Source organism: Tachypleus tridentatus, chromosome 4 (assembly GCF_004210375.1).
Source record: "Tachypleus tridentatus isolate NWPU-2018 chromosome 4, ASM421037v1, whole genome shotgun sequence".
Classification (NCBI taxonomy): Eukaryota; Metazoa; Arthropoda; class Merostomata; order Xiphosura; family Limulidae; genus Tachypleus; species Tachypleus tridentatus.
This window is the reverse complement of record NC_134828.1, coordinates 98,979,264-99,051,352: the sequence shown is the minus strand read 5'-3', so window position 1 is coordinate 99,051,352 and position 72,089 is coordinate 98,979,264. Positions and strand designations below refer to the sequence as shown.

General features: G+C 33.9%; 1 protein-coding gene across 3 annotated transcripts; it reads right to left on the bottom strand.

Annotated features, from left to right (window-relative positions):
- Positions 1–17,605: 17,605 nt before the first annotated feature.
- On the bottom strand, positions 17,606–59,065 carry LOC143249749 (angiotensin-converting enzyme-like). 3 transcript variants are annotated; one of them, XM_076500096.1, is made up of 14 exons: positions 58,946–59,065; positions 50,065–50,319; positions 40,131–40,289; positions 38,315–38,468; positions 36,242–36,385; positions 33,279–33,470; positions 32,879–32,976; positions 32,340–32,509; positions 27,469–27,593; positions 25,179–25,277; positions 21,876–22,020; positions 21,418–21,516; positions 19,562–19,684; positions 17,606–18,010 (listed from the first exon to the last, which is right to left on the bottom strand). In XM_076500096.1, the coding sequence occupies exons 2-14, from the start codon at positions 50,308–50,310 to the stop codon at positions 17,821–17,823; spliced, it is 1,944 nt and encodes a 647-aa protein (XP_076356211.1). In that variant the 5' UTR covers positions 50,311–50,319; positions 58,946–59,065; the 3' UTR covers positions 17,606–17,820. The 3 variants fall into 3 exon arrangements, with proteins under 3 accessions (XP_076356211.1, XP_076356210.1, XP_076356212.1); XM_076500095.1 differs by lacking the exon at positions 58,946–59,065 and adding an exon at positions 50,560–50,694; XM_076500097.1 differs by lacking the exon at positions 58,946–59,065 and adding an exon at positions 50,404–50,427.
- Positions 59,066–72,089: the final 13,024 nt, after the last annotated feature.

Genomic DNA, 72,089 nt, shown 5'->3' with positions numbered 1-72,089 from the left:
GCAAAAATATGTGATGTGTTTGAATACAATAGTATATTTATAATCACAAATCATCCAAAGTATCAGACGCCCTTTTCGACGTTCTATTTCAGAACTCAAACCAGACGTATGTGCAAATGATATTTCAGGTTACCTTTTGTCTTTCACAAGTTACTGTCCAGAAGACCTTTCACTAAATCATATGTAAAGATTTGTTCAATAATTAAACTGCTTTCTTTTTTATGTTATTTCTACGTTCGTTGTCATTAAGTGTTGCTTAAAAGAGCTTTGGGTGATTAATATATTAGTTTACACTCACTGGGTTTCCGTAGTAAACTATTACACTTAAGTATACTGATAATTTGTTCATTTTTGTAACTTTGAACTAACAGATGATCTAAAATTTGTTTTAACTTTTACATAAGTGCTTAAGCTATAGATATAGATCGTTCTCCTGCATACTAAAATCACGGAAGCTGAAATCCTCTATGCACTTTAGATAGAGTAGTTCGTGCCAGAGCTGTATGAACGTGTTAACGGTTATTATTTATAAATATAAGCTTTTTTCTAGTTACCTTGATTTCATCCTAGCCCCCTTAGATCATCAACTCCATACTTACATTCAAAACACCAATAAGGTCTTACAAAAAATAGCGAATCTTAAGTCAAAATCAAGTTCTATTATTTCAGTTTCACTTAGTGTAATGTCATTCTACACCTCCATTCCACATGAAAATTGACTCAAGACCTTGAAACACTATTTTGACTGAAACACTGATTAGATTAGATGAAATAGTTTTATCTTTAAGTGTATTTTCATTTGATACCAAGTTCTATAAACAAGTGAAAGGTGTAGCTGTGAGTACCAGAGTGGGTCCCTCCTACTCTAACCTCTTTGTTGATTACATTGAAAATTTTATATTTCATAACTACTCTGCCTTGCATTGTAGATATACTGACGATGTTTTTGGTATAGCTAAATGCACTAATAATGAATTAAATTTCTTTATTCAGTTTGTTCAATCTCTTCACCCATCACTCCAAAACACGTCTTCGGCTTTTCACCAGACCGTTTCATTTTTTGACATAAGTATTTCCGTGGCTGATGATGACAATCTCGCAATGTATGTACATTACAAACACACATATTTGATTACATTTTCTCTCCAATCATCCTCAATGTACTGACATCACTTTTTCTAAACACAAAGTTAGCTTACCTTTCTTCTTCATAACACTGAAGATAATCTACATAGTAACAACAAACTACAATTTCAGCTTTCACATTAATAATTTGCTTAGCAATTCAATCAACATTAATAATTGTAACCAACACTATCCTGACACCATTGACAACCAACACTATCAAAAGCACTCCTTCCTGGTACAGTACAAGCACCTCCTCTAACCAACACACTCCTGCTTCCACTGATCATCAACAAACATATTCCCGTTACGCTTACATTTTACCAATTCAACACACAAATGATCACGTATATAAGTGGCAACTTCCACATAAAAACACAGGACAATATCATCGGTCAAATGTTCTCCAAGAAACATTTAGTTTCTTATAAATGAGACACTAAGATTAAAGAATTACTCGTGCACAGTCAACTTCCGAACAATAAACAACTATCATCTGCCACTCAAGTTAGTACATAGAGTTGTCAACGGAACAAATGCAACGCTTGTCCTCAGGCTAACACAGAAAATCTATTAAAGGCCCTAAATCAACGTATCTTGTGATTAGCCATTTCACCTGTTCATCTATATGTGTATTGTATTATTTGTAACAACTGTGACCAAATTAGTGGATACCAGCCAAATGCTGAAAGTAGACGAGAACATTTGCATAGCATCTTGAAAACAGATCAAGATAAACCAGTAGCTAGCACTTGGCAATTCAACACAGGTGATTATTCTCTTAATCACTTTCAAGTACTTGCTTTCAATCCTGCCCACACCAATACCAATAAAATAATCACAATCGAAAAAAAATAAATTTTTTTTAATTGTGTTGTTTAAGTCTTTTGGGTATTAACGCACACTTCAATTTTTTTATAACTTTAAAAAACCCTTCTTTTATCATCTTAAAATGTTTATGCTGTTTATTTATGTTTTTGCTATGTAAAGTTGTTCCATATTTCTTATACTTTTTGACACTATTTTTATATGCCCAGCTTTATCATATTGTTTAATTTTGTAGTTCTATCTCACTAACCATTACATTCAATTGTTGTGTGTTGTTCCATTTCGAAAGGCTCTCGCGACTTAAAAAGAGCGTTTGTTCGAAACGTTATCAAGTCAACATTCATAGTGACTTAAAAGTGATTTTTCTCTAAAAAGTCTAATTTCTTTATTCTATCACCTTCAGCATTTTTTTACATATTTATTATATACATATATATATATCATACAAGGAAGTAGATGTTATAAGCGTAAAACATTGTTTCTTTTATTTAATAAATACAGGGTGGCCAGTAAGGCCCTACCCATTCATATGTTATTATGTTATATTCAATTACGCATGTATTATAAAGTTGTTTTTTTTTTTTCAGAGAAATATGGCCGATGTAAGCCCATTTACACTTGAAGAACATGGCGTCGCATAATATTATGCAGTGAGAATGAGGGACAGCACACAGATACATAAGATATATGGATGAGTAGGGACTTACGGGACACCCTGTAGTATTATTTTAACTTTATGATTACGAACGTACTTAAAGTAACATTGTTATTTACTGCATAATTTAGGCCTACAGTAAATTTTTGCTTATCTTGCACACTAGGCTTAGTGGGACTACATATTTAAACTAAAATTACGAATTTGAAAGGAATAGGCCTACGCCTAATATAACGAAATGTACATTTCAGTGAATTGAACTCATAAAGCTCTTTAGTAGCTACCAGTGTCCAAGAAAAGTAACGTTTTTGGAAAAGAAAGCAAATAGTTGACTGTTAACCGTTGCCTATTTTATTCGTAAATGGCTCCTTTATTTATTTTTAATAGACGGTAAACGAAACAGTTAATTTACAAACGTAGCAAATGAGAGCGTTTACTATTAAAATATGAGTTTTTAAGAAATGAATTGTATTTTATGAGAAGTAGTTTTGTAAGATAGTACGATGAGAAGAGAAAATAAGTTGTATACAATCAGTTGAAAATGGACATTTAGGTATTAATACTATACGTAGTAATCCACCTACATAGTAATATACTGACGTAAACAACGTGATCACGAAATCGTGCTTCTTAACATATTATGTTGTATATTTTTATATTTTAAAGCTTTACAGTTGTTTTATCTATATTAATTAACGAAATAAAAAAATATTAACAGCTGCAGCAAAGCTGTCCACAACGAACTAGAGGGCAGTATAGGCAGACATCTCCGGAATCTTGTCGAAAAGAAAACAAGAGATAAATTTAAGTGAGACAATAGACTGAATTGTTCATTAAACGAAGCGAGACCTACACAGTGATATTTTAGAAGATTAAAACGTTCAACGTGCCAAAGTGCCTTCCTTATCAAAATATTGCGTGAGGTATTTAAGGATGTAAAATGTTTATTTATTATTCAGGTTTAAGAAAATGTGGGATTGATGACTTGCGTAATCCTGTTTATCTTTTGTTACTAATATGATGTGAAAATTACCTAGTAGTAATTCTTCCTTACTATAACATACTGTAAGTACCTGTTTCATATCACATAAAAATGTTTGCTACCCACGTAAGGCATAAAATTAATTGCTGGAAAAGTAACAATATATATATAGAATTCTGTAGTAAAATGCAATGCTCTACCTCTTACAGTAAGCCTCGTTCGATTTAAAATAAGAGCTTTGAAAAATATATATATATATAAAAGAGAGAGTGAGAGAACAGCGACAGACCTGATTCATAAAGTTCTTTGATATATATATCGCTCTGCAATTTCGATAAAAAGTTACCATTTGTATTTATAGCTCAGTCGGGATTACGACACGTCACTGAGTATCATTTCTTGTAAAACTGATTACCGAGTGTACTTTATCATAAAAGTAAAGTATAGATAAATATGTATTTATATAAAAAAGATACGTATTCGTGTTTCCTGTTTCTACTAATTTAGTATTGCAAAGCTGAAGACATGCTTTAGTAGAAACAGAAAACGCTAGATGGCATAGCTAAATCATACAGGTTTATTTGTTGTTAGCCACAAAGACATACAATAAACTTGCTCCTCCCATCTGGTTTATGATTAGCGTTATAAGCCTTCAGACTTGCCGCTGAGTTACCGATCGATGTCTTTATAAGCTAAATATATAATTAAAGCTTGGTGGATTATGTTTTAAAACAAATTATTGTTATTATATTTCAGTTCAACATAATGTAATTTACTGTAAACAGTTTTATGGTCTTTTAACTGTAAGTGTTAATTAAAAAAATAAAAGTTTCAAAATAAGTTAAAGACATGTTAGGACTTCAGCGTAAAGCGATCTTCACAGTACAGGCACTCTATCTATACGTCTTGCTGTGCTCCAAGATGATTTTTCGATGGATTTAAGGGGCTACTAACTAGTTTTGTTAACCTTAAGATGGTTGTTCTCTGCTTTATTAGTAAAAGTATTAATATCCATACCAGCCGTCGTGAGATATATTTTTGGTTTCTTTTAAGTTTCATAGCATGTGTATTTCAGGTGAAATAATGGGCATTGAAAGAAGTAATATATCATATATATACATATATCTATATGTATTTAGGGTCATTTGTTTGTAATTAAGCACAGAGCTACACAATGGGCTATCTGTGCTCTGCTACCCATGATCATCGAAGCCCGGATTCTAGTGTTATAAGTCCGCGGACATGTTGCTGTGCTATTAGTGGGCATTTGGAATAACCTCTTTCAGACATGACATTCATTCTTGGCTTCCAAGCTTTTTTTTTCTTTCTGTTCTTGAAAAACAAAATGAGAGTAGAATGACATTGATACAAATCAAAATTCGTTTTTCACCTGATAAAACCACAAGAAACTAGAGTTAGGTGTTTGAATTTAACTACGTTTGAAACAAATACAATTTTTACACATAAACCTATTTACAACCGAATTTGATACAAACTTCTATAAATAAAAAAACAAAGAGATTCTCAACGATATGAATCGGACACTCATCAAAATCTTCATCAGAACACATTTGTAATTTTCTTATTGGGTAACCCAACTGTTTAATGACTTGAATGACATTTAGATTGTGAATTTTGTTTTATCATGATATGTTTTCTCTTTTTTCTTCACTCAAAGAGACATTGTTTTTGGTATCTCTCATTATTTGTGAATGATATTTAAACGTTATTATATAATTAGTGAACTCCGAAATACGTTTAAAATACTTGGAATATCTTAGTACTTGATTGTTTGCTGCTATGAATGAAATGTGATTTTGAAACTCTTATAAAGCTACTTCCATGACTTTGCCATTACCTTTTAAAGTATGTTCTCTTTGGTAAAGATTATGAAAAGATTCCAGATTTAAAATACCATGTAATTAACTTGGATACAATGAAATAGCTATTCTATACACGACCTTTTTGTTTTGTTAACTTCACTTTGTAATATCAAACAGCTTGGTGGTTAACTTTATCACACTGGCCTATTTTTTGTGTTACCTGCTCGTACATAACTGAGAAATGTCAGTAATTGTACAATGTAGGATAATTAATGGTAAATGTGTAGCTTTTGTTCGTCTCTTCCTGCTCTTAATTTAGTATTTTCTTGTAACGTGATGGTATATGATTGATTAATGTAGTGCATCTATTATACTAGCTCACTTGTAACACTTATCTTATAATTTATTGGTAATTATGTATTTAGAATTGATATGTGTATAGTAATCGCTTGCGCATGATTTATATGACTACTAGTAAGTGGCGAGACTTCCAAAACTCTTAACTGGCACGTGCAAATCTCTGCTTCCGTGTATCTTAATAAAGCTGTAATTCAAAATTGTATCTATTATGTATAATAATTTTTAATGTATAATTTTTACTTTTAGGGATTTTAACAATAAAACTCGATCTAAAATTAGTCGGGGATCTCGTTATTATGTAGCTGGTACATAGGAAAGGTACTGCCACCTATAAATTGGAGTGAGAACAAAACTTTTTCATGCTAGTGTTAGAAAACAATCTCATTTTAAACGAAAGCAAATAAAAGAGAAATTATTCTGTCAGTTGTAGACAAGTTATAAGCATTAGCTATGAAAAACCGATGTAGTATTGGGCATTTAAGAAGTGATAGATAAACAAAATAAAAATTGTAAAGTCTATATAAAGTGTGGGTAATGATGGTAAATACAGGAAAAACAGTTGATCTAAAGTGTGGGTAATGATAATAAATACAGGAAAAACAGTTGATGTAAAGTGTGGGTAATAATGGTAAATACAGGAAAAATAGTTGATGTAAAGTGTGGATAATATGGGTAAAAGAGTAGCCCAAGAGTTGGCGGTGGGTGGTGATGAATAGCTGCCTTCCCTCTAGTCTTAAACTGCTAAATCAGAGACAGCTAGCACAGATAGCCCTCAAGTAGCTTTGCGCGAAATTCAAAACAAATCAAATCTTTGTGAATAACGAATAGTGTTTACAGTGAAAGGATTTAAGTATTACCATAACAGGATATACAGTTTTTTAAATGGATCATGTCTTTGTAATATACCACTGTAATTAGAGTCTCCATTGTCAAAGGTTAAATTGAACAAACTCTAGCGATGATCACATCCACTCCAAAACTACTTTGTTTATTGAATTTCGCGCAAAATTACTTGTGGGCTATTTGCTATAACCATCCGTAATTTTGAAGTGATAAACTGGAGGGAAAACACGTAGTCAACACCATTCACAGCTAACTCTTGGGTTATTCTTTACCAACGAATAGTGTGATTGACCGTCACATAATTTACCTCACAGCTGGTAGAGGAAGAATGCTCGGTGATGAAAGTTAAATTCCTGACTCACCGACTGCAAGTCTAGCGCTCTAACTACGAGTGAAACAGAAAATACGTTGGAAAATAAGAACAATTTAATGGATACAGCTTTATAGGTGTTTTAAAATGACAACTCATTTGTCTGACACAACGTGATGTTTACGTGTCACGTTTTCCGTTTGCTCACGAAATTAGTGAGATCACGAAAGTGTAAGTAGTGTGCGTGGTTCGTGGTTTTTCTATATAGACGACGCCTTGTTTTTAACTCAGCGAGACGTAATAATTGTTTTTTCTCTCGATACTGTAACCACGTGCTCTTCTAGAAAATACGTATGTGTTATTTGAGTTTCTACCAGTGTGTGTGTAAAGTGATGAACTCATAAGAACATAATTGTATGTGTGTAAAAGTAGTTTGCTTTAGGTTTTAGTTATTCTTCCTTGTTCATCTGGGACAAACAATTACACGACAAGTTTAACTCTACATTCTAAAATACGCATGACGTGAAGCAGAAAAAGATGAAGAGAAAATAAACATTTATCTTTGGATGCAAAGAAAGCGAAAATGACATCCTAAGTAAAATTTAAAAAATGTGTTGATTATATGATCATTTTATATAAAATTCACTGATATATTTTCCGATTGAAATATGCAGTGGAAGTGTGACCCATATTTTGCTTGTGAACGAATTGTTCTCTGAATAATAATAATACACGAGGTATTTTGTGGGATTAGAAAAATACAGAAATATGGAAGGATTAAAATTCGAAGTTAATTTACATGTACACTGCGACTTTCACTGATAACACACCAAAATGGGTGGAAAATTTTACATTTTGTTTGTAAGTTTATAACTATTGATTTTTGGCTATTTCCATGGATAATAAGTTATTTACATTACCTTCCAAAGACATGAGCCATTAAAAAATAACAACTGTAGCTCCTGTTGTGCTGATATGTAAATGCTTTCACTGTAAACGCTATTCGTTATTCACAATGATTTGAATTTCGCGCAAAGCTACTCAAGGACTGTCTGCGCTAGCTGTCCCTGATTTAGGAATGTAAGACTAGAGGAAAGGCAGCTTGTCATCACCACTTACCGCCAACTCTTGGGCTACTCTTTTACCAACGAATACTGTCACATTATAACACCCCCACGGCTGAAAGGGTGAGAATGTTTGGTGTGACGAGGATTTGAACCCGTGACCCTCAAATTACGAGTCGAGTACCTTAACCACCTGGCCATGCCAGGCCTATTCACAAAGAAGAAATAAATTGGGATATACTTGTAATTTTAAGTGTAACCAAAAGTACTACGGCACAGCGTGTGGAAGTATTTTTGGAAACATTCGAAGAGTACCCTTTAGCTTGAAAGCCTATAACACTCAGTTTCTGAGCTCGATCCGTGCAATAGACACAGCGCAGATAGCCCTTTGGGCAGTATTGCCCTTAAACTAAAGCAAATTACAGTTATGGGTCAGCAAGTTTAGAAGCAGTTTGATTCCTAAAACCGGTTGACCTGGAGAATGTGAACTCACTTTATGTTTGCTTGATAATAATGAATACGTGCTTCCATCTATTGCTAGTATAATATAACTGGCAATGAAAAAGCTAGCCAAAGTGTGTTTTATAACTATAATTGGGCATTTAGACGCATTATTAATTTGGTGATGAGACCTAATCTACTTCATTGTGCACGTTAAGGTCCGTAATGATCAAGATAATAATCTTTGAGATATTTGGCTTGTGTATAAAAATGTATTGAAATAATACTTAAACACTAAATTCTAAATAAAAATGTTTAAACAAATGAAATTGGATAATTTTAAACGTACAACACAGCAAGTAACCTGGCAAACGTTTCGTTTTTGATAAGGGTACAAATAACCTGACAAACGTTTCGTTGTTGATAAGGGTGTTGATTTCTACTGCTTCTTTACTTTTTCATTTTAGCATCGTTTGATTACCTGAATACTGTGCACAGTGCGGTTAATGCGTTAGGAAAACTATCGCATTGACTGATTGTTTGTTGTTTTTTTTTTTAATTTCGCATAAAGCTACTCGAGGGCTATCTGTGCTAACCGTCCCTAATGTAGCAGTGTAAGACTAGAGGGAAGACAGCTAGTAATAACCACCCACCGCTAACTCTTGGGCTACTCTTTTACGAAAGCACAGTGAGATTGATCGTTACATTATAACGGCCTGCGACTGAAAGGCCGAGCATGTTTGGTGCAACGAGGATTCGAACCCGTGACCCTCGGGTTACGAGTCTAATGCCTTAACCCACCTGGCCATGCCAGGCCTCGCATTGATTGAATCTGCACTGAACGGGGAATAGTTTCAATAGGAAAAATGATGATAATTAAGCCTAATTAGTTAGAAAAAATAATAAACACAAATAGTTAGGAAGTAAAATAAAAATGAAATTAATTGATAAATTTTATTTTAGAAAAAATGAAAACTGTAAAAAATTACTGATTAAAAATTATTTAATCTAAGTTGCACCATTTTCTTTTTCTTCTTATCTTCATGGATTATCAGTAACATTGATGATATTTTCTAACGCTCGTCAGGCATTAATGTTGCGCTCTATGTCTGGATCATGATCCATAATTAAATCTGAAACAGGTTTCACTGCCCTAAACATTTTTTCAAGTTCCTGTAAAGGAAATTTGTTTTATCTCTCTTCACTAGCACCTTCGTTACACTCTGGAATTTCTTCTTCCTGATCTTGGTCTAAATTAAGGAGCGTAGCATTGTTGAAAGCTTGAGAATGTGCGTAAATGCTCTCTCGAACATTAGTCACTTCCTAAGACTCGAATCCAAGATTGTGTCCAATTCTGACGACGTCTTCGGAAACACCCCTAATTTCGAACTCAAAGCAGCAGGAATCGCTTGCGCAATGAAGTAAAACGTGTTTCCACGCTACTCTCATGTTACTCTCACTAACTTCGGAACACGCTTCATTGATGTTTTCTATAGTATTTCTGATGTACTTTTTCCAGAATTCAGCCAAAGACAGTGTACTGTCTTCTCCAGTTGCAGCCTTTATTGCTCGAGAAAAAGATCGCCTCAAATAATAAGTTTTATAGGTCACAATGACACATTGATCCATTGGTTGCAGTAGAGATGTTGTACTGAGTGAAAGAAAATGAATTTTGACATTTGCATTAAAGTCACAAAATCAGTTGGATGGCCTGGTGCATTATCTAATAACAACAGAGCTTTAAAGTCCAAATTGTTTTCTTTGCAGTAACGTTCAACTGCAGAACAAAAGTAACCTTTTAACCAGTCTTCAAACAAAGTTTTCGTGACCCATGCATTTATGTGATCGCTAAACAAGTGGGAGAGTCTTCTTTGCACAGCCGCTAAGTGTTCGGGGGTTTTCCGCTGGTTAAGCATGGGTTTTAATCTAAAATCGACAGATGCATTTCCGACTAACAAAAGTGTCAAACGATCTTTTGACGCCTGGTAACCTGACTGAGTTTGTTTTCACTTTCTGATAGAAAAGCTCTAGAAGACATTCTTTTTTCTTCCAAAGTAAACCCGTTTCATCAACATTAAAAATTTGGTAATCTTTGTACCTACCTTTTTCAATAATTTTTATAAATTCATCAGGAAATTTTTCAGCAGTATCTTTGTCTGCACTTGAACTTTCACCTACAATGCAAACATTGTGAATCCCCGAGCGTTTTTTAAAACGAAAGAACCAACCACGGCTTCCCGAAAATGTATCATTAGTTCTTCTCTATCGCTTTCTTCCGTTATGTTTTCTTTAAGGGCCTTGAAAAGACTCGTAACTTTCGTATGAATTTCCATTTGACTTAAAGGAATTCGCTTCTGATTGCAATCTTCTATCCATATTGACAGCAGACATTTTATATTCACCATTAGAAAGCTCCTTCTGTTTACGACTGTTTTGGAGGAAAAAGAGTTGGTAGTTATTCAATACTACTTGTACCGATTCTTCTCTTTATAATGCTTCTGACAGATGATTAATTTATTCCTTTGTCTCGTGCGAGTTTGGTAAACGAAGTGCCTTCTTCATGGCATTTGATGATTTAAGGTTTCTGTTCTAATCTCAGCCATATACGTTTCTTCGGCTCGGTATCATTACACCTTTTTATTCACTCATAATAAAGGGATCTCTGTAAAAAAGATCACAAAAATGATACACCTATGCTTAAGAAGGAAAAGATGAACTTAGACTGCCGCTGGCAGCATGTAATGCTCAGATTTATACTGTACAGGATATAAATGCGCATTTTATAGGCTTGCAGGAAGATCATGAACAAGCAAGTGACGCAAGTTCATGGAGATACTTCTAGAAAATTTTAGAAAAATGTAAACCTTAATAAAAGTAAAGCCACATCGGGCTATTTCTTGAGACCACTAAGCGGAATCGAACCCCTGATTTTAGCATTGTAAATCCGTAGACTTGTCCCTGTACTAGTGGGGGACACCTAGGGTAGAGAGATCTGCAATAAACAAGAGGAAATATTCAATAGCCGTGACATTTGAAATTCTTTTAGACGGGATTAAAGTAAATTAATCTAGGAGACCTTTTTTTCCCTTCATTATCAGCTATATTTTTATGTGCAGCTGTACCAAGTGTGGGGTACGCCTATACCCGAGTCCATTTTATTATTTATCAACCTACCTCAAATTGAAAGTCTTCTGAGCAGGAGTATAGTAAATTAATCTATGAGTAATTAATCAGTCGATAGAGTTTAGCCTCTATCGTTAATTTAGAAACGTTAATTTCAAATTCGTTAAGTGATTGATTATGCAGCTTTGAGCTTAACGCTTGTACTTTAAAAACCAACAGCAACACAGAACCATTCTATGAACCGCTATAGAACTGTAGTATAAATAAGCCAAAATAGAAACCAAAAGGGTCATTTTTGTCTCTACGTGTTATTGGATTAAACAATACATTTGAGGTTAACTTTTTATTTTTGTGTATTACATAGCATGCTGTAATACACATAGCATGCTGTAATATAAGCTAAAGCTTATAATAGTGTAAGTTCTGCTTTTGAACATGGGGTTACTTGTAAGCCAATGTGTTTACTCATATTTTGGTATGCTTAACAGATTTATCTTAAATTGTTATATCATGGTACAATCCACAAATGAATGATTTGTTTTATATTAATTTCTGTAGAATTTTATGTTTAGAAAAAAACATGAATTAATGTATAATTGATTTTTCTTATTTTTTCTTAACTTCGCTGTTTTTAACAGTTTGTAATGCTTTCATTCGGTTAGACACCCCAAACTTTTTCCACATAGTAGGTTAATTTTAAGGACACTGGAGTTTTTAATTTCTCGTGTTTTCACACTCTCTCGTTTTGGTTGTTTGGTTGGTTGTTTGGCGTTTATTAGAGCAAATCAACCAGACTATCAACCACTAAAAAGCATAAAATTAAAATTGTTATAAGATGTAAAATATGTTGAGGTAAAACAAAACAATGTTGAAAATTCATATAAAATATTTACATAGAATTAAAAAGACCACTGATATGTAAAAAGTTAAAATCACAAATACGTTGGACAGTGGCACCATCTCCAATGACACAGTCCAACGTCAGCAGTAAACTCGTAGAAAAGACATCTTTAAAATCGTGCCTCCACTCGCGGTCATAATGATAGTACGGCAGAAAAACGTTGGTTATTGTGACTTGAATGCCATAAAATGATTCTTACATTGGTGGATCAGTGCTAGATAAAAGAAAACTGATGATTTAAAAACTGTGACTAATGCATAGCCTAGTCAGGACAGCTTACTCTTTCCGAACCTAATGAAAACAAAACGTCCTAAAGTAACAGATGATTTAATCTGGAAAAGTTTGTTATGATGCTGTTCCATTCAACTCGACTGCCAACTGGCGCGAAGCTGAGCCCTCAATAAAGAGCTGTGATTCATATACGGTATAGATATCCTGTAACAACACCAAAATAGGTGAACCATATATGGTATAGATACCCTGTGACAACACCAAAACAGATGAACCGTAAACGGGATAGATACTCTGTGACAACACCAAGACAGATGAACTATACCGCGATATCAGCGAGCTCATTCTCGCAAATATCGACGTGGCCAGATATTCAGAAAATCTGGATACTAATAGAAGATAGAGAAAAATGAGACAGCCAATAAATATCCATGAGAACAGAGTGAGAACGAACGTTAAGTGATTCTAGGGCCAGTAGAGAGCTAAGAGAGTTGGTGTAAATAATACAATTGATGTACAACGTAATTTATACGTGATCAAGGGCAAGGTAAGTCGTATACAACTCGGCAGCGAACACATAAACTATAGAATAGATTCTGTGTGTAAACATCGAGTAACACCAAACCATGGAAGAGCCCACAGAGTCATCTGATTTCGAACCATCCATGTAAACAGGAATAGAAAAATAGTTTGATAGATGGTCATCAAATAGTACTTCCAATCCGGATTATCTACCTTCCCCTGATGACTCAAAGAAAGGTCACAGATGAGATGGATTGATCAATAGAAACTGCAACGTCGTCCAAGGACAGACACAATTCAGCCAAATGCACTTGGATACAAAGGCCACAAGGAAGAATGGCAGACTGTCTATTTCAAAAGAGCATAGCTCAGTGAGGAGGAAATACACAAGGTCAGTTGGGATGCTGTGGTAAGAATGAAAGTTTAGAAGCATACTGTAAAGAAAGTTGCAAGTGGCAGAAGTTAAGACGAGGTTTGTGGGACTCAGAGTCCAAACTGAACTGGAGATGTGTGGAAAAAACCTATGCAGAGCTAAAGCTTTAAACGATGAATGGATTCCAACATTTTCAAGGCCGAGGTTCTAACAGAGTTAAAGACCAGAAGCCTATTTACCAAGTTTAGAGTGGATGAGAGTACAAGAGATCTTGAAAATAGAACATCAATCCGCTCTTCAAGAGGTAGAAGAGAGGACATAGTGGGTTCTCAGTGCCCTTACACACTTTACACATACCTGCTTGATGTAAGAAATGAAAGTAAGCTTACAGTCAATGATAAGTGCCAAGAACTTTGCCTTAGGGACCATGGGAAGAACAACATCATCAAGATTGAGTTTGGGATCGGGGTGTATACCCCATTGGTGGTAAAAGTGCATGCAAATGGTTTTGGAGAAAGAAATGGTAAAACCGTTTGCTGTGGTGCTCTTCAACAAGCAACTGAAAGTAGTCTGAAGCTGCAACCCAATAAACCTCATGTTTGGTGAACAACACGAGATGTAGAAGTCATCAACATATCGCTGGTTTGCAAAAGTTGCAGGAAGTTGTGTAGTTGTGCATTTATCTTGAAACTGAAACGTTTAACACTCAAAATACAGCCTTAAGGGGCTCAGAGTGCTTCTGGGAAAGAATAAGAAAGTGTTGAACCTACAAAGACATGTAATTACCTGTCCATTAAAAAGTTTCAAATAAAAATGGGTAAACGGCCATGCAACACAAATGAGTGGAGGTTCTAGAAAATGCCGTACCTCCGTGTAGTGTTATAAGCCTTCTCAAAGAACAAGGAAACAAGATTTTCCCTCTTGAGGAAAGCTTTCTTGATTGACGTTTCAAGTTGAATCAGGTGAAACACGGTGGAGCACTGTTGATTGAACCGCACTGGGTGGGTGAGAGGAAGTTGTTTAATTCGAGGAACCAAACAAGGTGAGCATTAGCCATCCTTACAGCTGATCAAAACAACTGGACGATAACTAGAAAGAATCTTGAGATCATTCTCAGAGTTAGAGAAAGGGAGGACAATAGCTCAATGCCAAGCATCAGGAAAAGCATTCTTTTCCCAGATCCAGTCCGAAACAACCAGAATAATAGCAAAAGAGACAGGAAAGAAATGATGCCCAACAGAAGTGCTGCCAAACCAATAAAGAGCGAGTATGAGTTCCATAAGCGTTAAGGGACGAGTACAGTCATAGAGACGACTGGCATAAAAGAAAGGTGTTCCTTCCACCTGAGACTTGATGGTCAAGAAGGCTGGGGAAGAAACGGAAGTGCTGGATGCACGAGAAAAGCCCTTAATGAGAGTACTCACAATGCCCTGTACATCAGAAACTTCATGGCCATTGGAAAGATGGAAAGGGAATGAAAGGCATACCTCCCATTGATCTTTCATATTTTGTCCCACATGATTTTGGAACTAGTGGTAGAAAAGATGCTAGTTGTGAACTTAATCCATGATTTCTTTTGGCTTCGAAGCCTGACCTGACAAACATGGACATATACCCCTTTATAAGCAATGCAGTTTGAAAGAGATGGATACTGCTAAAAGGTATACTAGGCCTGCTTCTGAGTCTACTATGCATTCGGACAGGCAGAACTTCATCGTGGACGAGGAAACCATGGAAAAAGTGTTGAGGTATTAGGAATAGATTGAAGAGCTGCCTGGACGATACAGTCAGTCACTGCTACCACGCAGTCATCTATTGATGCTAGACAATGATTGAGTTCCAAGAGAATGGTAAAATATACCAATTGATCTGGGCCAACTTCCACCGAGGCACATGCGTCGGGTGACATCGACCACGACCAATCTCCCACAGAATGATTACTACCTTATGAATCGAAAGTTTGTATCATAAGCATGAACGAAAAGCACTGTTACATACATAATAACAGCATTAGAGTCCTGAATGTCACAAACAAGTGCAAATGTCCATCCAATTACAGTTTTGTGAACTATAAAGAAAAAAAAAAGAGGACACTGTGATTGCCTCATCTAATGAGAAACGGACATCGAGTGGGAAAACTCTACAGGCTTTGCCAAGCATCTAGGTTAATGAAAGTAGTGAGGAATGTGCTTCGTCCCTTGTTTACTATCTTGACCAAGTTAAGTGTAGAGTTTTATAGAAGAAATCAATCAATCACCAGCGAGGTTTTCAAGGTTGTTTAGAAAATAACTCGGATCTCTGGTAGTCTGCACCTTCTTGCCTAGAAACTGTAGAGCCATTTATTATCTCAAGAATTTAAACTAATATAAGTGTGGGGATAGGTTTGCTTATTGCATTCTATGTTTTTTCCTAATACTGTCTGTGGTTTTATGTGTCTGTTTAAATAGGAAAATCTGAGAAATGACTTTGCTATTAAAATATTGGTATATCTTTAGTTGCTATGTATGTGCGTACTCATTGACATTTATTTAATATATATATTACGTACATTTGAATACGGGAAAGGCGTGTATGAGAACTACATTTTAATTTTCTTATTTAATTTGTCTAGGTAGTGTGATTTCACTAAATATTAGAGTATAAAGATAGCTACAGCATGGGTAATTAGAACTTCCAAAAATGAACATGTCATGTCCCTCATTTTTTGTGTTATTTGAAAAACAAGGAATTATGGATAAACTTTGGGTATCAGCACCATCCAGGTAGAGACCAGTTTTACTTCCTCTGTGGTAAACAAAGTGTGGCATACGGTAAAAGGTGAAAATATATTAGCACAAAATTATGTCTAAAGCCACCCACTTGCTCGAAGTAACTGTAAAAACACAACCAAGTCGGATCTCCATCTGGAAAATCAACACAAATTACAAAGACATACCACAGAAGTTGCCAAACGCTGGAAAATCCTCGTCTTTGTGCACTAGATGAACTATGGAACAGACAGAAAGGGGTTGTGTGTTCAAAATGTGACAGCCATAAGATGAAACCATTGTCAAGATGCACACTCTTCAGATAATGCAAGATCTTACGTAACTACAGTAAAATTTCTCTAATATTTATTTCTCTATATTTATTTAATGCATTCTTATATTTGTTACAGAATGTATTAAATAAATATAAACAAAATATGATTTTTACATAATAGTCCTCTGTTAAGAATGATTAAATAAACTTTCTTTGCTGTAACTTCACCTATTTAAACTTTTACTTTTATCTCTATCACTGACTAGCTGAGCATTGTGGCAACTTTGACTGCTTTAAGCACTTTCAGTAGGTCTTTAATGTGTATCCAGTTTATTGTTTTTTTTTTTTTGGGGGAGGGTGCGGTAAGGTAAGATCAGTAACCACCTAAGAGAATGAGTGTAGTAAGATTGGAGTGAAGGTGCTTTACCAAGTACTCCATTGATATTTTTTTGCAATAAACATGCTTATTCATTTGCTTTAAGTTTTGAAGTTCTATTTACTATATTATGAGTAAGTTATGATATTAATTATTAATAGATAATGCATATACTTATTAATGCACCATATACTTGTCTTCTCGTTTTGATAAATAAATTTACTCTTGAACGATACTCTTGTTATAATTGCACATCTAACTTTACAGAAACTTTGCATTTCCAGAGTTTAACAACATTTGCCATACATTCAATACATTGTATAAAACCCAGTTAATCCACTGCTGGAGACAAATAGTAAGAAAACTTGTATCCTGATCTGAATTATATTTGTATTTTTACCAACTCAGTCATGTATTTCATAAATTTTTAAGCATAATATAACAAAATAATATTCGAGATAGTACAGAATTCTGCAGAATGACACTAAATATGCTTAAGTGTTTAATATACTGAAATGAATTAAATATATCATTTTTAGGGATTTGTTAATCATGTATGTATATTTATATACATGTTCTAATGTTTAAGAGGCAGTTCAGTTTGAAACACACACACAATAAGAGATATTTTGTTGAAATATAATTCAAAGTCTAAAACTTTATTAAATGCACAAGAAAGAAATACATTCTTCAAAGTGGCTGGTATTGAATGAAACGTCTCACGAGATATAATAGATATAGGGTAGATAACGTAAAAGTAACTAATATTTCTTTACAGCTGTAAAAGAGTTAGATGTATACATTCTTGAATAATTGTAATACTTCATTGTATTTTAATACTTTTAAGGGCAAATTGTAGGATCACTGCTAGTCCAGCCAAGAGTATCATTTTTGTTCTGTTCTTTGAGCCATTGAATTAGAGGTTCAAAATACTCTATGATAGGTGCTGCATCCATTTTATTAGTCTTCCCTCCTGTCATGATTTTCATAGCCTCAGTCCAGGGCTTTGAACTTCCAAGTTGAAGAACTTGACTACAAGATAGCAAACATTTATCTCAAATGTTTGATAACTATTATTTTACTATGCAGTTCAATAAAAGTAGTATTTATATTATTGTAAAAAACAACTATATTTTTGCATTTTATTTACAAAAAACAATAATTTACCACATTGAATATTCCTATCAATATTAAACTTAAAATATATACAAATGTCACTTAAATATCCAAGATAAATTTATTTATGCTGTAAAAGAGAAATAAAAATAAACCTTCAACCAAGGTGTGTATAATTACAACAGGCTTGTATTGAGCTCTGGATTTGAAATTAGTTTAATGCTTAATTATTCCTAAGAAACCTACATGTTTAGTTTTGACATAATTAAAGCAAGACATTACTTTGTGTAACTAAAATGTTAAGAAATAGGATAAATCAACATAATTTTACATACAGGTGTCAAGATATCAACTAAGATTTGTATCACTTCAAACATGATGCATTCAAGAATAAGTGATCAAATGTTATTTACAGACTTAATATCCCTTCCCATGAAAAGGAATGTGTTTGATTGTTGGTGCACTGGAATAGCTCACACAGTTATATATAGGATATTTAGTATAGGGCAGGATGTTTTGTCAGTGCTATATTTCTATGGAGCTGATGATGAGGTGAAGTTAAGAAAATAATTATTAGCCATCTTTTATCTGCTAATGTGAATCTAGAAATGAATTCAAGTTCTACATGATCCATTTTACATCAAGCATACCAGATAAATTTATTCCCACATCAAGCGTTTAGCAAAATGATTCACAAATGTTTTATCATGGTGTGATCCTTTGCATAAAACCCAAGAAATTCTACCTTAATCAAGACCCTACATTAAGAGACTTCTGAAAAATTGTAATAGCAATAATGTTTAATTAGTAAAATAGATTGAACTACAATAACACATTGAATTGTTATATTATAAAACTGTATTGCTTTAGCTGAAAGACTGTCAAAGGTGAATTGACTTAACGCTTTTAATAGCAATTTTGTATTTGTTTAAGGAATCATAGTTCTGTCTCCATATTTTCCAGTTCTCGTTTATCTTGTGTTACACTGGTAAGGAAAATTATAAATTATGTGAGGTATCAAAATGGGATCATTTTGATGAAGTATTGTTATAATTTCATTTGTTTTATTAGGTAAAAATATTTTTTGGAGTTTTTGCGAGTACAATTCACACTTTGTGAAACTCGAATCTAGCAACTATTTAGTTAGGGTTTAAGGCTGTATGAACATACTGTGTGTACCTTTGTTTTATATTTTCCTACTCAAGATTCAATAATCCAACTTGTTTATTGGTTGTTTAATTTTCAATTGTATTTTGCATTTGGTGTAAAAGGATAGATTCTGAATTTCCATTTGAGCAATCTTAACACTGCATACGGCATGTACACACACAAACAAAATTTCCATTTGACTAATTGAAAATTCTTAAGAAAAACATTTCATAAGAACATCTTCAACCACTATAATAGAATTTTAAAATTTATGGTAAGACATTCATATACAAAAATAAAACAGATTTGAGCACCAACCTCAGCAATTTTCCAGCTTCTTTAGATTGATAGATGTCACACTTATAAAGTGGCCCCTGATGGTCAGCAGCTTCACAAAGAGCTTTATGGAACTGAAACTGAATGACAAAGCTCACGAAGTACCTAAAATAAAAATAACATATATATATCCAAACATATGTTTTAAAAAATTATCCATTCTTATGCAAGAATACTACCTGTTGTGAAGGTAAGCTTATGCTAAGAAGACATACGAGGGCTGTTCAAAAAATACGCGGACTGACGTCATAAAACAAAATGTACTTTATTTAGAAGTTACAGGTCTGGGACCCCTTCAAGGTACTCTCCTCCCCAACGCACACACTTATCCCAACGGTGTTTCCACTTGTTGAAACAATCCTGGTACGCTTCTTTTGTAATGTCCTCCAGCTCCTTCGTCGCATTTGCCTTAATCTCGGGAATCGTCTTAAATGTTCTTCCTTTCAAGGGTCTTTTGAGTTTGGGGAACAAGAAAAAATCGCAAGGAGCAAGGTCAGGTGAGTAGGGGGGTGGGGAAGAACAGTGATCGAGTGTTTGGCCAAAAGCGCACGAGTTCTGAGGCACAAATTTCGCAGCAACGCGGTGCATCTTTAATTTTTCGGTCAAAATCTCGTAACAAGATCCAACTGATATCCCACACTCTTCAGCAAGCTCCCTGACAGTCAGACGTCGATTTGCCCGCACCAGGGTGTTGATTTTGTCGACGTGTGGGTCGTCAGTTGACGTGGAAGGACGTCCAGGACGCTCATCATCTTCAATGGACTGTCGACCATCCTTAAAACGTTCATGCAACTTGAAACATGCCGTACGATTCATAGCAACATCACCGTAAGCCGTGTTAAGCATAGCAAAAGTTTCAGTCGCAGATTTTCCAAGTTTAACACAAAATTTCACAGCAAGTCGTTGCTCCTTCAGATCATTCATTCTGAAATCCGCCAAACGAAAAAATCGCACTTCACTTAAAACCGCATAGTTAATACACAAATGAAGATATCTGCAATCGGGAAATGGCGTCGTAATCAGCTTATCTGTGCGAACCTAGCGACACCAAGCGGATTCCACTGGAACCAACTGGAGCCGCGCAATTCAAACAGTCCGCGTATTTTTTGAACAGACCTCGTAGACTATATTGTAAAGCAACGTAATTTTGATATTGTTACACCACAGTAACAGATGAAACAATTCCTTAAAATCAGTACTCCCTACAATTATGCTTGAAAACTTTGTTACCTTGAGGAAAATACATTTTTCAATCACAATGTCTAATATTAAATCTAATCATTTAAATGAAAAAATGCAAAGCACAAACTGTGAAACATTAGCATAGATCATAAAGTAACAAAAGTAAGAAGTAAATCTCTCAGAAAGGACAAATTTTCCAAAATGATATGCTCTCATATAAATGTCAAATAATTATACAATTAATTATCAAAATAACAAAAAAAAATATATAAAAATTAAAACTTTATCTTAGTATATGATACAGCCAAACACAGTCTCAGTGTGTGCCTTTGTTGCAAATTCATGATTATGTGGATGCACTACAATTATTTTAAAGAAAACAGATTAAAAAATAATTGAAACTAAAATGATTAATATCACAAAGAAATGGTGAACTTAGAGCCAGTGAAACAATACAAAGCACATTTGAGCTGGTTTATAATTTTTCAGTCATGTGTTGACAACAAATCTGAAAATACTGAACCTGTGCTGTCAGACTATTATATATTTGATTTGCTGATGACATTTCAAGTGTTTTTGTTTTATTAAGAAAATCATTATGTATGAATGTGTCCTAGTAAAATAAATTATTCATCCAGTGTATGAACTTGACTTACCTGATGTAAGGTGTATTACCAGGTATATGATATTTTGCACCTGGATCAAAATCATTTTCTGTTCTCTTGACAGGTGGGCAAACACCTTGGTATTTCAATCTGAACAAAAGTGAAATTCAACTTGATATTTATACCCTTAAAATTAAGATATGCTTTTCTTTAGATAGTATAAACTTTTAATTACATTAACATAAATGAAAATTTGTGAGGCAGTTACTAAAAGTTTTTTAATTAATAATAAATGGTATGTTTTAAGATAATGAAGAGAAAATTTTTCACAGTATTAATTATTAAGTAAACTTAAATTTTTCGTTGAAGCTATGGTGCTCTTATGTAATTATTGTTACTGTTTTAATTGACACCAGTTCATAGTATACCAACTGAAATGGTATTAGTTAGGAGATATTAAAGGTTAATATGTTAAATGGAAGATTTTCATGACTTCTGGAAAATCTAACCTGAGTTCCCACCACTTTGTATTCATCTCCTCAGCAGACATATTTCCACTAAATATTCCCCACCGCCAGAGGTCCATCAAATAACCAAATGGAAGAAATGAAATCTTATCCAAAGCAATACTGTAGAGATAGTTGATATCACCCTCTTGTAAAGACCAAAACAATTAGGAGTGTACTCAAAGCACAGAAATTATTTTTCAAAATATTCATCTGAAAAATCTAAACTGTCCAATAAAAGACGTGGATTTATAAAGACACTTAAATCACAAAATCAGTAAATCGAATCAGTTTATAAAATACTACACTTATGATTTTGATTCTCTAATATTATTCAAATTAAATCTAAACAATTCTTTTCATAATCATTTGGGTTGAAACTATATTTATTTGCAATGCTTGAACATCTATATAGCTATAATTATTGGAATATGTTTTAAGAAAAAGGATTTTGCAAGGTTAACAAAGCCTTAAACTGTGTATTTGCATGGGTAGGTATTAGACAATGTATTTTCAAGCTTTTTAACCTTCTACAATAAACTTTCAATAATGACATGAGTATTGATTTATAAACTGTCAAGATGAAGCTCAAAGTGGAAAATGTTTAGCATTTTCAAGAAGTTAAGATGTTGCTTACAGATGCCACACTGTAAGTAGGAATACCATATTATATCTCTAGTAATAAATGAGCCTGTTTATGTGTGTGTGTGTGTGACAGCTGCAACTCCAAGAGGATAGAACATAGAAACATGAAACTTTGCATGTATACTAAGGGGATTCTGAGGGAATGCACTAATATATTATTCTAAGATTTGACCCCAAAAGATTTTGGCTATTTGTTTTCACATGTAGTTCTGACCTATAGTCTTTGATTTGATTAAGAATTAAAGTAAGAGCTTTGCTATGTGAAGGTCTCTGGAAAAAGGTTTTTTCTCCAATTTTTACTTGCTGAATGAACAGCATGTGGACATTTTCTGCCAAATACTCTTTTTCTAACACAAACATGGGAATAAAAATACATATATGAAAATTAAAAAAGTTGAATTGAACTATGATTGGGAAATATCAACAAATCATGGGAAGAAAAATACAATTCAGTAACTATAGCATAATGAAAAATATTCAAATAAAGACAGTAAGAGAAAACTGATCTGAATTAAACCTATTTACTTTTTAAAGGAGTTGAATTAAATTTTGGAAATGGCAACAGAGAAACCAGTTAATAGAATGGGTGCACTGGGATAGCTATAGAAGTAATTATGATAATGGAGACACTTGAATGGTACATTGAGGCCTTTGTGAATCATAAGGGGACCTTAGAATTTCACACCAGAACATGCATATATTATGTCAGTTACCAATAACAATAGTTAATCCAGTGTGCATGGGTCAAAGATGTATGCCATAGTATTATGAAGTTGATGTCAGTTACTTTTATTTGCAATACATTACCAATTTCGCAACAAGTCATATCAAAGTTAATATTTTACAAAAATACTGAAAAACTTTTAGATATGCAATTATGCTATTATAGATGCTAAGGAAACACAATAAGGAAACTGTACAATGAAACGTATATTGACTCTTCACATGAGGAACATCTAGCCTCCTAGCTAGAGTGGTTAAAAAGAAAGAATATAAACCACTTAGGATAGACATATGCTAAAAATATTAAAACACCTTGAACAGTGATTTATATTATTATAAGAGCTTATGAGACCACTCATATTTTATCTTGGAATACATAACTACATATGTTTAGCAGATTTTGTGCATATAAATCAAAATTCGTGAATCCAGTACCACAGAAAGAAATCGTTTAACACTTTTCCATATGGAACAACCACAAGGGAAAAATTTATATAAAACAAAAGCTAGCTTAACTAGTTACGTCTGTCAATTTTTACAAAAGTAACTACGTTGATTGGTCTATCTCCATTATAACAATCATCTAGAAATGAGTTTTTCTTGGTTTGACTTGATGTGATAAAAGCAATTTGAATTCAAATTACTTGCTGCTCCAAGTAAAGACTAAAATGCTGGAAAATAATTTTCCTTCAAACTAATGAAAAAAGTAATGAAATTTTACCATAATGATTTAACATCTACAAAACATCTGTACTATTGCAAAGATTTCTTTTTGAAAACACAATTAACTATTTTTACAGTTTAATTAAAGGAGGATCATTAAATTGAATTTTTTTCTTAAATTCTGTGATCAATCTGAAAAATAGTATGTACTATTCAAGAGTAAGATACATAGATATTAACTGTGTAGCTAAAATGTGTAACAAAAGTTTTAAATGTGGTATTCAATAAATAACTCAAGATTTTGCTAAGCAGGAGCAAGCAACATGAGTATTTATAATATGTACTACTTACTAATTTAAGCAAGAAAAATTCTAACTTATTTTGTACAGGAAGAAGGGAAGGGATAAACAATACCAGTCCCAGGGGTTTGGGGACATGGAAATTAAAGCCCTCTGAAACTACAACAGCTTACTGAAGAGTGAAATAATGGAAACACAAACACTTGCTTTCTTTAATCTTTATTTTTAGAAAGGAAAATCCCAAATAATATTTATTGATAGAGGCAAGACCTGAAGCATAATTTTCAAAGTTTGCTTTTATAGCCTAGCTTACTGAACTACATTTATTTTGAAACCTCACTACATTAGTTGTTATATTGTTTGACAGAAGAGTTTAAGGTCCCTCTCACACACACATACACACACAAAGGCTCTTTTATTATTATAAAAAAAATCTGAAAAGATAATACCCAAGAGCACACCCACAGAACCACATTAGTATGCATGCTAAGTTTCCAGTCTCCAAGTTCTTTCTTCTTAGAGCTATGGCACTCAAACACACACATAGGCTATTTATTGTAAGAGATATGTATTTGCACATGTGCATTGTTATGGGTAATGTAAACTATGTGCTTAGAAACGTAAAATACAGATATATATATATACACACACAACAGTTATAAGTTGATTAATAAGTTGAAAATTTAACCATTTAAACTTGGATGCTTACTCATAATTTAGGCTTAAAAATCTCTGTTAATAGCATGAACAACCATTATGGTGCAAGTAGACTAAGCTGGTGAAGTAGCATTATGAAGTTTATTTAAGCCACATACAAATGAGAATTATGGTAAAATTAATATTAAGTTATTATTTATTTAATTATTTGATGTTATTTATTTTTACTTTAATGAATTTTCCTCATCAATCAGAAGAACTGTCAGTATATCATTAACATCCCCATGAAAACCTTAAAACCAAAACATGTTTTACTTACCAGGATCATCAGCAATTTCCTTTAAAAGGCCTATGGCCTGCAGATGTTTTGGGGTTGAGACAGATAATGCTAGCACATCACCAACAGCTTCGTGAAAACCTTGAAAATGAAAAAAAAAAATTATTCTCCCCAGATATATGCTAAGAAACCTTGTTTAAAGGAAAGGTTTGTGTAATGAAAAAAAATTTTTTTTAATATAACTTCATGCACCTTCTTATAGTTGCCTAATGAGGACAAAGTATTCTCCTCAAATATTAAGGTTACACTAAGAAACCTTTTTTTAAGAGAAGTTTGTGTAACGAAAAAAAAATGTTTTTTTTAATATAACTTCATGTACCTTTTCATAATAGCCCAGTAAGGACAAAGTTCTTAAATAATGTTTTACAAATTGTACAGTCTAGTTACATATTTATATTATCATGCATTTTATTATTCTACTTTAAGAAAAAAGGTTTTAAACAATTTAAAATAAAAATATTAAAGCACTATGTTTAAAGCAATACCATACTGAAAGCAAAATATATTTTTAAGTATAAAATTTTGTACCAATGTTTATAACTAGTAAATTATGATGTACTCAACTTTATTTTTAAAAACATTATTGCAAATAATAACTAACAGGTTAATTTAAAGGATAAATGATTAAACTTTAAACAAGAAAAAAAAAGGAATTTAATTAAAACAGTTCCCTAAGTTTAATTTCTTCATAACTTCAACCAGCATAATTACTATCAAGCTGCATGTTGTTAACTCAAAGTAAAGTTTTTAAACTCTTAGACTAAATGGTGTCTTAAACCTAAATTTTACAAAATTACTGTTACTAGAGATCCAAGATAATATCTGAACATTAATAAACAGCCAAGCCTCTGAGATCCAGAGTGGACATTAGATCAGTAATATTAATTACAATAAAAGCACTTTCAGTAACTAATATTCTCCTAATCTGTCTCTATAAAATGTGGGTGAACATAGGTCTTAAAATTTAATACAGGGTCGTAATTGAGTATTTAAAATATATTAGTGTCCAATGAAATTAAACAAATCTGTTGTCCATTGAAACATAAGTGCAAAATACCACAAGTCGCTTTAAGACAGAGAAACCAAAAGTTGTTCTAGATCAGTTGTTCCCAAAGTGTGAGCCAATGAATGGTCAAAAATGCAAGTCTCTAACATACAATGCCACAGCCATTCTTCCCATCAGTTCTCACAAAATTATTTTTTTTGTGGTGCCAAGTAAAAGCACACGGTCTGAAGAGGTCTACTGGTGAAAAAGTACAAGAACCATTCTACTAGACTTACAAAACTTACCAGTTTGTTTAACAAATCAGTTGAGCAAATAGTATGAATAAGAAGAGAAAAAGCACTTGATAAAAATAAACTTTGCACAAGAAACTGACAAATTTAACTTAAATCTATTTGGTGTTTCGGCTAATGTGAAGGAATCACTTGGTGTATCTAATTTTAACTGTATTTATTTCGTATCACATGTTGCTAAATTATAAAGCAGAGTTTATAAACTATTAATGATGTTGATGAAACTACTCTTTCACACAATAAAACTTTACCAGTAAACTTCATGTGCCAAATTATAATGGAAGCCAATATGTTTTTAGTTTTTATTTGTTTTTGTTTTTTTTTATTTCTGATGCAGTGGTACACACCATTACTTAAGCTTTTATTTGGTGAAAGTGTTGGTTGTGGGGATAGGACACAAAGTACTTGAATATTTGGCAAAAAGAATAAATCTGTAACCATGTAAATCAACTGGTACTATTACTACTTTGGAAAACAAAAGACAAAACCTTACATTAATATTACAATGTTAATTTATCCTTCATTGGCCAAGGTTATAATACAGAATTCTACAAGATGAAAAAAAAACAAAAAAACTTAATTTCCACAGGGCAACACAAGAGAGAAAATGAATATGATCCACTATCTTACAGTATAAGTAACCCTCCCAAAACTAAAATAACGAAATGTTGATGAAATAATTTGAAAATATGCATTATTAATTAAATGCCAAAATAACAATTGTACTTGTAAGTGTACCTTACTCTAAAAGGTATTTGTTAAATTTTAGGGAAAATGTGGTAAAATTTAACATGTTTGGTAATATATTACTGATTTTTAGGAAATATATTAAAAGGGAGGAACAAAATTGGGGAATATTTCTTTCACTACATTTATGTATATGCTTATTACAGAACCAAGAAAAATGTGATAAAATAGCAATATATTTTAACAAAAGTTTTTTGAATTTATGTTACTATATTCCCAAGATACTAGCCTGGATTAGCTCCTTCACGGAAAAGGTATGGTTGATCAGCATATTGGAGATAGTACTCGATATGACCCATTTCATGATGAACAGTAATCAGATCTTGCATAGTGATGTCCGTACACTGCTTGATCCTACAAAAATAAACCATGAACAGTTTCATTTTCGCATCTAAATCTACACAAATATGACAAATATCACAATGTACATATAGTAGGGATGGTCAATATGGGCATTCAAATGAACTTATTTAAAACAAGTAATAATACTTCAACTTCCTTAGAACATTGTCAGACTACATACAAATTCATACTTCTGGTGGATTCCTTTGACACAGTTTTTATCTTTTATTCTTTATTATGAGATAGGTGTTACATACTAATTTGATCTAATTGTGTATTAGGGTGTTCATGATCTATAGTTCATTGCTTTAAAAAAACAGGGCTGTGGGTGTACTATAAGAAATACAGCCAAATCTCATTATTTGGACAGGCAAGAGTAGTTCAAATTAGTGATTGCTGCTGCTGCTTATCTGCCTTGTCTCTAGTTAAAATATAAACAATTGTGCATATTCTCAGCATCACAAATAGCTGTGATGAAAGTTTTTACTACAAATATTCATATGTTGTGTATAGCCCCCATCCTTCTCTCACAGGTACAGTGGTATGGCTGCAGACTTATACTGCTAGAAACAGGGTTTCAATACCCATGGTGAGCAGAGCACAAATTTCCATTTGTGATATGCGGACCCTCAAGCCTCACAATGTCGAAATCTTTCTCGGTATCAAGAAAGCACGCGATAGTGGACTGCTTTAACAAAGGTGAATCCACTGTCGCGTGCTTTCTTGATACCGAGAAAGATTTCGACATTGTAAGGCATAATGGCCTGAGGGTCCGCATATCAGAAATGGAAATGCTGATTAGTATCACTCGATGGCTATCTAACTTCTGTAAAATAGAACAAATGTAAAGGGAATCCCTCTCAGAGCCTTTTACTCCAGAGACGGTTGTACCATACGAGGGGTAGTTAGCTCTATACTCTTCACCATGAATGTAAGATATATGCTCCTTCATTCCCGAAACTTCGGGTGTTCATCACAATAAGCAGACGATTAAGCGGTCTGGAAAAGTGCTCCCACCCTCTCAATAGCAGTCACTAACTTAAAATCAAAATTAAACAGTATTGAAGAATGGTGTTAAAAATATAGAATTTAAATGAACATCCCCCAAAATAAACTAATAGTATTTGCAAAACGAATTAAAAATACCAAAAATATTTATGAAAGGAACACTACTCCAGACCACAACATCATCTCAATTTTTAGGATTAACCTTTGACTCAAAATTAACATGATTGAGTCACATACACAATATTTTACAAAGAATTTAGAAGTGTGAATTATGTGAGGAGTCTAAGCAGAAGAAACTACGTTACTTCACCAGAAAACAATCAAAATATACACCCTTGTGCAAATTAATTGAAACAAATGGTCATTTTACAATATTTTCTGCATGGCGGCCGGTGTAGGCTCGCTGGACCCGCTGATTTCCTTTATTAGTCATTTCTTCATACAGACGGTGTCGTTAGCTGTGTTTTGAAGTACGGTCGATCTATTTTTGGGATATATGACGAAATTTTGAGGAATATTACGTTATTCGAAATTGCGTTAGAAGGGCAACGAGACCAGTCAAAAAACGACTTCTTACCAACTCAATGAAGAAAAAATTGTATCAATGGCGTCTGAAATACAAGAAATGGACGCAAGAACAATGAAGGAAGGTGTTATTCAGTGACGAGACTCATTTCTTCGTACAGGGTCAAAGAAGTCTGCATGTTCGCAGATCTCCATGTGAGAAATTTCGAGAATCTCACATCAATCAGTTCGTAAAACATCCCTTGAAGAAGATGTTTGGGGCTTTTTCAGCTGCTATGGCGTTGGGGGCTTACATATCGTAGAAGGTATGATGCGAGGACCACAGTACATCGAAGTTTTGCAAAGAAGAGTCGTTCTAGAACTGAAAAAGAAATTTCCAGATGGATATGACATTTTTCAGCAAGATCTGGCTCTGTGCCACACATCGAAACTTGTGAAGAATTTTATGACTACAACGCGAAATAAAGGTGCTGGACTGGCCTGGAAACTCTCCAGACTTAAATCCAATTGAAAATCTTTGGACGATTTGTAAATAAAGACTTTGGGGAAAAGACTGTACTACGAAAGATAAGCTAATTGAGGCCATAATTAAGGTGTGGTACCGCAATCTAAAAATTAGTAAAGATTGCAGTCAACTCGTGGACTCGATGCCAAAGCGGATTAATGATCTTCTGAAAAATAAAGGCGGTCATATCATGTATTAATTTGTGAGTAATTTTTGGATTCTCAGAAATAAAACGCAAAAAAAGAGAAAAAATCGTAGTTTTCCGTCTTGTTTCAATTAATTTGCACAAGGGTGTAGAACACATATATATGGTCAATAATAGAATATGCAAGTCCGGTGTGGATAAACACAGAAAGATTACAAACTTCAGTCAATGCAAAACACCATATTTAAAACATCCCACAAATTACCCAGAAATACATCAACAAACATTCCTCACAATTACGCAAATATAAGACCATATCCGATATACTTTTACAAAATTCATCCTACTATTTCGCGAACAACTGGCATAAACAAAAACATCTGTTATGTGAACAGATCGCTTCCGCATACACAATTATTATACGCGTAAGCACTTCTTACCAGTGAATATAGACGTTATAAAAAAACATTCAATAAGACAACTTGAACACTAGACCAGTAAATTGATGCTAGCTCTAACCTAAAAATATTCAAAGGGTATTTATGTAAAACGTTCATAGTGTTGTACCACCTTGGTGGGATCAATAAACTGAACCAAACGAATTATTGTATTAATACTAACCCTTGAAATGTGCATGACCAAAGTAGAATAACAATAGTGATACCTACACGGACACTGCCCTAAAAGGTGTCGGAGTAAACTGCATTTACTACGACCCTCACGTAGTATTATAATTATTATTTAACAGATAGCATTTCAGTAGCACAAGAGAGAGGAAGAAGTTCAAGTAGCACCTGACCTTCCAAGGTCCATTCAGTGAGACCTAAACACCCGTCATGGCAACGAAACGAATATAGATCATTCAATTTTTGTAGGTTAATGAAGTTAGTTATTAACATTTTCATGAAATACTGGCCTCAAAAATAAAATCGAATATCCCTTTGAGCTTATCATAACATTCAGATTGAAAAAATACCCATTAATTGACATATGATTCAAGAAAACGTTTAGGATATACCTTATAAACAATGATCCTGAGCAATTTTAACTTTGGTTTCTGACAAGAATGTTAAAATATTTAAGCTAAACTAGAGTTTCACAAAAAACCGCCCCCCAGTGGCTCAGCGGTATATCTGCGGACTTACAATGTTAAAAACCGGGTTTTGATACCCGTGGTGGGCAGAGCACAGATAACCCATTGTGTAGCTTTGTACTTAATTCAAAACAACAACACAAAAAACCATTAAAATTGGCCAATATATTAGCATTAAAATCTTAACCTACTCTCAACAATTCCCCTGCAAGGCTATTTTTACATTAGGTATAATTAAAAATACTATTTTTATCTGATTAGTTTCTCATTTCATTTGCATAATCTCTCGAATCTCAAAAAAATTGTTTGCTTGTTTTTGAATTTCGCGCAAAGCAACACAAGGGCTATCTGCGCTAACCGTCCGTAATTTAGCAGTGTAAGACTAGAGGGAAGGCAGCTAGTCATCACCACACACCACAAACTCTTGGGCTACTCTTTTACCAACAAATAGTAAGATCAACCGTCACATTGTAACGCCCTCACGGCTGAAAGGGCGAGCATGTTTGGTGTCACGGGGATTCGAACTCGCGACCATCGAATTACCTCGAGTTGAGTACCTTAACAAACTTTCCCAAACTGTTAATTGTTTTCTTAGTGTTATAAACCCTCATACTTACTGCTGAACCAGATGAGGATAGGGGCTATCTTTGTCTCTTGATTTGGTTATAAAACGTCCATTGACATGCTTTTCATTTTTCATTAGCTACTATCTATAACAATAAAAGGGCGTGTGTGTTTGTGTGACCACTATAGTTTCGAGAGGAAGAACCTAAACACCTGAACATTTGTACACGTACTAACTTTACAACAAGTGTTCACATCGGTATAGGTATTTATCGACGTGTCGTGCGTGCACGAATGCGTATTTTTTTTTTTTTTAATAACACAAGCTAGCGATAAAGCAAGTAATAAAGAAGTGGGTTTCTCTTTCTAATATATAGAAAAGCCTATTCGTTTTGGTAACTATGCGCTCAAGATGGCTTTTATGTCACGTTGCTTCACAACAAAAGTATAACCTAATAATGTTGATAATCTATATGCTGAGAGTATGAAATGATATATATATATATATATACATATACTATAATATCTCCCACTGGTACAGCGGTAAGTCCACGGATTTAAACCCCTAAAATCAGGGGTTCGATTCCCCTCGGTGGACTCAGCAGATAGCCCACTGTGGCTTTGCTATAACAAAACACACACACACATTTTATAAAATTGAAAAAAAAATGATTTGTTTATTGAGAGTCTAAGTTGATTAAATTAAGAAAATATTTAACTTTAAAATTTGATCGATATTTTACTTGCAAAATGGATTTATGCAGTTGGCTCTAGGATAGGTTATCTCACACACTGTCTTTACTTTAGGGTTATTTATCAGTTTCTTTAAAACATACTAACATTCACAATACTTATTGAGTCTTTACTAATAACTCAAGAGTGACAACTCCTACGATTAACATCTTACAAAGTACTTACCGATAGTCTTTACCATTACAGAAATCCCAGGCTGATGCATGACAAACAATTTCCCTGTCTGTAGGCTTTTCTATAATCGAGTGTTTCCAAAAAGGAGGAGGCATTTCTTTAAGCCCAAGGGAAGAGAAGAATTCTTCAGATATTTTGAACATGTCCAGAGCCGTCATATTCTATTACCGAAAGATGTATTCATGTTTTTCAATGTTGACATTTGAATAGTAATTGTACGTTATACTGATATTAATTAATAATTATATGTTGAAATAAATACAATGCATCAAGTTAGTTCTTGTGAATCGTGATCAAATGAAACATGCCAATACGTGCCCCATAAATATTCATATTAGTATCACTGTTGTTTTCATTAGAGCTTTGAAAATTGAACAAAATATTTCAAAGAACATTGTATTTAATCTCATCAATTTGCAATATAAGCATCGATTTTAACTTTGTAATCTGAATTTTAATCCAATGAAACGTTTAAACAGATATGTAGTCAACACTTATTTTTTAAACGAAAACAAGATAAATCAGGATACCTTTTCCACCATTTGTGGGGTAACATCGAGTGATGGTTTGCCTGGATACGGTTCAGTGAGATTATATATATTATCCCAGCTTTGAGCCCACATATTACCTAAAGATGAATTAATTTATCTAAATTAATCTCCTCAAATAACACCTACGTTAAAAGGTAATTCTAAAATTACACGTGAAGAGACTTTACAGAAAAGTAGCGATCATAGTTGAAGTTCATCCGAGTGGATTATTGTTGCAAGTTATTTTTGTTTACAGAATTATTTTTAAATTAAAGTAGCCAACTGTGGCTGCTAATAGAAAATTTTGGTAAAAGAACGTTAAAGTGATAAGGTGGTTAACCTATGAGAAGTGAAATCTGTACATGAATAAATAACAATTTGAAAATATTTCTAAGCCCACCAAGAAGATGTGCTGGAATTGGTCCACCGGGACGAATCTTATCATTTCCATATTTAGAAATTAATTTCTTCCGCACGTAAGCATGAAGATTTTCATACAGGGGAAGTAGCTGTTTCCAGAGATTTTCCAGATCTTCTAAAAATGTATCAGAATCATAGGATTCCCTCCACATTTCTCCCATGTCCACAAAGCCTGGAATGGAGAACATGAAAGTATCACATAAAACTAATAGACGATTGCGAGAAATTATACATATGTTCAAGCATAAATATTAGAATTTGCTCCACATCATCATCGTCATCTCAAATTTCCAAGCTGAAGTTGTCTTTTGAGGTATTAGTGTAAGTAATGAAAAGTTTCTTGCAAAGACAAATTTTCGCATTTTAATATTTTTTTCAACATATCAATTGTAGAAGAAAGCGATAATAATTTGAGTTATTATATTATTTAGTTACATCTGGTCTTTGTTTTAGTGTGGATAAATGTTCTCAACGGTAGACGTTAAACCTTTTTCGTTTAACTCATTCAATGCACTACAAAAGAAAATATTCAATACTACAGAAGCAATACCTTATTGATTCAACTCGTGGTCGAATTTTAGGCCATATCGAATTGAATGAAAACGTTGTCAAAATAACAGTAAGTTATTTCTAGGCCTCATATTCATAAGCATATTTGACAGGTTGCCCACAGGATCACAATGTAGTACGCTTAAAAATATGAGGTCTGGCAAGATTTACAACATTATTAATGTCGTTTTGACAATGTGTTTGGTATTATGGTTTCGAACCTGAAATCATTTGTTGTCAGGGTTAATAGCTTATGCGATCACTTAAGTATATTTATTATGTATGCTATTTTTATTATTACTACCTACTAATCACTATTTTTTTCACGCAGATTAGTGCTAAAATATAAAATATAAACTAGTTAGCAAGTATATTATAATTGTAAAAATAAACACGGTTACAAAATAATCATAAAATTTGGGCAATTTTACGATTAGACTTTTAATAATAACAACAAATGCTCTTGAAAGTTCAGAAAATAGAAAGTATGTTTATTTAAAAAAAAGGTAAACAATCGAGCATATACAAGAATAATTTTCAGTTTGTTACCAGTTAGTTTACACAGTCCTGAGATCTAAATTTATATTGTATTCAAAACCTTTTACTTCCTTTTTCTTACCAAAGTTGCTTATAGTGTAGTTCTGAAGTCGGCGGGTTCTATCAAGCGAAATTGATTCTGCTTCCGATCCGTGTTTGGATAAATTATTTTCTTCTTTAAAATTAACCACAATTTGTCATACACTGTCGTAAATTGCTATACGCTTACGTTATAAATAACGTTAACGCCAACGTGAAACAAATAAACTTTATTTGTATAAATTTCTGGGCCTATCTTATTAAACCCTCTAATCATAATGCCATCATTAAGAACTAGAACCGTTTTATTTTTAGGCAAAAGGTAGTTGCTCAAAGCTTGTTGTGAGCGAAAGAGTACTATGTAGTCAGGTATGAGTGAGAGAGAAGAGTTCTTGGTTCAGTTAATTAACAAATAAACCGGTTTTTCTCCATTTTATTACCTTAATTTTTTGTATCACTAATACATTTTGTTTATCAAATTGTATAGTATTTTCTTAAAAGTAAGGGGGTTCACTGGTTTATACTTTGCTCTTAGGGCCCACCAGTGCCTTAAAAAAGAACTGTTTAGGCCCACAGTTTCCTTTAGCTAACATTTAAATTATAGCATTAAAAATATAGCTTACAAGTTGAGGTACCTGTCCTTTGTCCGAGTTATGAACTTAAAAAAATTATTTTTATAATTAAAACATGGTATACAATATGTGATGGTCAGGATGGCTTTTTATTAAGAGGCAACGATTAAAGTACTGGCTGTAGGGGTGCTTTCTGTTACCCGCTTTCAACACCCATCTCTTAATGTACTTTCAAAGTGTTATGTGATTAATTAATAGACAGTCATTGGCTTCAGAAGTTCATATCAGTACTATGATTGCTGTTAGATAGAAACTTCAGCTGAGTTTATATATTACTACAGTAGTGGTAACCTTTCTTTTTTCTATTGCATTCTATCATAAAGAGTGATAACGCTCTCTTTGGGATATTCAAAACGTTTGTGTGACCTCCCTTACACTGTGTGTATGTTGTATTATATAAAATTTAATAATTTTATTTTCGATGTAAGGATGTGACGCCGTCTTTGAATGTAGTTAACGTTCATTACGTTAAAAATAATAAATATCACTAATAGTAAGAGTAAGTGGTAAAGGGAATTATGAACCCTTTACTGACATGTCCCGTATTCCGAACTATCATCCCACAAAGTTTGGTTGAGATTGACCTATTGACCTAGGAAAAATTAGATAAAGAATAAACAGACAGACACCCATTTGTGCTTTATATAAATAGATAATATTATATGTATTTTAAATCTCCATCATATCGGGGCCCGGCATGGCCAAGCGTGTTAAGGCGTTCGACTCGTAATCCGAGTTCGAATCACCAAACATGCTCGCCCTCCCAGCCGTAGGAGCGTTATAATGTAACGGACAATCCCACAATTCGTTGGTAAAAGAGTAGCCCAAGAGTTGGCGGTGGGTGGTGATGACTAGCTGCCTTCTCTCTAGTCTTACACTGCTAAATTAGGAACGACTAGCGCAGATAGCCCTCGAGTAGCTTTGCGCAAAATTAAAAAAACAAACAAATCTATCATATCGTAAACGCTACTAGTGAGAGGGAGGAATCGTAAATTGTACAATGTTGAAATTCATAAAAACACTGAATTATGCTATGTTTACTAGTTTTTAAATTAACACTCAAAATAAACTTTTCAATTGCCGTTCCTGCCAGTAAATACAATTCGTACAATATTTTTTTATTTTTTGCACACAAACTGTTAAACATTACAGCAAGACCACGTATCACAACACTACTAAAACCCACCGTTAAGTCTGGCTGCTTCATTACTGAGTTCTACAAAACGCTCATATTGTTTTCTAATTTTTTTTCCACTTGAGTCTCGCCAAGCCTTCCACACATAAACCAGTTCATCATAGTCTTGTGACTTCGTTAAAATTCGAGTAATATCTGTGAAAAAAAAACAAAAAACATCTCAGTAGTGAAAACTTATTAACCTATGGTAATGAGAGTATAAAAGGTATTATACATTTATGATTAATAGCTATTTTGTCTTATTCGTGCTATGCTGTAAAGTTAAAATTGTCTTATTACAACATTTATTATTAACACATCTGTGTAAAATAAATTACAGAACAGACTACCTACTATCCATCTATATATTATTTTATATAATAAAGTGTTTTTTTATTTTTTTATAAACTTAAAGAATGTTCACAGGCCTAAAATATTCATAAATGTAACTTTTTTTTCCTTAGGTAATATACATTGCACGTCTATCGATATTTTTTGCTATATAAGGCGTACTTTCTCACAAACGATTTTGCGTAAATTATTCAGTCGTCTTTATCTTACAGTTGACCGTTAATTTGACGTTAAGCACAAAGCTGCACAATGAGCTATCTGTGCTCTATTCACCATAGCTATTGAAACCTTGTTTCTAGCGTTGCAAATCCGCAGAAATGCTGCTGTGCTACTGGAAAGCCTCATAGTTGAATAACTGTTGATTTCACTCTTCCATAACTAATTTCGAGTAAAAAATAAGAAACCAGTCATTAAGCGAAGTAACTAAATATTTTTATTTGTTCACTTGTGTTTTTCTTTGTGTAACATTTCCTGATCCTATGATTTTGCGGATGTTTTTCATTAAACGCCAGTGTACCCAAATAACACGTTCACAATACATACATAGCTCTGTCCGACATAGCCAGGTGGTTAAGGCACTCGACTCGTAATCCGAGGGTCACGAGTTTTAATCCCCATCGCACCAAATATGCTCGCCTTTTCAGCAGTAGGGGCGTTATAATGTAACGGTCAGTCCCACCATTCGTTGGTAAAAGAGTAGCCCAAGAATTGGCGGTGGGTGATGATGACTAGCTGCCTTCTTTCTAGTCTTATACTGCTGAATTAGGGACGGCGGCGTATATAGCACTCGTATAGCTTTGCGTGAAATTCAAAACAAACCAAACATACATAGCTCAAATCTTAAGTAATAAGTAATTATAAAATAAAAAGTGGAAACTCTTACCACACAATTCTTTCCCGAAATAATTCTCAAAATAAATTATAATAATGAACCATTTTATATGTAAAACTTTTAGTGTTGCATTACAGAAAATCGTACATTTATTGAAAATGAATATACAATATATTATTGTTTGGTTATCGTGCAACTTAAATTTTCTTATATACAGGTATCTGATGCTCAATGGCGATTTTAGGCACCAAGGTTCAAAAGCAAATTTATATTAGATAAAACTCATCACCTCTCGAGACAATAATAAACCGTGACTTATTTATACAGGCCCGGCATGGTTAGGTGGTTATGGCGCTTGACTCGCAACCTGAAGATAGCGGATTCAAATTTTTGTCCTGCCAAACATGCTCGTTGTTTCAGTAGTGGGGCGTTATAAAGTGACGGTCAATCCCACTATTTGTTGGTAAAAGAGTAGTCCAAGAGTTGGCGGTGGGTAATGAGAAATAGCTACTTTCTCTCTAGTCTTACACTGCTAAATTAGGAACGGCTAGCTCAGGTAGCCATTGTATAGCTTTGCGCGAAATTAAAAAAACAAACAAACAACTTAAACTTATTTGTAACGTGCTGCTTCGGCATTTCCACAATTTTACATCAAACTATAAAAATTAATCACAAATTATTGTATTTTGTAATTTTATGCTTCACTTGTGATAAATCTTAGGAAATATATTGTAATATAGAATTTATAATATATTCAATGCAGTTGTTTCATTACTTGTTTTTTTTTCAATCAGTAAATTTTCTTTATTAACTTATATTTTATTTTGTATGTAGTTTAGTTGCAATTAGGATGTTTATTAATAACTTCCTAAGTCTTAAAATCACACAGATCTATAACCTACCTGGCTCCAATGACAAAGAACAATTCTCTTCTTTTGTAGAATTCTCCAAAACATCAGAATTTCCGTTTTCGTCAGTTATTACAACTTCTAGCGAGTAAGGGCAGATTTTAGACGTACTGTAAGTATTCTCCATACTAGCCGATATTTCATTTAGCTATCAAATTAAAAAATATCCCATCACTGAAGGGCGATATCTTAACTCCCAGTAATATAGAGGAGTGTGTGTGTTTTCTTATAGCAAAGCCACATCAGGCTATCTGCTGAGTTCACAGAAGGGAATCGAACCATTAATTTTAGCGTTGTAAATCCATAGACTTATCGCTGTACCAGCGGGTGACTGATATAGAAGAATAAAAGAAGTAAGAAAGTTGAATTTGATAGCAGCTGTATAGCTCGTAGTGACATCTGAGGAGAAAGAAATGTCTTTCGAAACGTCAACCGTTCCATTGGAGTTACGTTTGTTGGTCAATACTCCCAGACTTTCTCTTCAAGAAGCACTGAACTAGACAGTTGCGTCACACTTAACCTTTCTTTGTTCATCATGAAGATTTTGCTTAAATACATATGAAACATAAAAGTGGTGGTTAATTTACATGTCTCGATTTATTTATATGGGGGTTCAAGTTATCGGTTTTTCATAACTGTAAACACTTTTTAACCGCCACCGTTATCGTATAAGATAAGGCCTGACTATTTCTTTCATGCATAAAACTCTAAAACACTTTTTAACTATACCACTACACATCATTTAACGAAGCTCAATTTTATGTTTATATCCACAAAAAGCAATGATCATGTTTTACAAAATTCTTGGTCCCCCGCTGGTACAGCGGTAAGTCTCCGGATTTATAAGGTTAAAATCAGGGGCTCGATTATCCTTGGTGGACTCAGTAGATAGTCCGATGTGGCTTTTCTATAAGAAAAATACACACCCACAATTCTTAACGATTTTCATCTGTTGTTTTTAAACCTAGGTTGCAATTGCCTCCATTAAATGTATGGTCATCTTAAAAATCTTTGTTACAACCGGATAAAAAGCTCAGTTTTACTCAGCTGTTTCCATTGCAACTAATAAAAAAATTTATAGATAAAAGTAGAAAGCTCTGAGGTACAGCTGTTCTGTCCCTCACATCATGAGATGTAACTCGGATGAATGGCTTTGAGCGTGACAAAAAGATATTTGATTGTTTCGCTACAAAATGTTTTATAAAAATGTTACGCCTAAAATAAATGTAAATGTATTAATGTGAAAAGAATTAGTATCTTATTTGTTCAAAATATTGAAGAGGTATAACCTTCTATTCCTCCTCTGGTAAGCCGTTAGTCATATACGTTCATTAAATATTTATTTCAACACCCAGGACTACACAAGGGTTACTTTAAACCTTACCGATGATTCAAGATTACAAGAGACAACAGAATCTTTCCAGTTGTTAAACTTTTAGGGAAAAAGCATTTCATGTTAAAGAGTTTTCTCAAAGAAAAATAAAATTAAACTTTTTTGTTATTCAAGTTGGTGTTGAGATTTAAATTAGATTCTGATAGATAAGTTGGTGGCTCAATGACATGTTTTATAAAACCTGTTGCAATAATTTAATATCTGAGTAATGAAATGTTTTAGCAGGTTCTGATAAACTTCACATCAACAACGGGGCTAAAGTTTCGTTGCTGTGCGACACATAGTGGGTTAAATTCCTTTTGGTAAACTTTCCAACAAATTCTAAATCGTGGTTTAATATTTTGTGTATTTTAGTTATATAGGCAATTAGGTGTGTTCGAAGTGAACTGAACAGTATTTAGTTACAAAACAGCTGACCTCCTTTAGTTTCTTCTTTGGAAGAGCAGCAGTTCCAAGGATAGACAGCAACTTAAATAGTCTTCTGGTTGATGTATTTTTAAATTTCTTCCAGGCAAACGAGGTGGCATTTCCCCATGCTTCTTTTTGAAACTCTGCATGTATTAGAGACCGCTCCAACTAGAACAGATTTTAATAGACTTTCATATCAGAAGAGTATTAAAGTACTAGTTACATATTTTCAATGCTCAGCAAAAAGTTTAAAAAAATCAGCTACGGTTTTTGTTATTTGATAGATTGTTTAGTCAGACTATTCATGATGAAACTTCTGCCTAACCTGAAGACGAAAGGCACAACAATTTCGAAACGTCGTCCTCTACACTTGTGTCTCCAAACAGGCTGTTGCTGTCCTATCTACAAAGTTTCATGCCTACCGTTGCTACGTATATTTAAGCGCGTGACAATTTTGCTTACATAACTTCAACATATTACCAGCTACGGTATTCAACTGCTAGAGCAATGCATTATAAGCTATAATGACACACAAAAACATAATTAGTTATTACGTTCTATAACAGTTAATGTTTTCTTTCAGTCCATTGTGCCAATCTCTTTCGATCGTTTTCAAATGTACAGTACTTTGAGAAAAAGTTTTTTTAAAATAATTATATTCAGTATTTAAACTTTATCATCAATGCATGTTAATAAACATAGTATCTAAACACAGTTTATAATTTAAACTTCAGTATTGTACAAATTTGAATTCCTCAAGTTACAAAGGAAATACTTAACTAAATCCTTAATTGTCACTCTGAAATCTTGTTTTAAAGATTTTTATTTTTTTTATATTGATTTCAGAATGTCTGTTAATAAGAAACTCCAACAGTAGGTACTGACAGGTTACGGTTCAACACAGGAACATTCTCTCACTTTTTATTATTCTAATATGTCACTAGATATTTTACTCCCACCATAGAAACTCATCCAAAATATTCATGCTGGGAAAATTACTTATTTACTTGTGCTTACTTATCAGTAGAACATGTTACTGTAATGGATGCAGCTCGTATATATTTATCTACGTATTTTACTGAAATGGAAAATACGATGTAGCGCTATCTATTAAATGGCACCACAAACAAAAATGCATACAAAATTTTACACTTTTGGTATTCAAGATTCAGACAATTGGAAAAATATTTACGTTATGTGCAATAATCGTTTCTTTATCACAGAACACTGTTCTAAATAAAAGTATACTCCTCTCACAAAAAGAACCAGACCTGAGGGTTTGGTTATATATTTATTATTGTTTGTTTGTTTTTTGAATTTCGCACAAAGCTACTCGAGGGCTATCTGTGCTAGCCGACCCTAATTTAGCAGTGTAAGACTAGAGGGAAGGCAGCTAGTCATCACCACCCACCGCCAACTCTTGGGCTACTCTTTTACCAACGAATAGTGGGATTGACCATACATTATAACGCCCCCACGGCTGAAAGGGCGAGCATGTTTAGCGCGACGGGGATGCGAACCCGCCACCCTCAGATTACGAGTCGCACGCCTTAACACGCATTTATTATTGTAATTTTTAAATATAGTACTACAAATGGAGTTCTTAAAAACGTGTTTTTCAATAAAGAGTTCCACTTTTAATAAATAAAAACATTGCAGTTTATATCTGCAAAATCCAAATACTTTCCCGTGTAATATTACCCAGAAAATTTCGTTTTCAAGAAACATTCACTTTCATTTTTTTTTAAATTTTTAGATGAGGTATCAGTACTTCGATCAGTAATGATACGTAGTTTTCGATACACGCGATAGTTGCGTTCCAGGAATTGGTCGCGTAAAACAAACATTATTTCCTGTAGAGAATACACGATGCATGCAATCCCAGTGGGAATGCCATTAGTCAAGCCTTAATACACTGCAGGAATATACTACAGAAAGATGACAGTGGAAAGACTTCTGAAAAGCCTTCAAAGTTATCGGCGAGTTCAACACGGGATTATCGCGCATGACTTTTAGATCGTGAACTCGTCTCATCGTGTCTCAAACTGTCTATTTATTTATAGTGTTAAATGTGGCGTTTATGCTTACTGTAGTCAACAAAATACATCTACAAAAAACATCAACTCCAGAGTGAAACATGATAAATTGATTTTAATGTCTTCATTGCTTGACCAAACGTACTCCGCGACCATCAACCTACCGCAAGAGATAACCGTAGTAACGTCACTTCAACTATCTTGAGTCGCGTTATCGCAGATGTTATCGCATCAAAGCGTCTGCATCGGCTAAATCTGCAAGCACACAGTGAGCAAATGCTACTTTGTTACTGTTACAATACACAAATCGCTCAAAAATCGCGTTGATCCTAATTCGCAAGTGCGTAAATCGAGAAATGGTGTTATCTCATCGTTCGCGTTAATCCAAAGACAGCGTAAAACGAATTCGCATAAATCTAGAACTACTAGAAACAACTGCTCGTAGAGCTATGTTTCTGCTAGTATTTATAACCCAAAGAAGAACAAATAAAATAGTTAACTGGAAATAACGGAGAAATACAGTATAAGCTGGAATGAGAATTATTGATACTGTTTTAAGCTTTATATATATATATTTTAATACTGTAATTTGTTTGTTGACTAGAGGAAGCTGTGACGGCTTTTTGTTTATATAATGATAACATTAAATTCAGGACACTGAGATACTCTTAGAACTTCAAGAAGAATAAGGACTTGACGTGTAGCCAGAAATGGCCATGAGAGGGATTAGTTTGAGTGCTTGATGCAAGCGCGGCAGGCGCGAAGCCATGCTAGGGGGGTACGGAGGCATGCCCCCCGGAAATATTCTAATAAAAACATAAAAGAAAAGCCTGAATTATGCATTCTGAGATCGCTGTTTTGGCAAATTTCAGAATGGCACACTGAGGTGTTTGTCTTATTTTTTTAATCATAAATAAATATATATGCCTATATATATAATATATAACTTAAAGTTATCAGGCCCAGCAAAATAGGCCTACAGTCCTGTCATCAACATATAAAATATAGAGTCACTCAGGAGAGTGCAAAATATATGTATACTGTGTATAATCTGTATTCAAATATCATGGACAGTGTATGTTCAGATTCCTGGATTTCAAGAATTAACTTCACAAATAAACAGTGGGTGGCACCGTGGCAGGCTGGCAGCACCATGGCACTAACCTAGTACTATTGGCGCCATCTGTAGTGAATGATGAATGATTCACTATAGATGGCGCCAATGGTACTGTGAATATGACGTTGACAAACAGAAGTTGCGATAAACAACCATTCACTATTTCAAGCTTGAAAAAGCAAAAGACACTGCATGGGTTCTTTAAACCCATTCATGAGGCTGAACCTGATCAATCTGCTGCAGCCAATCAGGTTGAATCAGAATTGTCAACTGAATTGTCAGAGTCATCACCGTGTCCTTCTACCAGTGCTGCCACTACCACCTCAGATCCAGTCTGGGACATTGGATGATGTCAGCATTGGTAAACAGGTAAGTCGACTCCTCATTATATTAATTTTGTATTAAAAATCATGTAAACACACTGCATCGTTGACTTTCACAGTGGAGATGGCTACTCTACAGTCAACATGCAAAGGGTGCTTTCTGCAAGTTCTGCTGTCTTTTTGCTCCTGATGGTGCTGGCGTTGGAAGCCAGAATTTGGGACAACTAGTGAAATTTCCATACACAAACTGGAAAAAGGCTGTTGAAGACTTCAAGGCACATGAATTGAAACAGTACCACCAAGACAGCAAAGAAAAAGCTAACAATTTTCTTCAGATCGTAAACATAAGTTCATCTGTGCACCTGCGAGGACAAGGATACGACGGTGCTGCCTCTATGAGTGGGAAATTCAATGGTGTCCAGAGACACATAACTGATAAATTCCCACTTGCACCATATGTACACTGCGGTGCCCATTCCCTAAACTTGGCAATTTCTGATGCTTATAAAAAAGTTCCTGTGTGAAATTGCATGGGAGTAATTTCTAGCATTGAAAACTTTTTCAATACACCCAAACGAAAGCACGTTTTGGCTATTTCGGTGAGGAATAAACCACCTGAATCGAAAAAAAAAAGAGTTTGAAAGGTCTCTGATCCACTTGGTGGGTTGAGAGGTATGACTCAGTTATTGTCTTTCTAGAATTAATCCATGCAGTTCAGATGCTCTTGAGACCATATCAGGTTGGCAAGACAGAGATTCTGCCACGCAAGCCAATCAACTGTTGTGTTCTATAACACAGCCAGAATTCATCATCACTCTACTTACCATTGCCAAATTGTTTTCCTTTAGTTTACCTCTGTGCAACTTACTGCAACAATAGAACGTTGATTTAGGTGCTGCGATGCATCACGCAAAAATAGTGGAAGATTTAATCCGTTCACTCAGAAATAATACTGTGAATGAATTTAACAACATTTTCTGTGAGGTTCAAACTCTGTGTAGTGAGCTTCAAATTGACATCATAATGCCAAGGCAGGCTAAAAGACAGATGTACTGTGCTAACCCACAAACCACTAGCCCTGAGAGGTACTTTCATATTGTTGTATTTGTACCATTTGTTGATCACTTTCTTTCACAAATATGTAACCGTCTGTCCAGTCACAAAACTCTCCTTACAAAGTTCATGTGTCTACTACCATCAGGATCTACCACAGAACGGTCAGAACCTACAGCACAACAATGTGACCAAATTAAAGAGTTGATCAACATATACAAGGCTGACATTGACAGCACCTCACAAGCTGCAGTAGGTGAACTTAGGGTTTGGTACAAATCAGTTGCGAACAGACCAAAAATGTCATAGATGCATATGCAATGCGCAATGCAAAAATGTTCCCAGTCATTTCTAGACTGTTGAAAGTATTTGCCACGCTTCCTGTGTCAACGAGCTCAGTGGAGCATTCGTTTTCAACTCTCAGAAGACTCAAAACGTATTTGAGAAATACCACCACTGAAGATCGATTGAATGGCCTGGCCTCATTATACATTCACCGTGATATTAAAGTTGAACCAAACTGTGTTGTAGATGTCCTGGCAAGAAAGAACAGGCGTTTGAGCCTTTCATAGATATTCGATTGTATTTCTCTAGTTCTGACAAAACTTGCTGTATTAAAAGAGTGTTTAATCAGAAATGTGTATTTGACCATTTGTTGTGTGTGAAATTATCTGTCATGCAATCACGGATCTTTATGAAATTTCACAGGTGGCAACTGAACTTGTCTAAAAAGTTTGGGTCCATGGGGGGGTTTAACCCCACCCCCCTTGGCTACGACCCTGATGTTACCTGATTCTATGCTAGTCCTAGTACTGTTATCAGAGGGATATAACGTAATCTGCACGCCAAAACGTTTCTCTCTCTCTCTCTGGTTTGGGTATAATATGTTCGTACCCTGGAGGGTCAGGTTCTCTTTGACCTCTTCATCCTTCCCTTACTTATGTAATCGTACAGTATTTGGTAGTGGTAGTTACTGCATTTTTGTGTCAGAGTGAATTTAATTTGCTCTGACCCTTTTCAAGGCAATGTCCATGTATTTATATACATGTATGGGTATTGTTTTGCCCTATCAGTAAGATGTCTAGTTTATTAGTGGTGGCACGTTTTTTAAAATTTATTTTTAATTTTTTTAAAATTATATATATACTTTTTATTTATTTATTTTTATGTTTAAAATATATATTGATCGGGGAGAGGTGTTTAGGAATAATTTCATCATGTATGAGGTACCTGTCTAGTTCGCATAGTAATTCGTGTTTCATCCAATTTTTATCGAAGTACGTTATTGCCTGAACGTTTAAAATTTGTTTATTTTATCTTCGAATGTCGCGCACAACTACACGAGGGCTATCTGTGCTAGCCGTATCTAGTGTGAGACTAGAGGGAAGGCAGGTAGTCATCACCACTCACCGTCAACTCTTGAGCTACTCTTTTCCCAACGAACAGTGGAATTGACCTGTACATTACAACGCCCGTAGGCTGAAAGTGCGAGCATATCTGGTGTGACAGGAATTCGAACCTGCGAACTAAACGTTTAAAGGAAGAAATAAATTGTTTTTTTCCTCATCAAGATTACTAGACCTTGAATCATTTTATTTGCTAATATAGAGAAAAACAAACAAAGAGAGAGGTACGCAGTAAGATAGTGCAGATGTACACCTAATGACGTCGCTTTTTATGTAGTTGCAGTGACTACACATTAATTACGAAATAAACAAAAAGTGACACGTGACTTGTCTTGAGTTGTACGTTTTAATTTAAGAATGAGAACCACAAACTAACGTGTGAAGTTTTTAGTTTATTTTGTCTATCGTTATATACAAATAAACGTGACGTTGCGCATGTAAATAATGGCATCGTTATTTCTATAGACAGGAACTAAGTGCACTTTTCAGGTTCCGCCATATTGTTTCCCTTCAGAATGATGAGTTATTTGAAGTTCACTATATTTCATGCTTTTTTTTTTGCAGTGTTATTCAATCAAATAAGGATATGAAAATTAATGTATTACCATTAGAGTAGAAAAATATTAGCCGGTATTAACCAGTATTTTATTTCGTTTAAACTACAGCGGAATGAAATAAGGCATTTAGAACAAGAGCCAAACCAGAATGGGAGGAAAAAAAAAAAGTTCACTATGTAATTAACCGTACTTATTATAAAGTGAATATATTATTCTAACCTTAATTGGCAGCTTTGTATTACTGGAAGAGCGTGCGAATTCGTATATATCTACATATATATATATGATTTCCGGTTTAGCTATTGGAACCAGTAGACATGTGGCAGATTTGCGAGAGTTTACATTGTGCCATAGCTTTACTGTAGATTGTTAAACTGTGTTCCATTTCAATATATCATGGGTGATCTACATTGCCCATACTTCTATCTGTTGCCAGGCGTAGAAGCAAGGAGAAAGGGCACACTTCGGTTACACCCATTCTTTGAATGAGATTAGAAGGTTAGCGCGATTGGTATTTTATCCATGCTGCTAAAAGTGATAGCATGGATCGTTTGTGGAAGTAACTCTTGTATTATTATCTGTTTTAAACCGCTTGAGTCAGTTAGTTGGAACTATTGAAGAATGTTTTAAAGTTAACGAATCCTGTTCCTATTCGTGGACCAAGAAGTTTTACTCTTTTGTTAAGCTCCAGTTGTACCCAGTGTAATATCATATCGACACTGATTTATCTGAAAGGGAGCCCAAAGCCGCCTAGAGGGGTCATTTGTTTTAACCACTTGCACAGCTTTACAGTAGTGTGTTGTCTGTCAATCAGTCAGTCGACAATAAATTGACGTTACACAAGAGACGCCTAACGTTGCAATTCGTACTTTCGTGATGTCAGTGAAACGTGCGCATACCATGACTCAAGAGAAGAATAATGCACTCCATAGGCTACAAACCAGCATGGCATGAAATTCGAAAGCAAAAAACAGAAATATGTTACTTTGAATTTTGATTTTATATACTCTTAAAACAAAACACTTTCTGAGACCCTGAGGAAGTGCATCTGGTATTTCATCTGTTTTGTTGACACAATTGTCTAGTGTATTTACAAACACTTCATACAATTGTTGTAATAAAAACTGTTGAAGTTTTCTTTTGTCTTTCCAAGTTCGCAAACTGTCAGTGTCCCCACATCTCTCTTTCATCATGTGTAGTTATTTTGTAATAATTTAAAGGTCGGTGACGTAATACAGTATCATGTTTCTGATTACGAATCAGCTGTTTCATACTTCCTTTTCTGTATTACAGGTACAACTTATTTTAGGTATTCTTTTTGAAGAAATACTGAATACTTGTTAATAACATGAATTTGGGGAAAAATATATAAATACACAAACGCATATTTACGGCATAGCCAGTATAAGAGGCTAAGAGCTTTTCGTACCTGTTCAGATTGACCCAGATGAAACTTTAGAAGAATTGGTTTACGTCCATTAAAAAAAAAAAAAACAAGCCACGTGAACTAAAACATCTGCTTTTGTGAATAGAAAAATCATGTGAATAGTATGCCAAGGAAACAGCTTGTGTCAACTCTGATGAGTTGTAGGGTTTCACGTATTTCGAAATGTTTTAAGTAGTTTAATCAAATATTTCTGATATGGCTTCACAAACACCACACCAATTTCCAAAACCTATGTATTAGTCATTATTATGTAGGAAACAAGAGTTATGACTTTTTTTTCAGTAAAACAACATGAACAAACAAAGATTTTAGAATAAAATCTGAAAAGTACTTTGTGTCGCTATTATGCCGTCACCAAAAACTGTTTCATAAGCTGACAGTATAATATATGTTAAGAAGTCCATGAGATGGCAGCTTGTCCATATAAGCAAATTCAAGCTTCTTTAATCATATCCACAAAAGAATAAAAGCATGACTTAATATACATTAATTAAACTAAGAAAAGTTACTATACAAATTCAACTTAAAATTTTTTAACTTCATTTGGATCGGTTTGAATGTTAAAAGTTTAATCATGAATGATAAATTTAACTACCAAATTAGGGACGTTTGTGTGTGTGTGGGTGCAACGGTTTTGTACATTGTTCTACGTGAAAATAAATTCTGAGTAACCTGTTATTATACAAGTGCACTGTTTCTTAGGCTGTTGTATAGCTTAAAGAAAATGCAAGATTGTTCATTACTTTAACCCAATAGAAGGTAATGACTCTTACCTGACTTAACTAATTCTAATGTGAAAATGTCCTAGTCAAAAAACATGCACATTATATAAAACAACTAATAAAATCGAGCTAGGTTGTATACAAGACGAAATTAGAGCATCAAACGGTGCTTGTGTTTGATGCAGCAAATGAATTCCAGTACTTAACAAAAGATTTAGTTTTCATGCTCTAAATAAGAGGTCTTGCTCAGTCATACATTTTCTTTTTAGCTGTTAAAGCTAGGATAACCTACTTTTATCACTTCCTTGTTCGACTTAACGTCGCATTATGAAATACAAGTACCATTCTGAAATGCCTTTAGTTTAAACTCATTTAGTATTCTGTATTTGTTTTTTTCTTTATCAGAGAGTTTTTTTTTTTGCGATGATATTTCAGTATGAAAGTTACACGTCAGCAGCTACTGCAGTACGTTAGATAAAGCCAGCATCTGTGAAAAGACAATGCGTGTATGTTTACATGTAATCACTCACTGCGTAATATATCGAAAAATAATTTTGCAAAACATTTCCTGATAGTAATAGCCAGGTGAATTACAGTTAATAAACATGATCTAGATTGAGAGACGGTTACACTTGCCTAAAGTAATTGGACTTGTTTTAAAATAATAGTTGAAAGAATATTAACCCTAACCAAAGGAAATGTTTCTGATGCTAAAGGTGAAAAGTGATTAACTCTAAACAGATAAAACTTTTCTAATGCTAAAGGCAAAAAATGAATGTCACTGACAATGAAAATTTATTTTGGTGCTAGGATGAAATGAATATCACATGCAGTCTAATTTCTACCTGGTATGCCCGAATCCAGAGATCAAAAATGAATCTACATGGATCAGGCACTTCTTTTTTCTCCTTAAAAAATGTACAAGTTCATCACAAATCCATATCGAGAATAGCAGTAGTTACAACGATCAACTGAAATAAAAATAATCTTAAAAACGAAATATTATATTTACCATGTTAATAACTGATACAAAAATAAACTAACACCCCCTACCGAATAATTATTTTAATTTCTTGAATCTATATTGTGAAATATAAAAATGGTTATATTATCTCTTATCTACATTACAATATACTTTTCATGAATATTTATTGAATAACATGGTTATTCGATAATTTATATTCAAATAACAGCTATAATTCAAAGTGAAGAAAAATCATATTGAAATGAAATGTTTCAATTTAATAAAATATTTTCATACTTTTGTTCTTGATGTACTTACCAACTTCTGTTTGTTTTCTTCAGTGAGATTAGAGGCGTATGCCCAGTTCGCTGAAACACTCAAATAACACTCATCCGAAGCCTGCTTGTCATACGTTTGTAAAAATTCGTATCCTTGGACCTCATCAATGTTATCACCACTAACGTATTTAACCGCAATATCTTGATAATTTGAAGCAGTGCCCAGACTTGTTGAAATTATGATAAATATGCATAACAAAACTGTCCAAAATCGAGTTGTCCCCATGATTAAGGGCTGTAGAAAAACAAAAATAATACAAATATTTAAAATTTAAAGTTGAATAGATAAATAGCAGCATCAAATAACGCTTTGGTTCACCTTTTACTTGTTCCTTAGGACTGATATTCAGGTATATATCCAAATTAATTTTTTAACTTTCCGATTTTTTAAACAACGCTTTTCCTATTTCGTTAAAATATAAGGTCTTGAAAAACGTATTACAGCCAAATGTATAAATAGTGAGTTTGTAACTACCTTTAGCCACCTGGAAAGATAAACAGCTGCTGTTTTGAAATACATACACAAAACGAACGCTCGCTGTGCTTGGATGAGTTCATTACGAAACACGCTCATGAATACAACTGAGGTTGGAAAGATTAATATACCCGTCACTGATTTCACTTCTTGGGTAGAAATATTTAATTGTGGCGCACACCTCGAATGGTATTCTATACAACTTAACTCTTGAATAATAAACCAAAGGTACAATTATACACTGTAATAAATGTTTTGATACATAGCCTACAAAACTGTAAAAAAGCTCATAAAGGATCTGAGCTACTATAAAAAAAATGGACAAATAAAGTCCAGAGATACAGCTTTTGAGTGGGCTTTTACTTTTGTTTAACTTTATTAAAACTTTCCGACCAGTCGCGTGGCTATCATCGGGTAATTGTCGTTTAACAAATTAAACACAAAATAAAAATAAACAATTGATTGAAAAGCTGTAACTCCAGACTTTTAGTTTCCCTGAAAGAGGCCCCACGACTGCCTGCGGGTCACCCGTTTTAAAAACTCGTTCTACTACTTACTATACTGTAGTGTGTTGTCGGTTAGTCAGTAACTAGACCCTAAACTGAAGTTAAATACGGGACGTTTAACAATAGGATTTTTTACTGTCATAACATCAGAGAAACGTGAGCATCCTATGAAACACGAGAAGAAATAAACGTCCTGTGGGCTACAACACAGCATGAGATATGAACTTCTAAAGCGTGAAATAAAAATATTTGTTACTTTTAATTTTGTTTTTATTACTCTTGAAACAGAACACTTTCGAAGACCCTGTGGATCTAGTTTAAAATATATAATGGATTTACTCTTCTCATCACAACAATATGAAAACAAAATGCCTGTTTATAAGATATCAATATTAGTGTACAAAAAATACATTTAACGTTCTAATTTTTTGTTAGGTACAGGAAGCTGCGTATCTTTAATGATAACGTTGTTTGAAAATTAAACTAGGCCTACAACGTTTATAAAACGCTAAAAATGTGACGCAAAGTGTTTTTAACATATTCGAAAGTAAACTGTACGAGATAGTCAAGAGAGCGTTTATGACTTTCAAATTAGAGTGTAAATCATCCAGTATATTATCTATTGCGATCATTTTAAACAAGTAGGTTTATTCTTTTTTATATTAGTAAACGCCATTTTGTAGCACAGGCCTGCAACAAATTTACGGCAACATAAAATCTTTTATTATAGAAATATTAGAGAATGAAATAAACTTGTTGACCACTTTAAGTGGGCTGAACAAAGAATAATTTTATACCCGATAATTAAAAGAAACTTCCACTGAAATAATTACTTAAGCATAGTATGTATTTGGCCTTTTAGGGGTTCTATACTTCCTTCCAGTTTTAGTACAGGGATCGTCCATTTCTTCTTTAATATTATTCCGCCAGCCTACATAAAGAAATGGCTACGAGTTGTAAAACCAGAGGCAGTATTACTAAATACATCATGGTGCACTGTTTAGGTTAGTTTTTAAGTTTATTTGAACAACCTAGCAAATAACATCGACTGTATAACCGTTTTCACGCAATTGTTTTAATGCGGTCTATTGTTTATATGGATCATCATAATCTCTTACGTATATAGATGTGTACAGGTCTTGGGTGTAATTTCATGCTAATATGGCATGCATGATACATATACCATCTTGAGTATTTATTTATATTTGCAACTGTATTGATGTCACGTTTCATTTGTTTATAAACAGGGTTCCTGCTTTCCCAGACACGAGGTTGCTTACAGAATCACTGTATTTTTATCACTGCATGGTCGATTTCGACAATATTACACAACGTCTAAAACGTTATAAAAATGTGTAGGTTGTTCACCACAACAGAATATTTTAAGCGATAGTTTAAAAGATAGCGCCAAACTCAGTTTCAAGCAGCAGATTAGCAATCACGGTAATAGGTGGTGATAAGTGTCGAATTATAGTCAACACTGTGTGATTCCGAATTTTAAAGATATTATAGATGGAGTAGCCAAATGTATGACAATAAATGTACGTCTATGTAACTACTTATATATATAAATTTAATAGTATTGTCCGTTATATGTCCATGTAATTTCTTTTCTGGGTGTAAATGGGCCTTCTCTAAATTTAGTAGGGTTTTGTTAGGTTCTGTTTTTGATTTTGCGTTTTGTAGTTTTATGCGGGTTTTTCGTTTTTTACCACTACTTCATCCTCTTTTCGCCCCCCCCCCATCAGTGGCTCAGCGGTATGTCTGTGGACTTACAAAGCTAAAAACCCAGTTTCGATACCCGTGGTGGGCAGAGCACAGATAGCCCATTGTGTAGCTTTGTGCTTGCTTCAAAACAACAACATCATCCTCTTTTCATGAATATTCACCAAATTTGCCAAAAAAGTTTGTTGGGTCCATGAGGAAATACGTGTAAATTTGCGGTTTCTCGTTTCCCTTTTCGCGCTTTTTTACAATTACATTTAAGGTTTGGTTGGCTGCTTTTAAATTTCGCGCAAAGCTATACATGGCTATCTGCGCTGTCCGTCACTAGTTTGACAGTGTAAGGCTACAGGGAAGGCAGTTAGTCATCATCGCCCACCGCTTATTTTTGAGTTACTCTTTTACCAGCAAATACAGGATTGATTGCCACATTTTGCCCGGCATGACCAGGTGGGTTAAGGCGTTCGACTCGTAATCTGAGGAACGCGGGTTCGAATCCCGGTCACACCAAACATGCTCGCCCTTTCAGCCGTAGGGGCGTTATAATGTGACGGTGAATCCCACTATTCATTGGTAAAAGAGTAGCCCAAGAGTTGGCGGTGGGTGGTGATGACTAGCTGACTTCCCTCTAGTCTTACACTGCTAAATTAGGGACGGCTAGCACAGATAGCCCTTGAGTAGCTTTGCGCGAATTTCAAAACAAACAAACTGTCTCATTTTAACACCTCTATTGCTTAAAGGACGATCATGATAAATGATTCGAACCCAGGACCCTCAGACTGCGAGTCAACACTAATCACTTCGCCATGCCGAGACCCCTTATTAGGGATGCAGCTTTTAATGTGTTGAGATAACTTTTCATTAATCTTAAGCAAATTCATGATCGGGTATTTCAGCAGTTTCTAGTTTGAAATACGTGATAATAATTCCGTATGCAAAGGTTTAATATTGCTGTCAGAACTCTGTTGACGGTAATAATTATATACCTAACTTGAAGTCCACAGGAAAATTATATTATTAATTTGTATGACTATGGCGGCAAGGAACTACATTTGGTAAAATAAAATTACATTACCTTCATCTATCAAACAAAAAAATTGCATTTAAGATAAAGTTTTCGATTATAGGCCTACATCAGGCAGTTACCGACTGCTAACCACCATGTAAATGTGATACCTCAGGATAAAGAGTCAACAATACTGTAATAGTATTACCTTTTTTTAGTCATTGATACATTATTGTAAACAAACGCTGAAGTTAGCACTTGCGTAAATAAATTCGTATATTCAGCTGATGAGGAAAACAAAACCAAAAAGTGCAAACAGTAATGATGCATGGAAAGAAATCTGATTAACAAATGATGACGAGTTATTTGTTGGCAAGACTATTTCTCTAAGTAGGCCAGGTGTTCATCGATCAAAATTTCTTAGCGTATCTTCCTATGAAAATGGCCTGGCATGGCCTAGCGCGTTAAGGCGTGCGCTTCGTAATCTTAGGGTCGCGGGTTCGCGCCCGAGTCGCGCCAAAACATACTCGCCCTCCCAGCCGTGGGGGCGTTATAATGTGACGGTCAATCCCACTATTCGTTGGTAAAAGAGTAGCCCAAGAGTGCCAGAAGCAAACTCATAACTTTTCTGAGTATTTAGATCATGTAAATTACAGAATGTTGAGCCAAAACTGGATGGGAGGAAGTACATTATGTTATGTTTTATTTGTCTGAGTGCAAAGCTACACGATGGGCTATTTATGATTTGTCCACTGCGAAAAAATGAACCTTTGATTTTAGAGTTACAATTTACTGCTGACTAGCAGGAGAATCTATGTTTTACATAATATTAAGTTGTCCAGAAATAAATGCCGTTTTGAATTGCAAAGTTTGTGAAAGTATAAACCGGTGTTGTAAAACATGCTGTAATTAACGTAAGCACCATTTGCTTCATAACACTTTTGCCAACATGTAACGATGCTGTTTATATCCCTGCTGTAGAAATTAGAGTTTCTTTGGCTAATAAGCTTCCTGAAAGCTGCTTCTGCAGCTACTTGGTTTTGAAAGCATTTATTGTTCAAAAAGTTGTCAAAATGCTTGAAAAAAATGAAAGACGAAAGGGGAAAGGTCTGGGGAATAAGGTGGATGAGGCAGAACCTCGATTTCCAATTCATTCACTTTTTGGAGCGCCATCCTTGACAGGTCTCATGACGCCGATTTTGTTGATCTTCAGTCAGCTCATGCGAAACCTATTTATCCAATTTTTTTGTCTTTTAAATTGCACTCAGATGGTTGGAAATGCTTGTGCCTAGCTTTTCTTCAAGCTCACGTACTGTTGTGCGAGGTTCTGTCTCAACTTCTTCCCTTAGTGTGTTTTCATTTAAGGATGGCTTCCTTCCATGACCTTCGTGGTCTTCAAGACTTTCATCTCCATGTTGAAACCTTGGATACAATACTTAACTGTACTTTCAGTAACACATAGATCCGTGGCCGAATGTCTGGTTGATATTCCGTGTAGTTTCGTACCTCTTCGTCCATGTTTGAAGTCGTAGAGGAAAATCAGACGAAAGTAATTCTTGTCCATTCTATCTTAGGGGTTACGAAACTTACTCTAAGTAGAATTGAAACAGCAGATAATTAAGAGACTTTGAAAGCGACAAACGTTGGATTAAAGAAACCAACGATACGTTACCAAATACTCAGCTTCTAAATGTCATCGTGAGAATTCCGACATTTATTTTTGGACAACCTAATATTTCGTGTTCTCTTAGAATGATGTATCAAGGACAAAAAGTGATTAGATATAGATAAATAACAAGAATCATTTTTGTAAGCATTATACATATTTATACGTTCATGTTTTAAGCCTACTGATTTCGATAACTATTTCTCAACATCCTGATGATGATAGCTTTAAGTTTGAAAGTGAATTTTACGCTGAAATGGAAATAAGAGCATGAATATTCAAAGATTTTATAGAATTTTAACGATAGCTTTTTTGTTAATCCAGAATCTCTGCTTAAACCTGTCTCTTATTTTAAACTGATAGATTAAAAAGAAGGCAGCTTGTGACAACTTCCGCCGTAAGTAGTGTTTGACCGTCATCTTGTAGTGTATTAATGACCTCAAAGTGTGCGGGGTGCATTTTTACGAAAACATAATACGAAACCATGAATTCTCGGATTCTTCGTGGGTTATTTTAAAGATCTTAGAAAAAACACATAAGTTTAAGAAATCTTATAGAATAAAACGACAAACGCGCTTGGGTTACAAGATTTTATCGTGTTATTTTCAAGTTCCCGGATTTTTATTGTTAGTTATTAATCTCAAATAACAGAAGAAATGACTGGGGTGTATTACACAGAGTTAAAACTGAAAACTGATTTTAACTAAGTTGAAGAAGATACTACGTTTAATGTTAAACAAAGTAAACCTTTATTCGATACAGACGAGTTAAAAGAAGAGTGGACAAATCATTGGACTACGTTCCAGTTTAAAGAGGTTTGAATTTTCTTCTGATAAGAGCAAGTATAACACTGTGTTGATAAAAAACAATGTAACTGATCACAGAGAGAATTCAGACAATACTTACGTCAGTTTGAGTGAAGTGAAAGTACAGAGAGTTTAATATCAAGGCATTTGAAAACTTAAACTAATAAAACACATTTCGTAAATATCGAGTGATTTAGGGACGGCAATACCTAAAATAATTGAAAGAAATATATGGGGTTGATATAGCTATAAATATAGGTCATGACTTTTAGGACTAAAATTTAATGTTACATTGTAAAATGTACTTGTAGAAAGAGTCTGTAATAATCAAGGCATGTTTTAACTCAACTTGGTTTTCCTTGTATCTTAGTCCTAGGCTTTTAGTTACACTACATTGATGCCAACCTAGACCTGACCATGATATTAAGATAAACAAACTGCCACCAACAGTCAAGAATATATAATTTCCACCTACAATAATATTAAAGTGAAGTATACATCTTTCTATTGTAACATTAAAAATTTTAATTTGAAAATCATGTATGAATAATCTATGTGCAGCTGGTTCATCCCTATATTCCTATTTGCATGTTATTGGAAACCCATATTTGCGTTTCTCAAAGGATCACCAGATTTATATAAAAAAAACTAACTTCATGAAGTAATGATAATATTGTTCACAGTAGAACTGTTATTTTCTTATTACCACTAGTTATTACTAATAAGCGATGACATCGTGTACTGTCCAGAAACATAGTGGATAATTGTTTAAACTGATGTTAGTGTCAAAGTAGTTGTAGATATATCTCAACTGAAACTACAAGAAAGAAAAGATTAACAGTTTGGTGGGTTGGTCACTATCCCGTTTGATATCGTTGCGACGGTTCCTTGACTTATTCTGGAGCTTGTTAGGTTTGGTTTGTTTTGAATTTCTCGCAAAGCTACTCGAGGACTATCTGCGCTAGTCGTCCCTAATTTAACAGTGTAAGACTAGATGGAAGGCAGCTAGTCATCAACACACACCGCTAACTCTTGGCTACTCTTTTAACTAACGAATAGTGGGATTCACCGTAACATTAGAACGCCCTTACGGTTTAAAGGGCGAGCATGTTTGGTGTGACGGGGATTCGAACCCACGACTCTCAGATTACGAATCGAGCTCCGTAACCACCTGGCCATGCTTGGCCGGCTTGTTGAGTAAAGAAACAAATGAAAGTGAGTGGCAATCATCTTTTAAAATAAAGCTCCCTGTCACTGTTGATGTTTTCGCGTGCCCCTTTGTAATATGCCTTAGTTATCCATATTATTAAGCCTAATGAAGAGATATTGCTCAAAACATTGAAAAATGAAATAAAATTGTTTCAATTTTAACGTTATATTTTTTACAATGATTTGCTTTTATTGGATTTATTTTCCAACGTTGTGCGGTTTTTTATTCTTTTGAGATATTTCTAAACTTAGACACGGCGGTTTTTCCAGAGTTTTCTAGAGAAAGGGGTTAAAAGATCCAAAAATAAATCTCCACAAACACAGTATATGAGAGACGTTAAAAACTATCTAAGTTAACATCTCTTAACCGTGTGTTACTAGTGCATGAAATAAGGTCTGCACTGCACAAGGCTAATTGTGAAAATCTGCAATTATTCTAAAACTGTGTATATGTGTATATCTTTTATTTTTAATTAGATAAATTTATAAGTTTACCCTCCTAACATAACAGAGAGAGAAATAAAGCACCACAACAACAGAGATATACTATCCACAAAACTATGTCTGGCTTACATATGATAATGAAATCAATGTTTTACTACATGCGTCATGGAGGAACATGATAATGATATTAGTCTTTACTACACGCATGTCATGGAGGAACATGATAATGATATCAGTTCTTTACTACATGCATGTCATGGAAGAATATGATAATGATATCAGTCCTTTACTACATGCGTGTCATGAAGGAACATGGTAATGATATCAGTCCTTTACTACAAGAGTGTCATGAAGGAACATGGTAATGATATCAGTCCTTTACTACACGCATGTCATGGAGGAACATCATAATGATATCAGTCCTTTACTACATGCGAAGTCATGGATGAACATGATAGTGATATCAGTTCTTTACTGCATGCGTGTCATGTAGGAACATGGTAACGATATCAGTCCTTTACTACATGCGTGTCATGGAGGAACATGATAATGATATCAGTCCTTTACTACACGCATGTCATGGAGGAACATGATAATGATATTAGCCCTTTATTACATGCATGTCATGGAGGAACGTGATAACGATAGTAGTAACAGAAACATTAAACCAGTAACAAGCATTTTGGAATATATCGGCTTACTGACTTTAAGAATAAACAATTAGCTGTTTTACCTGTTTACAATTAAAAAAGTCTTCAAATAGAAAAAGATAAAAACAGTTCTAATAGAAAATACTCGAAGGAGTGTGATGCATAAACTCAAAGCTGACCTATTTGGAAATTCGAACGCATTAACTAGTAATACATTACAGGAGTTTTCTTTGGGCTACAATTGAAGGCTGTGGTAAGAGAGCCGAAACCATACAAATAAAAGTTTTAACGCAGAGTTAAGACAGTAAATTATTTTACATATATGTTATGCGCTTGTATGTTGAGTTTATAGAAAACTAACACTTGAAGAAGCTTACCTTTTTTACACAGGAATGTTTTCCTAATGGTCATTTGGGGCTAAGACTCAGAATTGAGTCGTCACTCTTTTAAAGCACTGTTCACGCCCCCTTTAGTCACGTGCTTTCGCTGTTTACTGAATGGTAGAAAAACCGGTTAAAACAGATGCAATCTGAACACAAGATAATACGTTGGAAGTCTGCTTAGAGCATATTTGGCCCACGAATAAATGGTTATTATCGTGATGCAAAGAAAACACTTAATAGTGTTGTGGTGGAAGTTATTACACACTTATCTATTGATTATACAACGACAGAAAGCATAATCTGAAGAAATACTACATAACCAATAACTTAGAATATTTTAATAATAGTAGTAACTGTGGTAACATTTCAGTATTTTGAGTACAAAACTTTTATTTGTATAAAATATGGAATGAGTTAAGCATTTATAATGTTAAAAGCTATATTATGCCAATGTTCACCTGTAATTTGGTACGATATGGTACAAGATGGAAAATACTGTGTAATGTTTTAGGAAAAGGCTAAAAACAACTAATATCCTGACACGAAAGAATAGTAATGATTTTAAAACAAGAATGTACACCAGGAACTATCTGATACTAAACGCTTGGTGAACACTGGCTGAATGTTATTTCTAGCTTGTTCGTGTTTTAAATTATTGTAGATTTTAGCTAAATAAAAGTTGTTGATTTTATTGAACTGTAGGCATATTAAACTTCCACTCCATCATCACTGAAGACTTTACAAAAATGAGTTATTAAAATTCCATAGAAATGGTAACTACAAGTGATTATAGAAAAACAAATTATTGTTCTGAAGACAAACAATAACAAAACAAACAAACAAACATTTTATTAGTTGCGCAATAATCAGGAAATTATATATGAACTATTAAGTAATATTTGTTTGTTTTTCGAAAGTTGCGCAAAGTCACATGGGAGCTTTCTGCGCAAGCCATCCCTAAGTTAGCAGTGTAAGACTTGGGGCAAGGCAGTTAGTCATCACCACCCACCGCTAACTCTTTTATCAACAAATAGTGGGATTGTTCGTTACATTATAATATTCCTATAGCTGAAAGAACGAACATATTTTTTGTAACTGGAATTTGAACCCGCGATTATCAGTATACTAGTCGAGCGTGTTATCCACTTGACTTATCAAATAATACCCAAAGATAAAGTGCTAGAAAAACAATTCCAAAATAACATTATTTTATAAACACGCATTTTAACATATATATATATATATAAACAAACATAAATATATATACAGATATATGTAATGAAATATTAATTCATGGAAAAGTTATCGCAGCCACGATAGAAATATTCAACAGCGGAGCAAAAATTATAAGATGGGTCATTATGTAATATGCTCTAATTTCTGATTAATCAATAAGTACAAATTTGAGGAAAAATAAGGCAGATGTGTTTTGTTAAACATGGAGGGTAGAGCTCAAATAGCTCATTGTGGTTAACTTTAAAACAAAACAAAGCAGTAAATTTGATTACGGCAATGGCTACCAGATAATGGGTTGTAGCACAAACTAATAACTGTTATATGAATATAATTAAGAAATATATATGAAACGTAATTTAAACAAATTAAGATGATATCAAGTATAATTTATAACTTTTATCTAGTGATATTCCAAGGTCCGTGTTCATTGCAAGACTTTTGCACACTGAGTTTTTTAGTCGATTTATGTATTAAAACTTCACTAACATTGCCAAGTATAAAAAAATATACTTTATTTGAACGTGAAAGAATTTCACAAAGAGCTTTGAACTCGCTCGTCGAAAAGCAGTTGACCTAAGAAGTTTTATCATGACGAAACGGGATATCTTAGTTGTTTTTTGTTCCTGTATGTCGTTAAAACGTTAGGTTGCTAACCCTTATTATGAGAACATGAACTACCTTTATGAATTTCCATATCTAGCTACAAGATTCACAGATGAAGTTACATTAAGACAATTGTAAAAGTCATACTTTATCATAAAGAAAGTAGTGATATATAGCCATTTGCAATGAAGTTTACCACACGACAATTAGTTATATAAACGATGACTTGTACACAATTTTGTATTCAGTGTTAATGATCAGAATAACGTTGATTTTGCAGTTTAGCATCATTTCTCTTGCAGACTTTGGGCAGCAAAGTATGTGCAGGATTAAACTTAGATATATAGATGAAAGAATAACCAACACATTCAATATTTGATTTTAAAAATATATATGTTTGTTTTTGAAAGTATAAATATCGAAGCCGGTTTAGTTTATGAGAAAATACAGGGTAGGAAACAAACGTTTCTTAGTTTACAGATTGTTCTATGAATTCACCATATTGCGCAACTCAGACCACACATTGTTTGTGACAAACAAATTTCCCCTGCATCGATATGTTTGTTACTTTACAGAGAAAACTCGACCAACATCTGAAAGCCTTTGTAAGGTGTTATTTATAGATTAAAGTTAAGTAAAAAGTTCATTTTATGCCAATAAATCTTATTCGATGAAGCTCTAATTTTCACAGGGCGATGGAACATTTACGTACAGATATATGTGTATAATGAGAACCAGAATGGCTCTGACAGGACTAGATATATTTTATAGTTTGGTTCTTTTAGAAGTAGACTTAAAGGTTGTACGTTATGTGCTATTTTCGAACGAAACTTATTTCCCCTAGAGCAGGGATTCTCAAACTTGGCCAACTGGTGGATCCTCCATTCAACGTGTTTACTATATTGGCGAACCACTTTTCTTTAAAAATAGTTTTTAGTAAGTGTAGCTGCTCTATCATGTGCGTATTTTACTATCTTTACAGCTTCACTCCAGTTGTAAGAAACGTTTTGTTTGTTTTGTTTTGAATTTAGCGCAAAACTACTCAAGGGTTTTCTGGGCTAGCCCTCCTTAATTTAGCAGTGTAAGACTGGAGGGAAGGCAGTTAGTTATCACCACCCACCACCAACTATTGTGCTACTCTTTTACCAACAAATTTTAAGAAAAGAACGATGAAAATATATTTAAATATGGAAAATTAAAAACAATCCTTCTACTTACTTTAATGTGAAAGATAATATTGCTTTGCTAAAAAATCTTGCTCATCTATGGGTCAGTGCCTAACAGTTTCAAATTAATATTTGGATCCACATGTGTTTTATTTCTATATTTCAATTTTTCAACTGTTTTTAAGTCAATCCAACTGGAACTCAATTGTCTTGATTTTTTTTTGCAATCAGCAGGCAACGGCGCCAGGTGTACAACGAATTTATATAATTTATGTTAATTACATTTTTATTTTTGAATTTATTCATATTAGCTCTATAATGTCTTAAGACTTTGTTTCATTCGCTACTATTTCAATTCATGGTAATTTCAGAAATTTGATGTATTACCGTAGAACCCCTTAAGTACTATCGAGGACCTCTAGGGGGCCGTGGAGCACAGTTTTGGAACCTCTCACAGTGATTATATCGGTCTTTAGAAAAACGTGCGCTTCAATCACAAAATAAAACACGGAGAAGTTCTGAGTTTTCTCCCTTTCACTGAGTTTGAGGAAGATAAAGGAATGACACAAATATACAAAACACAATAAAATAATCTTAATTCAAACTCACAAGCACCCACACAATCGAAACAAAGTGGTTATAACGAAGGAAAGTAGATAGATTTTATAATTGTCTGTGTAATCATTTTTAATAAGTTAATTACATGTTTAATATGGACTAGTTAACTTTGGAGTTTAAACTATATAAAACCGTTACTCTTTAAAACGAGTAGTTAATCTTCACTTAACACACTGAGAGAGTATATTATACATTATATATCAAATACAGTAAAATGATCTGTATATGTGTGTACACATGTTTTAATGGTGGTGAATCACATTGAATAATAATAATAATTTATAATAAATTATAAATTTTTGCTCGGGTATATCCAGGTAATTTATGCAAATATACTTACAGGTGTTTGCTATATAGCCAGTAACATTCTTCAAAACAGATGTGAGAAAGGTATACGTTTGTGTAACAAGTAGCTCGGGTAGCTCTCGTGCAGCATTGTGCGAATATCCGAAAGATAAAAAAAAAGAAAAATGTACCTAATCCGCTCTATGCTCAAACAATCAGAAATTATATTACGAATATAAGAGCAGTATGTGAATAAAAGGTGTTATTTGTACAGTTATTTTTCCTGTGTTGTGTGTATTTGGAATTAATATTTATTTAAAATCTTCAAAATTTACTGTATTGCGAATACTTGAAACTATGTGCTCGTTATCAATGATATCGGCCCAGCATGGCCAGGTGGTTAAGGCACACGACTCGTAATCTGAGGGCCGCAGGTTAGAAGCCCCGTCACACCATACATGATCGCTTCTTTCAGCCGCGGGAGCGTTATAATGTGACGGTCAATCCCATTATTCGTTTGTAAAAGATTAGCCCAAGAGTTGGCGGTGGGTGATGATGACTAGCTGTCTTCCTCTAAACTTACACTGCTAAATTATGGATGACTAGTGCAGATAGCCATCGTGTAGCTTTGCAAAAAATTATAAAGACAAACAAAAACAAATCAATGATATCTGGATTCCACAAAAATGTATATATGAAACTTTACTTCTCTTATCGCTCAGATAATGGAAAACCAACGTTTTAATTCGTAGTTTAAGTATTTATATTAATATTTGAGCTATCTGCATAAGGGGATCTTAATTTTTTGTTAATTTTCCCAGACAATAATTTCATGTAAATTACAAACTGCAGAATATTGTGTTAATATAAATACTTTACAGGATATCAAATTCATTATTTCGGTGGTAATGTTATGTTAAAATTGGATTTAATTATTTTATTTTGTAAATTTTATAACCAGGTATTTCTGTTTCACTTATTTTTAGAACTTTGTTTAATTAAATCACAGGTTTCTCAGTAACAGAATTTTCAACTGCTAATATTTACTAACATATTAATAGTTGCGAACTGTGAGCGACAGCCTGCGAATTAAACGAATAAAAAAGACGAAGACTTTGTTTCAGAACTTTCGTGCGAAGCTGTAAGAATTATTTGGGTATATCTTGATTCTTTTGGATTTTCGCGCACACATCTACTCAATTACTATATATATATATATGAACCCATATATTTTAGCAGTAGCACTAGCAACAGCATCCACTGCGGGCCGGCATGGCCAGGTAGATTAAGGCGTTCGACTCATAATCTGAGGGTCGCGGGTTCGAGTCCCCGTCGCACCAAATATGCTCGCCGTTTCAGCCGTGCGGGCGTTTTAATGTGACGTTCAATTCCACTATTCATTGGTGAAAGAGTAGTCCAAGAGTTTGCGGTAGGTGGTGATGACTAGTTGCCTTCCCTCTAGTCTTACACTGCTAAATTAGGGACGGCTAGCGCAGATAGCCCTCGAGTAGCTTTGTGCGAAATTCCAAAACAAACAAACAAACAAACTCGTACGAAGCGCGATCTTGCGGCATTTTGTAATAAGATTTTGTAATAGTGGCTCTAACGTTGAAGAATAAATATAAACCTTGCTATTTTGTCTTCGTATGTTGACATAGGTTCTATTCCACTCACTTCATGAGCTTTATCGCTACTAAAAATACTTGATTTCACAAAATGTCTGGATTAATATAATGATTGCTACTTTTCTACAAATAAGAAATATTTGTTGTTGTTGTTGAGGCTAATTATAAGAATGTAGCTGGATTTATCTCAGTGTATGTCTGCAGGCTTACATCGTGAGAGAATTGGTTTCGATAGCCATGGTGGGTGGAGCTTAAATAGCCCATTGTGTAGCTTTGTGCTTAACATCAAAATAAATGAAGCACCAAACCTGATTACTGCAATTGCTTCCAAATAATGGGTTGTAGCACAAGCTAATAACTGTTATATGAAGATAATTAATATATATATATATATAAGGTAATTTAAACAAATTAGATTATATTAAATACAATTTATAACTTTTATTTAGTGATATTCTAAGGTCTGTTTTCATTGCAAGCCTTTTGTACACTGAGTTCTCTAGTCGATTTACGTAACATAGTAACATAGCCGAGTATAAAACAAGTATATTTTATTTGAACGTGAAAGAATTTCACAAAGGGTTTTGAACTTGTGCTCAAGAAAGCAGTTGACCTTAGAAGTCTTATCATGATGAAAAGGGATATCTTAGCTGTTTTTTGTTCTTGTACGTCATTAAAATATTAGGTTGCTAACCCTTATTATGAGAACATGAACTACCTTTATGAATTTCCATATCTAGCTACAAGATTCACAAATGAGGTTGCATTAAGACAATTGTAAAAGTCATACTTTATCATAAAGAAAGTAGTGATATATAACCATTTGCAATGAAGTTTACCACACGACAAATAGTTATATAAACGATGACTTGTAAACAATTTTGTATTCAGTGTTAATGATCAGAATAACGTTGATTTTGCAGTTTAGCATCATTTCTCTTGCAGACTTTGGGCAGCAAAGTAAGTGCAGGATTAAACTTAGATATATAGATGAAAGAATAACCACCACATTCAATGTTTGATTTTAAAAATATATATATGTTTGTTTTTGAAAGTATAAATATCGAAGCCAGTTTAGTTTACGAAAAAATATAGGGAAGGAAACAAACGTTTCTTAGTTTACAGATTGTTCTATGAATTCACCATATTGCGCAACCCAGACCACACATTGTTTGTGACAAACAAATTACCTTAGCATCGATATGTTTGTTACTTCACAGAGAAAACTCGACCAACATCTGAATTTCATAGCCTTTGTAAGATGTTATTTATTGATTAAAGTTGAGTAAATAGTTCATTTTATGCCAATAAAGCGTATTCGATGAAGCTCTAATTTTCACAGGGCGATGGAACATTAACGTACAGATATATGTGTATAATGAGAACCAGAATGGCTCTGACAGGACTAGATATATTTTATAGTTTGGTTCTTTTAGAAGTAGACTTAAAGGTTGTACGTTATGTGCTATTTTTGAGCGAAACTTATTTCCTTTAGAGCAGGGATTCCCAAACTTGGCCAACTGGTGGATCCTCCATTCAACGCGTTTAGTATTTTGGTGGCTCGACATGGCCAGATGGGTTGAGGCGTTCGACTCGTAATCCGAGGGTCGCGGGTTCGAGTCCCCATCGCACCAAACATGCTCGTCCTATCAGCCGTGGGAGCGTTATTATGTAACGGTCAATCCCACTATTCGTTGGTAAAAGAGTAGCCCAAGAGTTGGTGGTGGGTGGTGATGACTAGCTGCCTTCCCTCTAGTCTTACACTGCAAAATTAGGGACGGCTAGCACAGATAGCCCTCGAGTAGCTTTGTGCGAAATTAAAAAACAACAATAAACAAACAAAATTCCTGATAGGGCGTAAAGTTGCATAAAATCGATAGTTTGCAACTTTTACATAACAACAAAATAAAACAAAGCAAAATAAATGTGAAACAAGCAACACTTATTTGAAGGTTTTAATAAAGTAAAAAAATTGTTACATATAGCTCTCAAATTTTTAAAAACTGAGTTTTATATTATAGAAGATTTGTTTGCTTTTTTCTTATAGTTAAGTATGAACATTAGACAAAGGGCTATTTGTTCTATCTACCAAAGGTATCAAAAGCGGTTTGCAGTGCTGTAAGCCTTCCGACTCACCGCTGAGCTACTGTGAGGGTGGGAGAAACAGTTATGGAAAGAAAACGACAGTAATATTTTACTTTTCCATTTTGAGCCTCCTTTAAAAAAAAATATTTTCTTAGACATTTACATTAAACACATCCAAGATAGTTTTAAAACATGGTTATTGATTTTTACGCAAAACTGCCATAACCCATCATTATTTCTACACCAGACTACATATGTACGTATGAATATATTCGAGGTTCGAAACTATTATCTTGAAAAAAGAAATAGACAGGCCAAGGAAGATGGTTGATTAACTCCCTGGGTGATATGAAATATATCACTGAGTATCAGGCTTACCTGAAAGTTATAAGATGAAACGCCAATGAAAAAAAAACAAATAAATTCAAATAGTTTTGTTTTCCTAAAGATATAAGTCAGGTGAAAGATGTTATTGTTTTCACTATTTTGTTTTTATATTTCCAGAATTCCTCTTCCTTTCACTTAGTTGCTTGAGGCATTCAAAGCCATTACTACTTGTCAAAGGAGCAGGAGCCACAAGTCTCTGGAATAAGAGACTAACAACATATCCTAGAGAGGGTCTCAAGCTACATCAAGAGCTCATGTACGGTTGGCTCCGTTGGTCCATATCCAACTTTTAAATTCCTCAGCACCTAACTAGTATTATTTAGTTGACTGTTTTTAATTCAGTGTCTCTAACCTTAGTATATAATAGCGAGAGGCTGAAAAATAAATCTCTTTTTTTTTTTTTTTTAACTTCTCAAGTGTTTTCTCATGTAGCGTTGTAAATCCGTAGAATTACCGTTGTTCAAGTGAAGGTCATACTTATCAAATCAGATATGGATGTACGTACCTAATGTGACGGATTTACTATCATATATTTATTTTAATATCAATTTTTTTTAAGTTAAATTTATTTTTAGGAACCTGCATAACTTATACTCTTAAGTTTGTATGGCTAAATTCCCGCCTATTCCTATTCACTAGAGTTGTAGAAGATTCTCGAGTGTAAGAATCAACAATACATGTTTGTAGGTAAACACTGGTGTATCTTTTAGGTTGTTGTGAAACTTGAAATTTCGAGAACCTCTTCTCACATCTATAAATATAACCAACGTGAGGCGCCAAGACATAGTGTATGTTATTAGTTTACTTCAGTTGGTGTACTAAAAACGTCGGAAGCGATAACAGTGATTAACATTTATTAATCGGAAAGCTTCAAATAATTGGCGAGAAACGTTTATATATTTCGAACATTAGCAATGCATTCATGATGGAGACACTAAAGTTTAATAATGAAGATAAAGACGGTTTACCAAACATACAACATTTTATTTGCAAGTTTGAACATTACGTAATAATACAATAAATCAGAGAAATCTGAAAATTGTGTTACAAAATCATTATTACCAAAATTATGATATAACAACATAAAATATTTGTTTAGTTATTAAGAAAATCTTTTAAAGGATGGCGAAAACAATGTTTATATATATACTGCAAGGATCTGAGTAATGTGTGAAAACTTAGAACAATTTTAGATCTAAAGAGCTTTGTAAATCGTTAACAGTCGGGCGATCTTTAGCTATGAGTAGACTTTACTTAATATAGAGTTCAAGGTCTAGAGATACTGTTCTGATGAAAGAGAAATTGTTAAATGAGATATTGTGACGTATGGTTTCAGAATGTGTACAAATGGATGAGTCGCTGGGTGTAAGTAGTCGAAGGTTCAAACACTACAAGCCAGTTAACTTCAGTGGATTCACAATGGACATGAATATTTTTACAAAAACATTACATAACTTCATCAGAAATAAAACTCAACGTGGGACTGTCGCAAAAAAGGAAGAATATGGAACTACCTAGCATCGTGTTAATTGAAATGTACCTACGTCAACTCAAAATTAACTCGCTCATTGTGAACCTTTAATAAAACATCAAGGAAATTCCGGACTAAATAGAATACTCAATATTGTTTGTAAGTTTCTGAAACTTATTTATAATAATTGTTATTGTAAATTGCGTTATTATTTGTGTATTAAAATATATTTATAGTAAGAAAGAAAACTGTTGTGTCAATCTTGTTGACAAATATCATAAATGGGAGAGACATTTGTTTAATATATAAATCTAATTTATCATTGAACTCAATTTCAAGTTATTTGAGACTGTATATGTAACATTAGTTATGAAACGTCAGATATAAATATCTTTGTAATTTCCTTTTAGGTTGCCCCTAAGTGGCATACTGGTTTGTGTGCGAACTTATAACGTTAGAAACCTGGTTTCGATACTCGTGGTGGACCGAGTACACATAGCTCATTGTGTACCATTGTGCTTAATTACAAATACATCTTTTAAATTCAGTTTCAAATTTCTGGTTAATTTTTAATGTTTAGGGAATCTTACTTCATGAAAATCTACTGGTATGAAATAGTATGCTACTGCAGAAATATCTTTTGTTATAAGCCATGTTTTTCTCAAGTGCAATAACTACATAAAACAATATTTCAAATCTACACGGCCATAACTAGTTATCTAATACCTGTATTTAGTTGAAAGTGCACTTAGACGTTGAACCAATACGTTATGGCACATACAGATTATGTGTTCATTTTTGAGCGGCAGAAGAAACAGACATAAATGACAATTAATCTTAATCTCGTATCATAAATATTTTCTTGAAAAATACACTTCATTATACGCAATAAAGTATTATTTAAAACATCAACAGCTTTCTTTATTTACAGCTACAAACGTGAAGATCATGGTTATGTTTCATGAAACTAGTAGTTACTACTACTGAAGATAATGATTATGTTTCATGAAACTTGTGACTACTGCTATTGAAGTTCATGATTATATATCATAAAAATGTTAGTTACTACTATTGTAAATCATGATTATGTTTCATAAAACTAGTGGTTACTGCTATTGAAGATCATGATTATACTTCGTAAAACTAGTGGTTACTGGTATTGAAAATAATGATTATGTTTCATGAAACTTGTGACTACTGGTATTGAAGTTCATGATTATGGTTTATAAAGCCAGGCATGTTTTGTGGGTAAGGTCAATAGATTAACAACCTATAGCTCGGTGTTTGAATCCTCACTCCACAAAACATGGTTGCCTTTTCTATTGTAAAGTCACGGTAAATCTCACTGTTCGTTGGTAAAAGAGAATTTCAAGAGGTGGGTGATGATGGGTAATTGCTTCCCTCTAGTCTTTCACTTCTAAATTTGATATGGCTAGTAGATAGCTCTGGTGTAGCTCAGCGAAATTCATCATAAAACCAGTGGTTGCTGCTGTTGAAGATCACCATCATGTTTCATAAAAGTACAGTTTACTGCTGTTAAGAACATATTGTATAGAAACAGGGGTTACGACGATCTTTTATAAAACCAGAAAGTTATTTCTATGGAAGATCATGGCAATGTTTCATAAAACAGTTAGCCAATAGCCATTAACCAGTAGACTGTTATTGACGATCATGATGGCGTTACATAAAACTAGAGGTTACTACTGTTAAAGATTACGAACTTGTTACGTAAAATCAAGTGATTAATTTCAATTAACATTTCTGGAAACACTCAAGAATATTATCAACAATAACAAACTGTGATACAAACAAGTGTATATTAGTGATGTAGAGAATCGTACTTATTAGAAAATCGTTATCATTCAGTTGAAATGTTTTACAAAACTATTTTGTTTATTAGTGTAAACTTACAAAACCAGATTTAAGCAATAATAAACTATAGAGTCAAGGTCTGTGATGTCGTTAACCTTACGAAAAGATAATTACCACTTTTCAAAAACAAAAGCGCACACTTGTATTTTGTTGTGCTGTGTTTTCTTATAGCAAAGCCACATCGGGCTACCTGCTATACCCACTGAAGGGAATCGAACCCCTGATTTTATCATTGTAAATCTGAAGAAGACATACCGCTGTACCAGCTGGGGCCGTTGTATTTTGTACAGGTTATTTTCTTTCTGTACTCATAACTTATTTTCACACTTCGTCTAACTTCTTTTTTAAATAATCAGAAATACATTTTGCACTCGGTTGAGCTGTGTGCTTAACCAAAATTTGACGTGAAACGATGTGACTTAAATATTTGCTGCAAATTAATAAGGAAAAAATTTAGTACTGTAAAGACTGATTTAAAAAATTACATCTCAAAGTTTATAGAGCAAATTTTTTTCGTGTGCGGTATTGATACCAGAATCTACTAATAATTTGTTAAAATATCAGTTTATTACTGTAAACAACTTGTAGAAGGGTTTACTCCGAAAACTTGTATGTCACTGCTGATACTCTACGCCATTTGTATGAGAAATGATATTCCGTAATAGCATTGGCAATTCATGAAAAGATCCTCACTGACAAGTTTGTCAAGGAAAAAAAATTAAGGAGAAACCTTTGGGTACTGTATATTCAAACCTTGATTAAGGCAGTATCAATAGTGATGAGCTTTGAGGTGATAAAAGTTCAATAAAACTCCACGTGCAGACTCTTAAAGAGCAGTGAAGACGTAACCAGAATTAAGACAACCTTATGTTGAAGTTTTGGTCATACAATATTCTGAGAGTACATGTCGTCGTTTTCAGTGGTAGTAGGGTACATTTTTACAAAATTATTGAACTTGGAGTTTGGCAATCAATTGGGTTACTTACATTGTTTGTTAATGTGTTTGTTGTAGCATAGAGCAAACTTTCTCAACTAAAAAATATCAAGCAGTCTCAGTGCACCATTAGCTTTAATTCCTAAATATCATAGTTTAAAAAAAAAAACACTTAAATTTTAGATTCAAGCAGTCTGATGAGTAAAACCAACCTGCATCAATGGATAATTGTGAAGCAGAACTAACCATTAAAATATTACTAGTACGATAAATATTATGTAATTTCAGACAGTGCATTGTAGCAAAACATGTATAAGAAAAGAGATGAACAATGAACCGCTTTGTTAAACAAATGTACTGGATATAATATTCATGTGTCTCTCTGAACACGATTCGTATAATGCTGTTAATAATAAATTGTTTTTCTAAATAGAAAATATTTAAAAATAATTATAAATATATATTTTTAAAAGTGCTCTTTTACGATATCAGGTTTAAAATATTGTACAAAAGATGGTTAAATTTTCTTTCATTATTGCATTATTAAATACATCATTTTTTTCAATAAAATCTTGTTTTGTATAAAAGGTGGTACATTTTTTGTTTGTTTGTTTTGGAATTTCGCACAAAGCTACTCGAGGGCTATCTGTGCTAGCCGTCCCTAATTTAGCAGTGTAAGACTAAAGAGAAGGCAGCTAGTCATCACCACCCACCGCCAACTCTTGGGCTACTCTTTTACCAACGAATAGTGGGATTGACCGTCACATTATAACGCCCCCACGGCTGAAAGGGCGAGCATGTTTGGCGCGACCGGGATGCGAACCCGCGACCCTCAGATTACGAGTCGCACGCC

Excerpts from the sequence above, each read along its gene's own strand:
- LOC143249749 (XM_076500095.1), bottom strand. The coding sequence starts at position 50,658 with ATGAGCGTGTTTCGTAATGAACTCATCCAAGCACAGCGAGCGTTCGTT. Across the intron at positions 33,471-36,241 it reads TGAAGCAGCCAGACTTAACG|GCTTTGTGGACATGGGAGAA; the intron begins GTGGGTTTTAGT and ends TCTCCATTCCAG. Across the intron at positions 21,517-21,875 it reads ACAAAGTGGTGGGAACTCAG|ATTGAAATACCAAGGTGTTT; the intron begins GTTAGATTTTCC and ends ACTTTTGTTCAG.